Genomic DNA, 71,408 nt, shown 5'->3' with positions numbered 1-71,408 from the left:
GCATTCATTCATTGCATCCTCCCCAAACCTTAGAGAGGGAAACTTTGATTATTCCCCACGTTACAGATGAGGCGTGGGCAGGGAAGGAAAAGCAGCTCCTGGCAGCCGGGAGCTGGCCTGGCACTCACAGCTGGTCCTGATGTCCTCTCTCCTGTTGAACGGAATTCCACAGGGCCCCAGCATCCCACAGGGCCACTCCGTGACCAGGGTGGGTCGAGACAATAACAAGACCCCTCCGTCATCCTTCTGAGCCCAGACAAAACAAGGACGTTGTCCAAACCCCCCAAACTGACCTCTCCCAGCTAATCCGAGTGATCGGTAGGCTACTGCTTTACCAGTTGGTTACAGCTGTAAGCTGCCTCTGGTCTGCCCTCCCTTGCATCTAACCCAGAGTGAAACACTCCCTCAACTCGCTCCCTCCGGGTATTCTGAGCTACCTCCTCTGCACTGCAGTGAGCAATGACGCCCCCTCAGTCCGCTGCAGCTGTGTCCTGGGGCATTGCCCACAGCTTAGGAACCTGCCGGGGGCGGGGAGGTCACACACCTAGTACATCTCAGAGCTGCTAAACTGGTCTGTGGCCCAGGCAGCAGCCTCCACCACTCAGATAGGGTCAGCAAGGCCTTTCCCAGCGTGAGATGATGGGGTCTGCTGCAGCTGTCTGGATTTCCTGAGAACGCTGCATTTGCTTTACACAGTGTGATCACTTGTTTTTGTTTCCCCGCGCCCAGACAGAAATGCAAAGTCGTGACAGTCACTTGCAAATCTGTGGCCCTAAGCATTCCTGGGAGCAGGACACAGGAACATGGAAGTGGAGAAAGCAAACCTTAAAACACCTCCGCCGCAACACCTGTCCCTCCTTCCCTCTCACCAGTGCTCTCTCCTGCCAACCCCTCCCTCCCTCCAACCCTGGGCCCTCCCGGGCCCTGCTGGGCGGGCTCTGCCACTGAGTTCTGGGGGGTCGTGTCGCAGGGGACTCCTCTTCTTCTGAGCCTGGTGTCTGGGGCTGCAGCAAGGCGTCTATTCTCACAGGGCCCTGGGGGTGGCCAGTGGGTCAGAAAGACAGCGGACGTGGGGGGACTCGAAGCTGCATTCGCAGAGCAATGAGAGTTTTTAATCAGATCAGTAAAAGCTGCCGTTTTCTATTGATGGCTTCCTTCACTGGTGGCTTTTTTTTTTTTTTTTTAATGTACTAATGTCATCTATTTGGGGTGGCCTGGGAAAGAGGCCCATAGAGATGACCTGGAGGGTCCAACACCTCCAGCCCCCTGCCACCCCATGGCGGGGCCACTGGAGGCTCTGTCTTGCTTGGCTTTGTCTCTGGCTGGGCCTGGACGAGGGGTCTGCGTGTCTTTTGTCCCTCGGTCCCCACGCTCGGGTGGTGTGCCCCCTCCGTGAGGGAAGGCCGCTCACACGGTGGAAAATCACTCGGGCTTGGGGAAAAGCGAGGTTTGCAAATTACACACACACACACACACACACACACACACACAAACTTGCAAACGCACAAATGGAGGTGTCCCCTGTCCCCTGAACACCCCCCGACAAGCTGGAAATGATCTATGGGGCCGCTATCAGCTCTCCCCACAAGGAGAGCAGGCTTACCCCATCTCATCAAACACGCATCACGTAGCACCTCTCCTCACACCGCCGGAGGGGGGGGGGATCAGGGAGGTAAATATGCCTTCCTAACCCCTAAGGAGCTTGGAATCTAATTATCTTCTAGAGATCCTTTGGGGATCTGCTTAATAAATCAATACCAATGATTTGTAATTAGAATATCAATTATTTGTATGCAAATGTGGCCTTCTGGGTGCTTGGGGATGAGGCCTAAGGATGGAAAAGACTCTCCCCACCCCACCTTCAAATTCTTAATTACGTTATTTCGTTCATTCATCAGACATGTATTGAGCGCAGAGATGGGGACCACAAATCCATCCCCCCGCAGGTCGCTCCCAGTCAGGAATGACGAACCAAGGGAGCTCAGGGCAGCAGGGAGAGCTTGCTCCTGGGCGGGGAAGGGAGAAAGCATCCGTCTCCTTCCCCTGAGCAGGGAGCCCTTCCCGAGCCCTCCTGCCTGAGCCTGGAGGGTCCCCCTCTTTGGACAAGGGTTAGGCCACCTTGGGCCACACGAGTGCACCCCTGTTTGCAAAGAAGTGGGGTGGCTCTGAGTCCATGACCCTCCACCTCCATCTGGGCCGGTTTGGAGCTGCTGGGTCCATGTGGGTTTTAACACAGCGTATGTGTGAGTTGGTCCTGAAATTTCAATACCTGGTGACCCTGGGTCTTCTTCCCTCCCTCCCTCCCTCCTCTACTGATTGCTGTGCTTGGAGGCTTCGCTAGGAGCTCACATCCAGCGGGATCCTTATGAAGCTTGTGTCCTAGTGGGGAGAGGGGCCGCATATAAATAGATCAGTAATTCCACGTTGACAAGTGCTGGGAAGGAACAGCCTGGCTTAGAAGCTGGCGTCAGGGAAGCCTCACAGAGCAGGCTTCTCAGGCGGGTGTCCCGTCCAGCTCACACCCACCTGCCTTTGGGCCTCCAGCGCCCACCACTCCCCTCCCGAGGTTCGTTTTCGCCTGTGTGCACATGTCTCCACATGTGATCGGGACCTAGCCCAGTGCTCCGTGCGCAGCAGGCCGTCAGGAAGTGGTCGAATGACGGTGACAGTGTCAGGTGGCCCTGGGAAGGCCCCCGCAGGAGAGGGAACAGCCAGTGGGAAGGGCCTCGGGCAGGGCCACGGGATTCTGTGGTCGTCCCCCAGTCCCTCACTGTGGCCTCCACTTCTGAGAAACACACCCCACCCTCACCCCTGTGGTCCCTTTCATCCACGTCCGTGTCCTCCAGGTCCAGTTTCTCACTCCTCTTGGGAGAGTGTTTAAACCTCCCTGTGCCTTGGTTCCCTCAGCTTCAAACTGGAGAAAGTGATGTTATCACTCATCGTTTTGAGAATGTAGGAGAAACCCGTGCCTCTCAGGATGGTGCCAGTCATGTGGCACTTGGTCCTCGGAGGCTACAGTTGATGGTGACATCACTCCATCCCCCAGCCAGCTTCCAGAGCATCTCTGTGAAAAATAAACTGGCTAAATGCAGTGTGGTATCCTGGACTGGATCCGGTAAAACGACATTTGTGGAAACACTGGTGACGTCCAAAAACAGTCTGGAGTTTACAATGATAAATGTTCCAATGTTCCCACCACAGTTGTGTAAAATGATGTAAAATGATAACATTGGGAAAACTGGGTAAGGAGCAGACAAATCTCTTTGTACCACTTTTGCAACTTCTCAGTAAGTCTAAAATTGTTGCAAAATTAAAAGTGTACTTAAAAACAATACATTTTACTTTTTGTTTTTGCTTTGAGCATTTTATTTATTTTTAAGGCTTTCTAACTATTGGAATGGTTTTATTTATGTATTTATTTTATTAAAGTATAGTTGTGCTATACAGTAGGTCCTTGTTGTTTATCTATTTTACGTATAGTAGTGTGTATATGTTAATCCCAAACTCCTAAGTTATCCCTCCCCCCTTCTCCTTTGGTAACCATAAGTTTGTTTTCTATGTCTGTGGGTCTCTTTCTGAAAAACAAGGCGTTTTATATGTATAACTGAATCACTTTGCTGTACACCTGAAACGTAAATCAACTATATTTCAATTAAAAATAAATAAGTAAAACAATACATTTAAAAAACAAAAATGAAAAAAAATTTAACAAAATGAAACAAACCAACAAAACAAAGAACCAATGCATTTGGTCATGTTACTCATCTGGATAGGACATCCTCTAGGATAGCCAAGGGTGACACCTAGACTCTATAGCACAACAGAAGGCCCATCACCCTGGCCCTTGCTGGTATGCTTCTCAGTGCTTTGGTCTCCTCGTCTGTAAAGTGGGGCTAGATCACCCTCTTGACATGGTGATGATTAAACAAGTTAACATAAACAAAGCACTTGGTGCAGTATCTGGCCCACACGTACACACTCAATACATGGGAAGTAGAGGTCCATGGGAGAAGAAGGTCGAAGATGCTATGTTGCTGGCTTTGAAGATGGAGGAAGGGGCAAGAAGCCAAGGTCTGTGGCCAACCTCCAGGAGCTGGAAAAGGCAAGGAGCCTGCAGATGGAGCGCAGATGGATTTTAGCCTCGTAAGACCCATTTCAAACTGCTGACCTCCAGAACTGTAAGATAATAAATGTGTGCTTTTTAAAAAATTATTATTTTTTAAATTAATTTATCTATCTATCTATTTTGGCTGTGCCAGGTCTTCACTGTAGCATGTTTAGTTGCGGCATGTGGGATCTTTAGTTGTGGCATGCGGACTTCTTAGTTGCGGCACTCAGACTCTTAGTTGCGGCATGCATGTGATATCTAGTTCCCCAGCCAGGGATCGAACCCAGGCCCCCTTCATTGGAAGCGCAGAGTCTTACCCACTGGGCAACCAGGGAAGTCCCGTGTGCTGTTTTAAGCCACACTTTTGTGGTCATTTGTTACAGCACTATAGGAAACAAATACATATGCTAACCTACTGCCTGACACAGAGCAGGAACTAAATAAATTTGAGAAAGTTGTATTACTCCTTGCCTTTCCCCAGATAGGCCCTGGCAGGCCGTGTACCCCAGGGCCTTTGCATTTGCTATTCCTCTACTTGGAGAACTCTTCCTTCTCTTTTCTGTCTGGCAAGATCTTTCCTACTGTTTCCCCAAGATTATTCTCTAATACCCTATGAGCTTTTAAGTTTTCTCCCAGTCCCCAGAGTAAAGTTCATTGTCTCTTGGTATCTTTCTTCTCGACTCCCCTCACTAGACAGTAAGGTCCTTTGTAGCCAAGGTTAAATCTATCCACTGCAGGATGCTGATGCAGTGGATCCTGGGAAATGCTGCTTGGATGAGTGAATGAATGAAAGAGAGAACGAGTGAGTGACTGACTGAGGCCAGGAAGGATGGGTGGGATTTGGACAGCCAGGGGTGGCGGCATTTCCGAAGCAGGAAAGGGGGTGAGACACCAGTTCGACAAAGCCACCCATTTCTTCAATGTGCTTCAACCTTATGCTTTCTGGTTATCAAAGAATTTGAGGGCCAGAGAGCAACAGTAACTGATTGCACTATAGAGAATGCCAATTTAGGTGTTTGAAAATCCAATAATAATATTTTAAATAAACTTTTAAATTTAGAATAGATTTGGAGTTACAAAAAATTTGCAAAGCCCGGGGGGAGGGATAAAATAGGGATTTGGGATTAACATACACACACTACTGTATATAAAATAGATAACCAACAAGGACCTACTGCAGAGCACAGGGAACTCTATTCAATATCTTAAAATAACCTATAAGGGAAAAGAATCTAAAAAAGAATATGTATACGTATAACTGAATCACTTTGCCATATACCTGAAACTAACACAACATTGTAAATCAACTATATTTCAATAAAAATTCTTTTTAAAAGAAAAGTTGCAAAGATAGTAAAGAGAGTGTGTATGTGCCCAGCACCCAGCCTCCTCTATCTCTAACGTCTTCCATGTGATACGTTTGTCACAACTAATGAACCACTATTCATGTGATGACCATGTTACTGTTAACTGAAGTCCATATTTTATACAGATTTCCTTGGTTTTCCCTGATGGCCCTTTTCTGTTCCAAGACCCCACCTAGGACACCACGTGACATTTAATCATCACATCTCCTGAGGCTTCTCTGGGCTGTGACAGTTTCTAAGACTTTCCTTGTTTTTGATGACCTTGACAGTTTCAGGAGTGCTGCTCAGGTATTTTGTAGGACGTCCCTCAGTTTGGGTTTTTCCAATGTTTTCCTTGTGATTAGACTGGAACTGTGGGCTTCTGGGGGGGGGGGGAATACCACAGAGGTGAATTGCCCTTCTCATCACATCGTATCAAGGGTCCTTGCTCCCACCATGACTCATCATTGATCACCCAGCTGGGGTACCATTTGCCAGGTCTCTCTTCATAGAGTTACTATTTCCCTACTTTCCATCTTGTACTCTTTGGAAAGAAGTCACTAAACATAGCCATCACTCAGGGGGTGGGGGGTTATGTCCCACCTCTTTGAGGGAGGAAAAGCTAACATAAATTATTTGGAATTCTTCTGTCTTTTCTACTCTATTTACTCAATAAATGATTCATATCAGTATGGACTCATGGGTATTTATTTTACTCTTCAGGTTATAATCCAATACTATGCTATTGATCGCTGTTGCTTAAACTGTTCCATTGGGAACTCTTTCACTGGCTCCTGTGTCCCTTTGACATACCACCTAGTTTTGTCTTTTGAGCACTTCCTTATTTCCAGGCACTCTAAGATGCTCCAGGCCCATTTCATATGTTCCATGCTCCCTTCTTAGAATCAGCCATTTTTCTGTGGCATCCTGGTTCCATTTATTGGGAATGATATTAGAAACTGAGATCTGAGAGCTGGATGCAATGAAAATATTTTAACATGATAAAATAGATAAACGACAAGGACCTACTGTATGGCACAGGTAAATATATATATGTGTGTGTATATATATATATTATATATGTATATTTATATATATATTATATACATAAAACTGAATCACTTTGCCATACACCAGAAACTAACACAACATTGTAAATCAACTATACTTCAACAAAAAGTTGTTTGTTTTGGAAAAACAAGATGAGAAAGTATTTTAACATGAAAACTCTCTTCATGAGACTCCTGTTTCTGTCAGTGTGGAGGAGGATTGGATATTCTGCGTGACCCTCCCAATCAAAACAACTCGTGTTCAAAGAGCATCGAGCAGCTGGAACCAGGGGTGCTGTGATGCCAAAAAAGAAAAGGAGAATGAAACCTTCGTTGAGAAGCCGAGTCCTGGAGCTGGGTTCTGTCCTGGAAAACTGAAGTTGGGAGCATGATTTTCTCAGTCTTTTGGGTTTCATAGGATGAAAGACAAAGTTCAGGGCCCACCCCAGGTGGGAAGTCTAGCAGCAGCCTTCAATGTACAGTCAGCTGAAAATACTGCCCCCAGCTCCAAAGGGAAGGGAAAAGGCCATTTCCTCTGAGACTCATGAAAATAGGGCAACCTTCCAAAGGTTTGAGGTTACCCTGGCTGGTGCCCATCCCTGCCGCCTACCTGGCAGAAGACTGGATATTCCACAAACGGAGCAATGATGTTTCCTGCCCCATGTGCTCTACTAGGACCTTGCCACACCCCCATCTGGAAGTAGAGTCTCTGTCCCCTCCCTTTGAACCTGGACAGGCCACTTGACTGCCTGGAAGGATAGAATGCAGTGCATAAGTGGCCCTGGGTGACTTCTGACACCAGTTTACAAAAGGTGACACAGCCTCTACCTGGCTCACCTGTTCTCTGTTTCTCTCTCCCTCTCTCAGTGTAACTGAGCAGGACCCTATGGGGCCTTCCCAGACCAGGATCTGACCCTCTGCTCCCTGCCATGCCCTCCACCTGCCTTTTGTCTGTAGAAAAACTTTAGAAAAAGAATAAATTTAATCAGAGAAGTGAGGAAATGCAGAAAGAAAGGAGAACAGTCAAGCAAGACAAAATAATAATGTTTAGCTGTTAAACAAAGTCAAGGACCTTTGGTTCCTCCTCAAGGGCTAGAGATAATATTCTGAGCCACGTCCTGTGAGCTGTTTTGTAGATTCTGAAAAACCCCCACCAGGTGGAAGAAGTTAACTGCATGCTGCCCACAAGCATGGAGACCCCAGACCAGTTAGAACCAGAAGGTTGAGGATGTTGACTCCCGATTACCTCACCACCAACCAATCAGAAGAAAGTCCATGAGCTGATCACACACCCCACAACCCCTCTCCCTCACCCTGTCTTTAAAACCTTTCCCTGAAAGCCCTTGGGGAGTTTGGGTCTTCTAAGCACCGTCTGCCTGGACTCCTTGTTGGCGCCCTGTATTAAATGTTGCACTTTCCTTCACCACGACCCAGTGTCAGTAGATGGGCTTTACCGCGTGCGGGCGAGTGGACCCAAATTGGGCTCAGTAACATCAAGACACTGGCTTTCAAGCCCTGAGCTGCCATGTAGAAAGTCCTGCCCCCTGCAGCCTCCATGTGGAGGGACTATGTGGGCAAATGTGAAGTCAGAGGGCAGTGGCCACGGAGCCCCAGGTGTTCCATCTGCTGAGACCTCCTGGCCAGGTGCCAGACCTGTGAGCATGTGAGCCTTCCTGTGATTCCAGCCTGTAGAATGGGGAATTTGGACTTGCCCAAATCAAGGTCTGGCCTTTGTCCAGCCTTCTGGGGGGTGATCTCTGGACCCTTGGGATTTTGTGACTGATAGGAGTATCTGTTTGCCTGAGGATCTCGGGTCATACTGGATAGTCTTCACAATGTGATATAGGGCACCAGAGTGGGGAGGTGCATATGCAGATAGCCTGAGAAAGGGGACTGACCATGCCAGAAAGAGCAACAGTGTGACTTAGGGTCACATGATATCAGTTGAACCTGGAGACTGAAACAGCCCTATGGGCAGTTGGTGGACCAATTGTGCCTATGTAATGGAGCCCCAATAAAAACTCTGGAACTCTGGACACAGAAGCTCAGGTGAGCTTCCCCGGCTGGTGATGCTCTGTGCACATTGTCACACATTGACCCTGAAGAGTAACACTTCCCAACCCTACAGGGGGAGGGCAACGGGAGCTCCACGTTGAGAATCCTCTGCCACATGTGCTTCCTCACTTGGCTGACGCGAATCTGTGTCCTTTTCCTGTAATAAACCATAACCATGAGTCCTTTACCTGTAATAAACCATAACCATGAGTCCTTTACCTGTAATAAACCATAACCATGAGTCCTTTTCCTGTAATAAACCATAATCATGAGTACACCAGGTTTCATGAGCTCTGTGAGTCCCGCTATTGAATTGTCGCACCTGAGGGTGATTTTAGGAGCACCGCCTCCCCTGACACTGGCCATTGGTGTCTGAAATGAGGGCCGTCTCAGGGGCCATGCCCTCTAACTTTGCAGCTGGTTCTAAACTCCCTGCACAGCCTCAGCCCTTCTCTTCCTGTCGCCCCATGAGAGGCCAGGCACCCCCCCCCCATGCATGCGAGGGAGACTGACAGTGTGTGGCGTCTGAAGCCACTGGGCTTTGGAGTGATTAGCTACGTGGTGATGGGTGATGGCAACACCAGACCTCAAAAGATTCCCATGAATAAGGTGAAAGATCATAAAACACACAAGGAAAGAGGACGCCCTGAGCCAGCAGGAACAACAGCATTGAAACTGCACACACTTCAGCTACTGAGAAAGTTGTAAACAGTCTTCAGTGTTTAAAGAAATCAAAGAGGGTGTGGGGATTAGGAAGCCATTTCCCCTCGGCTCTAAACCAACCCTCTGCTCTCTGCTCTGAGGTGCTGGAGCTGGAGCCCTGTCCACTCATTTCTCCTCGGGCAGCTGCTTACCTGTCAGGTTCCCTCAGTACAGGCGCTTGAGGAAGACCCAAAGGCAGGAGGGCTGAGAAGGGGGTCTTGCTCCTCCCGTCTGCTGCGTGCTCCTGTCACTGTCACCTCAGCAGCCACACTCCACCTGGCAGCAGCCTGCTCCTTTCTGGGGGGTGATCCCAGAAGCATCCTCGCTGCATCCCCTCAGAGGCCCCGGCACTGGCCAGTCTGCTCCCACTTGCACAAGCCTCTCCTCTGAGCTCCTGGGGTCTAATGACCCGACACCTTGCCTATGTTCCCCTGCCCCTGCCCCACTACCCTCGCGATACCTCGGCGTCTTCCTCTTCTGGCTTTTACAGTTCCCCCTTACCTGATTAACCATTTCCTCACACTAACTTATCTTTGTCAAAATAACTGCTGTAGTTTCTGCTTTCCTGGCTGGACCTTGACTGATAGAGTACTTTGTACCAAGAGTGGTCCCAGGAAACAGACCCTCGAAGAGGGGATTCTGGGGCTGACTTAGCCACATCCTCATGCTTGACTGTGGTGCCCATGGGGTGTGGAACAGAGGCAAGGGTGTGCTAGGCTCGGACCAGCTCGCAGAAGCCAATGGTGCATCTCTTTTAACTCTGTGTTCCGCGATGTTCCATAGGTGGCTTAAAATCGGTCATGGTGGGAGTGTTTGCATCACAGAGATCTGCCCAAACTACAGATCAGTTATTGTTAACCCAGAGAGTCAGTTTAGCATCCAGCGTGGGTTACAAGTAATAATATGCAGTGGCGTCACTACTACTTACCTTCACATCTGCATCTGACTGTGACGTAGTGCCCACAGCAGCAAGGGCCCGGGAGAGCCGAGTGGCTGCTACCCCTGACGTGGCAGTGATGATCACGGGACTGTGTGGTGTGTGGGGGGGTGGGGTGGCTGCATCTGAGTTCCTGGAGCTTTTTCTTTTTTTTTTTGGCCACATGGCTTGTGGGATCTTAGTTCTCCGGCCAGGGATTGAACCTGGGCCCTTGGCAGTGAGAGGGAAGAGTCCTAACCACCGTGGCCAGGGAATTTCCTCCTGGAACTGTTATGGAAGGTAAATGACAAGCTCTTTAACCTCTCAGCTTAAGTCACGGTTGGAAAGCCAGAGAGATTCTACAGAGCCCTAAAATAATCCTTTATTTCTTGCAGCTATAGGTTTTCGACCTTGCTGAAAATCATAGCCCAGATTTAATTGGTCAGGTTGCAGAATTACAACATAAATGGAATCCATAGATTTTCCAGAATCTCAGGCAGTACATTTAGATGTTTACTTTGTCTGGCTGAGAGATGACCAGAAGCACAGATGTACACTGACCCCTGGGGAGTGGGTGGCCAGGAACAGATACAGCAGAACCGGATTTCGTGAGAAGGAGGTGTGGGGAGGGGTGATGTGGATGCCTCCCAGGATGAGCTCAGTGTGAAGGTATTTCCAGTGTCCCATGTGATGCCCACCCAAGGGCATCAGTGACTCAGTAATAATCCACTGGACAGGGTGACAAATTCTGGGCCAGCCCCGCCATTGCTTGTCCACTGAGTTTACTTAAAAGTGTTCATGGTAGCAGGTGTGGAAGCTCTGCATGGGCCCAAGAACATGGACTTCCCCTCATCAAGCTGACCTTCCCACTGCCACTGCCTAAAGTGACAACAGTGGAGACCAACAGTAAAACCCCAATACGGCACCATTCCCTGCGTGGAGGGGGTCCTGGGACCAATATTAGAGACCTGCCAATGTGATCCTTAGTTGTATAAAGGCACAAAATAGAACTTAGAGGCTTAAAAAAAAATAACTGAAATGAAAAACTCCTGGAAGAGGTTTATCGGCAGTCTAAGGGAAAATTACTGACTGCAAGAGAGATCTGAAGAAATATCCACAATACGGGACACAGAGATGAGAGATGAAGCTATGACAGAGGGGCAAAGACATACGGAGAACGGTGATTTTATGTCGCCTTTGGGAAACAACCTGCAGTTTGAAGAATACTGGTTGAATAAAGTACTAGTCAGACTTCTGGGAGAAAAGAGTGAGAGGATGGACTAAAGTAACATTTAAAAGAGACATTGTCACACATGCTCCAACATGGGTGAATCTTGAAGACATTATGCTGAGTGAAATAAGCCAGACACAAAAGGACAAATACTGTACAATTCCACTTACTTAGAGTAGTCACATTCATAGAGACTGAAAGTAGAATGGTGATTACCAGGGGCTGTGGGGAGGGGGAATAGGGACTTATTGTTTTTGGGGTATGGAGTTCTAGTTGCAAGATGAAAAGAGTTCTGGAGATGGATGGTGGTCATGGTTGCACAATAATGCGAATGTATTCAATATCATTGAACTGTACAGTTAAAATGACTAAGATAGTAAACTATATGCTATGTGTATTTACAACAATTTAAAACATTAAAAAAATGTTGTTTGAGAATTTTCCAGAACCTTGAAAGATACAAGTCAACAAATTCAGAAACCCTCGGGAATTCCAGCAGGATAAATGCTATAGACTGAACATTTGTATCCTCCCCAAAATTCATATGCTGAAACCCAATTCCTGAATGATGGTATTAAGGACCTGTGGTCTTTGGGGTGATAAGGTCATGAGCGGGGAGACCTCATGAATAGGATTAGTGCCCTTATAAAAGAGACCTCAGAGAGCAAGAAAATAGCTGACTATGAACCGAAAGTGGGCTCTTGCCTGGCACAGAATTTGCTGGTGCTTTGATCTTGAATTTCCCAGTCTCCAGAACTGTGAGAAATAAATGTCGTTATTTAAGCCATCCAGTCTATATGGTATTTTGTTAAAGCAGCCTGAATGGGCTAAGACAATAAATTAAAAGATACATCGTGATAAAACTGCAGAACCCCAGAACAACAGGAAAAAACTTTTTTTTATATTTAAAAAATTTTATTTATTTAATTAATTTATTTATTGGCTGCGTTGGGTCTTCGTTGCTGCATGCGCGCTTTCTCTAGTTGTGGTGAGTGAGGGCTACTCTTAGTTGCGGTACACGGGCTTCTCATTGTCATGGCTTCTCTTGTTGCGGAGCATGGGCTCTCTAGGTGCTCAGGCTTCAGTAGTTGTGGCTCATGGGCTCTAGAGTGCAGGCTCAGTAGTTGTGGCGCATGGGCTTAGTTGCTCCGCGGCACGTGGAACCTTCCCAGACCGGGGCTTGAACCCGTGTCCCCTGCATTGGCAGGTGGATTCTTAACCACTGAGCCACCAGGGAAGCCCAAAACGGATTATTTTTGAAGGAATAATGAGGAGATTGTCATCTGAAACCTCAGCAGTAACAACGAAAGCTGGAAGTCAGTGGCGGCATCCTCACAGCCCTGAGAGAGAACAATTATCCCTCTAGTAAACCAGCCAAAATATCTTGCAAGAACAAGGGAAAAATAATTTTCAGATGAACAAAAACCGATAGCATTTGCTCCAACCAACTCACTGAAATAGAGTTTAGAGGCTCTACTTCAGGCACGAGGAAAGTGATCCTGGTTGTAAGTTCTGAGATGCACGAAGAAAAGATGAGTAAAGAAACTGGTAACTGTGTGGTTGAGTCTAAACCAACATTGACTATATAAACAATTTAGTAATGACTCACTGGTGAAAAAGGAAAAGATTAAAATATACTGTAATTAAGGCATATAATTTAGGGGATGGGTGATTGAAGTATGCCTAAGTGCTTTTATTTTCAGGGAGCAAAGTAAAGAGTAATCACTAAAACAACATAAATAGAGTATATAAGAGGAAATCCATATATACCATAAATATAATAAGTATAAATCGACCAAACCTGTAGTTAAAAGACAAAGATTTTCTTTAAAAAAACCTTTTTATTATGAAGAACTCCAAGCATACTGAAAAGTGGGAAAAATAGTACAAAGAATCCCCATATGCCTGCCGTGTAGGGTCCGTGTTAGCTATTTGCTGTGTTTCATCTATATGTGAAAAGGAGAAGATCAATACATATTTTATGTAGTAAACATTACATAACGAAGTAAAATTTAAATGTCAATAATGAGGTGAAGTGTTCACTTTTGAGGCCAAGCAGACGTGGTGTCTCAGTAACTTTTTTTAAAATTAATTATTTATTATTTTTGGCTCTGTCAGGTCTTTGTTGCTTGCGGCGAGCAGGGGCTACTCTTCATTGCAGTGCGTGGGCTTCTCATTGCAGTGGCTTCTCTTGTTGCAGAGCATGGGCTCTAGGCACGCAGGGTCAGTAGTTGTGGCTCGTGGGCTTCAGTGGTTGTGGCTCGTGGGCTCTAGAGCACTGGCTCGGTAGCTGTGGCTCACCGGCTTAGTTGCTCTGTGGCATGTGGGATCTTCCCGGCCCAGGGCTCCAACCCGTGTCCCCTGCTTTGGTAGGCGAATTCTTTTTTTTTTTTTTTTTTCCTCCCTTTTTTGGAGGTGGGGCGGGGGGATGAGGTCAGAGAAACTGGCAGAAACCATGTCTCACAGAGCCTCAAGGCCATGGGAGGCTTTGGAATTTATTCTAAGTGAGATGAGTGACATTGGGGGTTTAAGCAGGGGCATGACACCATTGGACTTAGAGTTGTTTTTTTTTTAAAGGGAATTCCTTTATTTTATTTATTTATTTATTTATGTATGGCTGTGTTGGGTCTTCGTTTCTGTACGAGGGTTTTCTCTAGTTGTGGCAAGCGGGGGCCACTCTTCATCGCGGTGCGCGGGCCTCTCACTATCGCAGCCTCTCTTGTTGCGGAGCACAGGCTCCAGACACGCAGGCGCAGTAGTTGCTCACGGGTCTAGTTGCTCTGCGGCATGTGGGATCTTCCTAGACCAGGGCTCGAACCCGTGTCCCCTGCATTGGCAGGCAGATTCTCAACCACTGCGCCACCAGGGAAGCCCGGTAGGCGAATTCTTAACCACTGTACCACCAGGGAAGTCCAGGGGTCTCAGTAATTTTTAATCACGTACTTTTTTTGTGCAGTTATTTATTCAAAGGCTGCCTCTCCTATGGGCTCTACTGAGAGGGTAGGAACCAGGTCAATATTTCTGATCATTGTATTTCTAAATATTTGTTGCATTTAGTAGTACAGGATTCAGCACAGTGCTTGTTTACACAAACATTTAATGTAGAGTAGCTTTTATTTATTATAATTGATGCTGTTGTTATCCAAAGCGTTCAGCAGAGTGGCACAAAATAAGCAAGCAATAATTGGTAGCTTACTAAATTTATATTTATTGTTTACCGTACGTCATCGTGCCTAGCACACATCATTCACCCATAAACATCATGTTTATAATAAGAATAAATAGTACTTTATTATTCAAAATCTCTAAGTGCCTGGCACCACATTAGCAGGGGAAAGTGGCAGTTCATTCTTATTAATTATTATTATTGAGTAAAGCACTTAACACAAAGCCTGGACCCCACGGGCCCTGAAAAAATAATCTTCAGGGGGACGGTCCTCAATTCTCGGCGTCCCCCACCCGCCCCTCCCCCGGACCTGCGCAACGCCCCACCCACTGCCGTCCGGCAGCCCCGCCCCCGCGGCAAGCGCCGCGCCTGCGCACTGCCCGATAGGGGGGCTCGGCGCGCTCAGCTCTCCACCGCCCGAGCGCGCGCCGGGCCGTGGCGGCCGGCCTGCTGCGTGCGTGCGTGCGTCTCTGCGTGCGTGCGTGCGTGCGTGCCGTGCGCTCGCTGGGCACCGCGGCTTTGCCCTCGCCCTCCGCCCCTGCGCCTGCACCGCGTAGGCCGCCCCCCGGCGCGCACCCCTTAGGCGACCCCCGCCCGCGCCCCGGCTGGCCCCCCCATTCCAAATTTAAAGGGGGCGCAGCATTCACGCCTCCCGGCCCAGGTGACCTCTCAGGGGTCTCCCCGCCGAAGGTGTTCCGCCGCCGAGGAACATGGCGAAGGTGGAGCAGGTCCTGAGCCTCGAGCCGCAACACGAGCTCAAATTCCGAGGTAAGCCCGGAGGCCCGCCGCCCCCAGCCCCCGCTCCGGCCCGCGCTCCGGAGGGCCCGGCGGCGCGGTGGTGACGTCGGCTCCCCGGCCGCGGCGCCCGCCCGCGCTTCCCGGGCCGCGAGGGCCAGGCGTCCGGCGCGGGAGTCCAGGGCCTGCTCCTCCGCAGCCTCCCGCGCCTCGTCCTCAAGACAGTCGCCTCGTTGCCGCTGTGGCCGTTCCTGTCCCGAATGCGGCCTCCTCACTGAGTGTGGGCCCCGGCGGCCGCCTGTGCCGAGAAGGCTCAAGTCCTGGGTCAGAGGTCGCCTCTCGCTGGCCGGCCACCCCGCCGTGGACACCTGCGGCCGTCCCCTGTCGCGAACTGCTCGTGGCAGCTCGGCACTTACCACTCCCTGAAAGGACCACTTTACGCACTTGTGTACCATGTCTGTATGTTAGGAGGGAAGCTCCATGAGGACAGGACTTTGTCACGTCTCTGCTTTATGCCCCGCATGCCTTAGGAGCCTAATAAGTACCTGTTGAGCAAATGAACGAAAGGGACGTCCGCAGAAGTTCCCACGGGGTGCGTGGCCCAGCTTTCCTTCTCCTGCCTTTTTTCGTGCCCGTTGCTCATGTCTCTGCAGCCGTGCGGGGCTGTCAGGGTGGCGAGATCTTTTTTGTCCCCGGAGGCGCCTGGGACTGGAGCCCGAGGAAGCCCAGGGGGCCACATGTGTTTGTGGCGAACCAGAGCCCCTTGAAATGTGTACCTTTATTTTTAATCTTTTCCCCCTACCTTCTCCAGCAAAATATTAGAGCCGGGGGATTTCTTCTGACTTGGTCATTCCTTCTTTCCAAAGGGACTGAGTAACTGTGTAGCAGACGTCGCTTGGCCCTTGAGAGATAAGAATGGACCAGACAGACAGGACCCCTGCTCTCATGAAGCTTACGTTGTAGGGAGGGGCGACAGGCCAGCACATGAGAGTGTTTCAGGTAGTGGTTAAGTGCTGTGAAGGAAATAAGACAGGCTGGCATGATGAGACTGTGCTTGCGTTGGACGGCCAGGTCACCGCTGTGTCGCCAGCACTTGTCTAGGGTAGCTGCTCGATAGATGTTTGTGGCATTGGAATGCCTGCTGGCCACAAGGCACCCCACTTTAAATGTACCGGCAGGAGGTAGTGTCCGGTAACTGACCCAAAGTTACTCAGTTGGCAAATGGCACATTTGAACCCAGATTTCAGAGTTCGCACTTTAACGGTTATGCTATCCGACCCCTGGGAAATACTCCAGTGCTGTGGCTGTCACTTAGCCTCCCAGGTTAACAATCTCCAGATTGTCACATTTGGAAGTGACTCCAAATGTATAAACAACTGAAGGTTTTCCAGTTAAAACAAACACCCCAAAAACCTAACGTGGATTATAATTCCACAACCGTGCTATAGCTTATGTGATGTTTTCATCGCCCGCCTGAGAAAGCAATCCAGGTAACTCAATTGAACATGGAGGGTGATGGTTTCCACTTGAGTTGTCTGAAGTTCTCTACCCTGGAAGCCTGGCTTAGCTACTTCTGGGAATTGGCACGTTCATTCATTTAGTCCACAGACATTTCAGTGCCTGCTCCATGTGTCAGGTACCAGGAGAAGATGAGTCACATCACATGTAGGCCCCTGCTGTCCCTCAACCCCCCACCCCAGAACTTCGGTGTAGGGAAGAGAGCAGATGACAGAATCAGCCAGAGCGGTGCAGTGATACAATGTAGTCCAGAGTACTCTGAGAGCACTGAGGAGGTCAGCTCCGGAAGGAGGTGTCATTTGAGCGGAGTTTAAAGGTCGAATGGAAGCAGGTGAAAAGAAGAAATGGTTGGGGAGCCTGTCAGGTGGAGGAAATTGCATGTACAGAGGCACGAAGACTGAGATGATTGGGCTCCTTTGGGATGCCAGTAGTATTTCGGAATGACAGTGACAGAGCATTTGTTGGGGTCACGAGGCAAAGGAGGAGATGAGGCTGTCTAGTAGACAGGAGCCAGTTCGTCTAAGGCCTCCGTGCACAGGCACAGCCCGTGTCCAAGTTCATATTGTGTTGTGTCTCCTCGGCTAGTTCTTCCTTGATTGATCCCCTGCAACCTTAACCCCACCCCTAGTACATACACTCTCCTCTAAGGTGGTGTCATAGAAAGAGGCACTAATTGGAGAAAATTAAAGTTTTTGTCCCAGTTCTTTTACTTAGTGATGTTTGACCTTGGGCTGGCCACTTTGCTCCCCAAAGCCTGGGATTACTCTTTACTCCATGGGAATGGCGCTCATATCTCCCTTGCCTCCTGTAGAAAGCTTTGTTGGTATTATGGCTGTTCAGCTGCTTTGTAAATGTGCAATATTATGCAGAGATTGGTTGTATTTACACCACCGGTTTCATCATTTCAACTTCTTTACCTGAGAGGTATGGCAAAGAAGAGTGATCTGTCTCTGGCCCAGGGTTGACCAAAGGAATGATGGCCAAAGTCACTGGATATTTTTGCTAGGGAAGTGATCCAGAAAAGTTATGGTGTCAGATTGTTGAAGGCTGTTGGCTTGTGGCTTCAGAAGAGGTATCTGCAGGCATATGTAAACCCCCTTATGATTTGTTTGTTGGTTAGTTTTAAACTGAGGACTGAGATTGTGAAATCAGAATAGAGGCTCAGTACCCTGTTTTGCTGTATAGACAGCATTCGTTTCAGGATGCGAACTGGCACATTTCACTGGTGTCTTCCAGATGGCTTGGGGTGATGCTGCTGACTTCATACGGTTCACTCAGATGAATCAAACTCGTAGCTAACTTTGCTTAAGAAGATAATAATTAAAATGCTTGTCATCCAGAGGAAAAAAATTAGTCATCTTTTAAGTGCAGCCTAAAATGATATGGGGTTGTATATGTTGGATATATTTTCGTCTTGGGCATTTTGTGTGATTCTTTTGAAGTTAAGCATGTTGCAGAAGAAAAGAGGACACAGACTTAGAGGACCTCGTTCAGTCTTACTTTTTTTTTTTTTTTTGGTACGCGGGCCTCTCACTGCTGTGGCCCCTCCCGCTGCGGAGCACAGGCTCCGGACGCGCAGGCTCAGCGGCCATGGCTCACGGGCCCAGCCGCTCCGCGGCATGTGGGATCCTCCCGGACCGGGGCACGAACCCGCGTCTCCTGCATCGGCAGGCGGGCTCTCAACCCCTGCGCCACCAGGGAAGCCCTCGTTCAGTCTTACAGAAAGTGCCACGCTGCACTGTGTTAAGTGTCAAAAGGAGAAGGATTCCTGGCCTCCTGAAGGAAGCATGACGCTGTGACATTTGCCTTGGTGACACAGTAGGATCTGTTGGGATTGGGGACACCTTTCTGAACGAGTTAAGCACTTCTAAAACCTGTGAGATGTGTGCTTTGCGTCATTGCTCTTTCTGTTGCTCTTACCTCTTCCGAGGCCAGATCATTTTCTTTTTCACTCTGAGGTCCCACTTGTTGCCCAGCTCAATGAGAGCTTTTTCAATGAGTCACTTTCAGGGCATTTTGTATCTCTTGTTTTTCTCCTCCCCTCCCCCTTCCATTGATTCCATCCATGGTGAGTAGTATGTCTTGTATTTTCTTGGTCATTGCCCAGGACTCTTAATCCTTCTTCACATTCCAGCATTCTCCCCCATCTCGTGATACTGTCACCTGAGAATGGTCAGTTAACCGTCCTCATGGGCTGATTAGTTAAGATTTAAACCTGCAGTGGACCCATTACTTTTGCTTTATTGTGTGACTAAACCAGTGGCCTTCTAGAAGTCTCAGGTAGTCCTGCTGTTGGTCAGTGTGGGTCACAGGTGGGGTAGCACCCCTGGATTGGTGTGGTTGATTACCACTTTGGGGTGGAAATAGGAACTTGGGTAGATAGGTTAGGGACAGTCTCTTTTGTATAAGGAAAGCGTGCTTAAAATCATTAGTTCACCCTCTTAAGTTAACGTGTAGTTTAGTATTTAGGAAGCTAAAAAATATAACACCTTGTAGCTATAGTCTGTTCAATGCAGTAATTATCTTTCAGATGCTGATTCCAGCATTAATTCTCTCGTGTTAGCACAGCACTGATTTCCTTAACGTTTCATGATCACACAGAGCAGACTGTGTTTTACAGCACAGCAAAGTGTCAGCAGTGTGCTTAAGGTTCTTTATGGTAGTGGTTTAAATCCATCCTGAATAGATCGTCTTCATTTATTTAATTATTAACCAGCTTGCTTATAAGAAGCAAGTGGCATTAAACTTACCAACCTTTAGTCAAACTTAAATCTTCATAGATTGTGTTATTTGTGAAGTAGAAGTTAACTTACTTTTACCCACTTATTTACTTCTCTTCTTCACAGTTAACTCCTTAAGGAAGAAATGGATAGTTCTCGGCTATGTGCTTACATGGTGATAGTTCCTTGTGTGTGGTTGTAACATGAACACAGTTTTCTTCATAATAAACCTGGTAGCTTTGCATCCAAGTGTGGATTTATTAAAATAATTAGTCTGAATTGATGCTTATTAAAGAGGTGAACTCTTAAACATTATTAACACTGTCTTTTATTTATTAAAATTATATAGCATCTTTCCTTCCAGTGCTGAAGGCAAAATACTGAGAACTTTGACCCTGTAGTATTACCACTAAGTTGCTGAAAATGAGGGGAGGAATCAAGGGAGTAAACTACATTGGTTATACTCAAATACTACCCTTAGGCTTGATTTTTAGAACCTGAAACTTGAAGTTTTACATAAGGAATTATCTCCAAGATTGCTTCATGTATCTCCCACTTGTATTTGAAAAATTTGCCGTCTGAAGGATGACCATGGTTTGGAACAAATGAGCATAGCTTTCAGCAAGATGACAAGAAAGACCAACACAAAGAGTGCTGAGTTCCATTAGTCAAGACAAGGTTGCCATTGAGTGTCTTTAATAAAATAAAATAAAAGCCTTCTGAGCAGTTATTTTGCACTGGGGATTGTGTTCAAAACAAAGTTGCATTATGGCTTCCAGGCTTGCTTCCTCCTTTTCTATCATTCTAGGCCCCCCTCTCTAGGCTGTCATCAGCGTAGCATATCCAGGATTGCTTTGGCCCTTGTTCGGTGGATGTGCACATTCTTCGAAGTTTTTACCTGACAGACCTAGGCTGCTAGCTTTACAAAAACAACAGTTGTTTAAAGAGCTTCATTATGGGAACAAAATTACTGAACTTGACAGTCATTTTAAGACTATTTTTAAAAATACCAGTGTGGCAAAATAGTACCTCTAGAATATCTGTTTTTCAAAATGTTAAATATGTTGTTTTAACAAAAGCTGTTGATGTCTAGAAACAATGCCTTAATGTGCTTTTGGATTTTTCCCCCCTTGCATGGAAAAAAAAAATCGTTGAGAAAATGCCATAGTCCCAAGGGAAAAATCTTGAAGTGCTTTCATTTACTAATTTAGCATTAATGGCACAAAACTGTAAAGGTATAGAAATACCTTCCTAGAGTTTCCCTTCATCCTTTCAGAGGGGTTATTATCAGTTTTTGACTAGCAGGTTACTATTTCTTTTCATCTGTGTCAAGTAGTGTCTTCAATCAGGCTTTTGGCTGTGTTTGTGTGTGCATGCCCGTGTGGGCACCTAAAGTGTTGCTGGTGTGCACACATTCTCACAGGTACCCATGATGTGTTTGAGTTAGTATCCAGTTGGCATTTCAGTAGGGTCTTACAACCTTCACCTATTTGGGAAGGGTGTTAGGGAAATAAATATTTTGGGGGAGAAAGAGATTGAGACTGTTTTGTCTTTTGGCTTGTACTTGAAGACAGTGTTATGGCCCCCTGGACCGTTTACCTAGATTTGAATTGCTTGTGATGTGGCTTTGTAACCTTTATGACTCTAAGTTCCTTGGGCTGTCTTTAAAGGCTGGAGGGTGCTCAAAGATTGGAGAGGAACAGAACCCCGCACCAAGGGAGCTGGGAGCAGAGGGCATATTTGTAAGGGGCTAAGCGGTGGAGGTCCACCACTTAGTAGACCCCGCAGTAGGGTGGGTCTGGAGTTAAAAGCAGTGGCCATAGTGGAGCTGACATTCATTTTGCAATATGAGAGGAAAGAAAAGGTGAGGGAAGAATGAACGTTTCTAGAAGATAAATGCTTAATTTCCAGAAGGTAGACCACAAAGTCGAGGGACTGTGGTAGATGCTTTATGTTCTTCATCTTACTATTTAATCTGTAGCACAGTCCTGTGATGGAGTTACTCAGTGGTTAGGGAGCCTGCTCCTGGGGGAGGCCACTGTGGCACACAGTGGTGCAAGGAGGCAACGCAGGTGTGTCTGGCGTCAAAAGCCCATTTCTTTCACATCGACTCTAGAATGAACTCACAAAGGGTTTCATTTTGGAGGGAGGGAGGCAGAGAATTTTTAACCATTAAGGAAGTGTTAGGAGCTGTCAGGATAATTTCTTAAGAACATTAATTAATTAAGAATTATTATTTGTGGAATTTTTAGGAGGGATTTCTCGGCATACTTTTTAAAAAGTTCATGCTGGTGACTCCAAAGCATTCTTTGATTTACCTTGTGAATATTCAGTTTTTATAACAGGTATCATTGGTGTTTCATGATTCTGTATATTTAGAACACGTTTAACTTTCAAGTAATTTGCACATCTGCTCTGGAGTCTTTGGAAGGTAGGGTGAAACTTATAGGTAGAGATTTCACAGGTTTGCACATTTGTAAAGTGGGAATTTAGAGTTCAAAAGGGTGCTTATTAAGATATGAAGGTCTGAAATAAGTGACCTTCATAGGTGCTACCTTAAACCTTACAGGTGGGGCTACAAAGGCAGAGAAACAAATAAGTGTGAATTAACATATAACTAGAGATTTCTCAAATGTTGAAAGAGAAAAACTCAGGGTGAATATCAGAAAGTGCTGTTTTATTCTGTAGGAGGTACACTTTGGGGAGTCACCATTCCCCCAGATGATGACATCCATGCATATGAGTCAGATTGGAGAGGCTTTGGAGACGTGCATGGGTATGATGCTTGTGTGCGTGATAGATGATTGTCCGATTGAGATTATTTGGGGTTTCTTCCTTTTCCACAGCTCATCCTTTGAGGTTTACTTCATGAACAGATGACCCCCCTCTTGTCTGACGGAGTATAGCATAACTGTGACTCAGGGCTGGTTTGGTCACCGCATCCTGAAAGCTTCCTGTGGGGCCAGGCACCGGAGTGGGGACTGGAGAGGAGTCCCGGCCCTTAGAGTTTCCAGCCTCCAGGTGGTGGGAGGATGGAGGAGAATGTGGAAATGGGACACTTACGGGCTGTCCCTCACTGGGAGCTTAGAAAAAACTGTGAATTCTGCTTTGGGGTTTGAACCTTACAGGAAAGGTGGGATTTGAGATCTGTGACTTGTGCTAGGCATTTTTCTGTAAGTGCTCATTTATTCTTAAAACAGGTCTAGGAAGTAGATGGTTTTCATCCTCAGGTTCATGACCTGAATTAGAGGTAGAACTGGGATTTGAACCGAGATCTGTCTGACCGCAAAGCCCATGTTGTTTATCATTACATTGGCTATATTGCTCCCCTTAAAAAGTTAGTGGGAGTGTGGCTCACTAGGAAGGCCCGGGATTTTCTTATTTATTGTGTTGTTAGGAAGATGAAAGGAGGACTGGAAATAGGACAGTGGGAATTGAGAAGAAGGAGTGAAAGAGAAACGAGATATAAAAAGGAAGGAAAGGTGCTTAATTGTCACTGTGATCTAGTAATGGCTTCTTTGTCACTGCTTCCACGCAGGGCAGAGCTGTCCTGGAACGCTAAAGTGACTGATTAAAAAAATCTTTGTACTAATTCTGTTTTCCCCTAAGAACTTTTGTTCTAACTTGATCACTTCTGATTGTGTCATTCATGTAGGAATGTTGAAAATTATGTGCTAATGTTATCACCACATCTTTCCTTCTACCACCCACTCCCCACTCCAAGGCCTTTATTACCTCAGTGTCTGTCATCACAAACAGCGCAGGTCGATTGGGTCCTATTTTGCCTTTTAATTACATCACTCAGCAACATTTACAGTATAGTAGAAAAAAGGGAAGGAAAGGAATGGTACCTAGGTCAGTTTTCTCTTTCCATTCTTGGAGCACCCTCCAGCCTTTAGAGAACCCAAGGAACTAAGTGTTCCAAGCCACATCACAAGCAGTTCAAATCTAGGTAAACAGCCAGTAGTATCATCATCTCTATTTTAAAAATCAGAGAAACTGGGCCCAGCACTTGGTGGAATGCATAATTTGCACCTCGGGCTTTCAAGCTTCTACAGCTCGTGTGCTTTGTATTACAAAGGGAGGCTTCTGTTCTTACTCTTGCTGTCACTTAGAGAGACACTCAGCTCACCTCCCCACCCAGCTTTGATTTCCTCTTCTGTCGGATGAGGAAACTTGAACTCAGTGCTACTTTGTGTTCCTTCCAGCTCTAGTCTTGAAAACATGTGATTAAAATTTATTTTCGTTGAAGAAGAAAGATGGAAAGCCCATGAGGGCAGAAAGTGGAGTTTGTTGTTTCTCTTAGTTTGTGTTTCCTACCATTGCTTTGCACTAGTGGGCTCTCAGATTTTTAATTAATGAGCCCTCTTGTTCCTGTTGCAAAGCTCACTATATCCTAGTAACCTTTCTTGAGTATTCTTGGATATTCTTATCCAGTTCCAGTGTTTTCTGCATCACCTCAAACTGTACAAATTGTGTACCACTGCGTGTTTTGTTTTATCTTTTTTTTTTTTTTTTTTTGCGGTACGCGGGCCTCTCACTGCTGTGGCCTCTCCCGTTGCGGAGCACAGGCTCTGGACGCGCAGGCTCAGCGGCCATGGCTCACGGGCCCAGCCGCTCCGCGGCATGTGGGATCCTCCCAGACCGGGGGACAAACCCGTGTCCCCTGCATCGGCAGGCGGACTCTCAAGCACTGCGCCACCAGGGAAGCCCTGCATGTTTTGTTTATGTTATCCTCTCCCTGTGCTTTATTTACTGATTGCTTTGTCTTCCATGCTATAGAATGCAAGCTCCTATAGGTTTTGTTTCTTTTGTTTTCCCCAGTGGTAACTGATAGAATATATTTTTCTTAATTGTTTTCTTCTGCTAGTAACCCCAAAGAAGTTGGACTTGGTCATCTTTTCAGTGTGTGGTTTGACCATTTGAAATAGAAGCATATACACAAGAATAAAAAGAGGGATTTGCTGAAAAACCAAAGGTTTGTCCTTGTGGAGGCTTATTTGGATTCTCATTCTGTTGGTTGAATTGATTTGTTGGCATATAAGTGTGTCCTGATGGACTGCTCTGAAAATCTAAATCCGTGCTTTTTGACCTTTTCGAAGTCAGACACTGCTTTACTAATTGGATGAAGAAAAGCCATGAATCACTCCTTGGAGGATCTGCAGATACACTCCTCATTCAAAACGTCTCATGTGATTTGGGGACAGGAGGAGCACAGTTTACTGTGGGTGCCTAGTTGACCTCTAGTTCGGAGAGTGGCGGAGGGGGAAGAAACATGAGAGGTCATCTGGTGAAGTCCAGAGAAAACTTGGTCAGTTTATTTGGGTCTCTTTATTTTATTCTTTCAAAAAATTTTTAAATGAATGCCTTTGTTGCCTTTGCCCTTCCTAGTAAGGTTGTTTCTTTTTTTTTTTTTTCTCTACATGCCTGACTTTGAGCACAGTGCTTTGGCAGTTAGTCCTCTTCAGTAAATGTCTGAGTGTTGTCCCGTCTACCTTTAAAAAAGAATAACTGCTTTCTCAGTCTCGTTTGCTCTCCCTAGCTACTCCCTTCTGGAAGTAGCTTATCCTAGCAAGCCTCTGCAAATAGTCTTAATCACCATTTTCTCACCACCCATTCACTCCTAAAGTCATTGCCTGGGAACTTTATTGCTTCATTACTGCATCTGTTGTTGTATTTTTATTCTTTATCACCTGTGTACCCTCTGTAGCATTTGACACCTGTTGCCGTTGTGCTACTTGACACTCTTCCCTTCACCTTCTTTTTTTTTTTTTGTGGTTCGCGGGCCTCTCACTGTTGTGGCCTCTGCCGTCGCGGAGCCTGTGCTCCGGACGCGCAGGCTCAGCGGCCATGGCTCACGGGCCCAGCCGCTCCACGGCATGTGGGATCCTCCCGGACCGGGGCACGAACCCGCGTCCCCTGCATCGGCAGGCGGACTCTCAACCACTGCGCCACCAGGGAAGCCCCCTTCACCTTCTTAATCACCCTCTTTTGGCTTTCTCCCACCCATCTGGCCATTTTTACCCACTCCTTATGGAGTCCTGTGGGTGAGGCTGAGGGATCCAGGTTCCCCCCTGCCTTCTTGCTCCTCTTCTCATTGTCTCTCAGTGTCCCCACGCGTCTTCCTTTTTCCCTGTCGGGGAGCTCTTCTGCCAGTGCACTTGGCTTCTAACAGCGTTTGCGAGTGACCCCAGGCCGCCCCTGCCCATGTGGGGCTGCAGGTACTTCAAATGCAGCATGCCCCAAGATGTGTTTTTCCTCACTCCCTTTTCCTGTTTCCTCCAAATCTCCTCTTCCTGCACATACCTCCTTGAATGGTACCCACATCCACACAGTGGAGCGACTCAAACTCAGAAACCCCATGACTCAGCTCTGTCCCTTCTTCCTTGTCCCCTCTGTGGCTGCCTCGTTGTTCTCCCGGATGACTGTAATAGTTTCTTACCTGGTTTTCCTGTCTTGAGTCCTCTTTCTTCTCTCCATACTGATGGCACTTTCAAATGTGCAAATCTCAGCTTATCTCTTGCTTTTTTTTTTTTGAAGTTTTGAATTTTATTTTATTTATTTTTTATACAGCAGGTTCTTATTAGTTCTCTTGCTCTCTTAAAATCTTTAAATGTCTACCCATTGCCAAAAGAAAAACTTTTAAATTCTGTAACAAGACCTGGAAAATCATTTGTGCCCTTGATCTCTCCAGCATCACCTTTCCTCATGCTTGTGCTCTGGCCTTTGGTTCTCCCTGGTTGTAGAGCTTTTGCATATGTTGTTTCCATCACTCAAGATGAGTTCATTCCTCCTCCTGTCCCACTGCTCCCTCCTGCACTTTGAGGTCATTTTCCTGACACTCCACTCACGTTGTGCCTGTCCCCTGTGCCCCTGCACGTATCGTGGTGAGTTGTGTTTGGTTACTTGCCTTCCTGCCCTGTTAACCAGCAAGGCCTTTGCCTGTTTTGGGACCATGTCTTTTATCCCTGATCCCAGTGCTTAGCATAACGCATGGCGCGAGGCACCTTCTCAGGGAGTTCACGTCCAGGTTGAGAAAGGTGAGAAGGGAAAAGGAAAAGAAACCTTAATGTGCAAAGGAATGATGAAGCCCATCAACAAGGCCTGCTGTGTGCAGCTGACCGATGTGGACATAGTGCCTTTCATTCAGAAAATAAAGATATTCTACCAAGCACTGGTCACTTTTCTCTCCTCTGCACACTTCGGTTTCGCCGCCTCCCGTCCTGGTGCAGGGCCTCAGCACCGCCTGCACCACCTCTTCACCTGGTGTGCTTCACCCCGTTCCTCTTCCATCGCTTGTGGTATCTTGCTCCACTAGTCAGCCTCTCTGTTTCTGGTGTCTCAACTTCCTGTTCTACTTGATGCTTTCCCAGTGCCTGCAAACATGCTTAAGCTTCCCCTTCCTAAAAGGAAATCACATTCCTCCAGATCTTCCCCCACTTAAGCAAATGCTCGGTCTTACATCACAGGTAAATTTTTGGAAGCAGTGAATCTCAGTGACTGGTTTACGTCTTCACTCTCCTTTCAATTCTCATTCCTTACCCCTCCACTGAAGCCCTTCTCAGTCACCAGGTTTCTCTTTGTGACTTTTGTCTTTGACTTTTCTGGTGAACTGCCCAGCCGTTTATCATCTCTTTTACTGGATGTTGACATTCCCCAAACTTCTGTCCTCAGTCTTCTCCATTTAAGCATTCTCTGGGTTGTCGCATTAACAGTCCCTTCGGCTCTCACTTCTACACAGAAAACTTGCAAATCTCCAAGCAGATCTTTTGATCTCTAGGCTGTCTGCCTACCAGTCATTCCTGCCTCTCTGGTGGTCATGAAAACACCTCAGGACTTGCCATTCAGGACAGCTGCATTCGCGGTTTACGCTCTCGTTCCCTGTTGAACGTGTCTGCCGTATCTTGGGACTGGCCCTTGCTCCCAGAGGGGTACGCCAGAGATCCTAACCTCGTCTTTCCCCACCCCTTATCCCACACTGCTCACGTCTAGCCAGTCCATTTTCATGAACAGCGTCTCCTGCACCCCTCTGCTTCTGTTTCTGCCCATTGCCATATCATGAGTGTAGACCCTCTCTCTTCAGTATTATTGCCCCATGTCCCAACTCCCTGTTTCTAATGTACTCCTTACTTCCCTCACCCTTCAAGCTATCCTGGATACACTTTTCAGAGTTATTTTCTAAAAATTGAAATTGATCATGTCATTTCTTTATTTTAAAACGACGTTCGTTGGCTCCCTCAGTCCTACAGGTTAGTGTTCAAAATTCTTAGGCCAGCATCACAGCCTTTCAAAACTGGGTCACACTTCTTTATTTTTAAAACAGTCTCGGCTTTTATTCTCTATTTTAAACAACTAAAATATTCAAACACTCACACACACACAGATGTGTGAGTACATCTCCTCTTGTATCTGGTTTCTCCTGAATGCTGGCAGAGGCGGTGAATACTTTTCAGAGCCCATGAGGAGAAGGAAACCCATTTTCCTTCCTCATACCTGCCTTCCTAGTGTCATTTTTAATATTCTTCCTTTCATTTCCTTCCACAGAGCTCATTGCCAGACTTGTGTAGGTTTACGGTTTTACTTAAACTATAAGCTTTTAAAAAGCATAAGCAGACATGATTTCCCGCCACCCCTCCCGGTTCTCAGTTCATTCCCTTCCCTGAAACCCCTTCTTCTGCAGCCATATGGTCTCCCTTACAAAGGCCTCTTGCACTTTGATCACACCACACTGTGCTTATTACCCCAGGGCTTTTCCTCCAACTGAGAATGTATGTTCCTTTATCTTTTCAAACTCTGGGACTTCCCTCAGTGTTCAACTCCCCGCCCTCCTGTGTTTACACAAAACTTTATATATTATCTTTCACATGGTATTCAGTGCAGTGAGAGGTAGTGTACAACCCAGCAGTTAAGAGTGTGAACTCTGGGGCTAAAATGCTTGGATGTGAATCCTGGATCTACCACCTAAAAGTTATATGACCTGGGATAAAGTATTTAACTTCTGTGCCTCAGATTCTTCACTTTGTGGTATGTTAGGAGAGGATTAGTGAATTAGCACATGTAAGGTGCTTAGAATAGACCTGTTCAGTGTTAACTAATGTTACTGTTGTTTGATAATTTTTTTTTCAAGATACATCATTCCGGAGCCTCAACCCTAGAGATTCCTATTCATTAGCTCTGGATGGGTCTTTTCAGGGTTCTGGGCAGGAGCAGCAGTGTCATCTCTCCAGCTTGAGAGCCTAGCGCAGTACCTGGACTGTGCAGTCGTCAGTTACTTACTGGATGCCTGCAGTGTGCTAAATACTGTCCCGGGTACTTGAGACACCGAGATGAAAAAACTGACAAAACCTTCTAGTGGGGAAGATGGGCAGTATATAAAAGGATGGGAAATACGTATAATATGGTATCAGATAATGGTAGGTGCTGAATGGGGGGAGGGGGTGGATGCAGGATAAAGGGGTTTGGTTAGGAGTGGGTTCTGTTTTAAAGAGGGTAACTGGGGAAGGCTGAATTTCCGAGAAGGTGATGTTTGAACTGAGACCTGTGTAAAATGAGCGTGCAAGCTGGGGGAAGAGCATTAGAGAGAGAGGGGACGGCAAGTGCGCGGCCCTCGGATGGTGATGGGCTTGGTGTGTTCAAGGAGCAGCAGTCACTTTGCCTGCAGTTGAACGATGGAGTGGTGCAGTAGGAGATGGGCCCAGGGAGGAAGGAGGAGCTCTTGGTAGACAGGCCATGGGGAGGACTTTGGATTTTGTTGTGATGTGGGAAGGCATGGAGGATTCTGACCAGGAGTCTTTTTAAGAGACCATGGTCGGTGTGGGGGAAGTAGGCTGTGGGAGATGTGTGGATGGTGGTATGTGTGGAAGCCATGAGGCTGCTACAGTTATCCGTAACTTGTCCACCCATCCGTCATCCATACAGTTATCCATCATCCATCTACCCATCCATCATCCACACAGTTGTCCATAATCCACCCATCCATCCGTAATCCATACAGTTATCCATAACCCAGGCCAAGAGACTGTGGCTTGGACCAGGGCGGTGGCAGTGGAGAGAATGGGATGAGAAGTGCTCAGATTCCAAATCTCTTTTGAAGGTAGAGCTGGCTGAAAGGTCAAATGTGGAGCAGGAGAGGAAGAGAGGAAACTAAGGTAACTGCTTTTGGCTCAAGCATTTTGGTGAATGGTGGTTTCTTTTCCTGAGATGGGAAGCAGTGGGTTTGGGGGAGGGGAATGGGACTCGGCTCTTTGGCCGTGATAAACTTGGGGAGAGGGTCAGGCTGTGGATGTAAATTTGGCAAGTCTCAGTTTATCGTTAGAACACAGTATAGGGAGGAATAATTTTTTCCAACGGAGAGATGACGTTAAGCCTTTCCAGGAGAGAGGACATTTGAGCAAAACTTTGAAGAATGAGTATGATTTCCAAAGTCAAGAAAGGGGAAAATGGAAGATATTTTTCACCCAAGTCTCACAGCCTTTTTCCCTGGCCTCTTGTTGAATTTGTTTAAGAAGCTGCTGACCTGGTTGATAATCTCTTTTCACTTGTATAGCCACTTAGGTTCTCTATTGAAAAGGAAACCAGAGCAGATTACATACTAACTGATAAACCACATTCTACTATTTCTCATTGTTCACAAATTGAAAATTCGACTTGGACCATAGAGGTGCAGAATGCTAAGTGTGTTTTTGCTTCACTCCTCTGTGTCTGCTGTGAATTGGGACATGTTGATTTTGGTGTGGAGGTTTTTCATATGTTGTCATCTCCACTGAAGGTTGAACATTTTGGGGAAATTTTTACTTCTGCTGTTACTGACTCTAGGCACTTGACTTTGACCTGTTAATTTATAACTCAGTCAAGTTCCAGCCACAACCATGACCATGAGAAATTGGGACCCCTTGCTCTCTAATCATGCATATAACTCATTTGGGCATAATATCTGTCTTGATTCTTCCTGCTTTGTGTGAAAAAAAATGTCATGTTTTGCCACTCTCCTCTACAGGTAGAATTTTAATTGGAGTAGAATATTGCTTATCTTTTTGTTTAATTTCATGATCACCCTAATCACAAATTTGGTCTCCTAAATAAAGAAAAATTACTAGATGTTTGTTAGTCAATGGGTCAAAGATTATGCATTGAAACAAAACTGAGTCTTAGATACTTTTAGAACTGATATAAAATTCACACTAGATAGGTGTGCCATTACCTTAAAATAATCTGTTTTAGTGCTGGGTATAGGTAGAATGTACGAAACTTCAGCTCTTATATAGTACTTTTAGCCATTTTTCTATTTAGAAAAGAAATGTTGCATTAACGAAAGTAGTCATAGAATTTATTTCTAGGGCTTCCCTGGTGGCACAGTGGTTGAGAATCCGCCAGCCAATGCAGGGGACACAGGTTCGAGCCCTGGTCCAGGAAGATCCCACATGCCACGGAGCAACTAAGCCCGTGCGCCACAACTACTGAGCCTGTGCTCTAGAGCCCGTGAGTCACAACTACTGAGCCTGCATGCCGCAACTACTGAAGCCCACGCACCAAGAGCCCGTGCTCTGCAATGAGAGAAGCCACTGCAATGAGAAGCCCGCGCGCTGCAATGAAGAGTAGCCCCACTCACCGCAACTAGAGAAAGCCCACGCACAGCAACGAAGACCCAACACAGCCAAAAATAAATAAATAAAATAAATAAATTTCGGGGAAAAAAAAAAAGAATTTATCTCTAGATGGGTTAAAGCTTCTAGTCTTCAAAGTTTTTACAATAGATTTTGTCAAAATTTTGGGTTTGGGTCTTTGTCTTGAATTAGTGAGACAACTTCTACTCTAAACGTGTTTTAGATAATAACCTTGATTTTTATAAAAATTACACAAGAATGGCTATTGATGTGTGTATATTGGTTTTCAACAACTCCACAATTCAGGATTCTAGTATTTTTATGTATACAAAGCATTCTGGACAAGAAGAAAATTCTCTCAGAACATTGTCTGGATCTTAAACTATTGCTTTTTTCCTGTGGAAAAAAATGTAAATACACAAAAGTACATATAATTTAATAAACACCCAAATACAGAATAACTGTTAATAATTTGTTAGACTTGTTGTAAAGTTTTTCTTTAATAAATAAACCTTCACCAAGAATTTGAAGACATGTTTGTCCTCCACATCTGCCCATTCATGCTCCAGATCTCCTCTTCACTTTCCAGAGGAATTTAGTGTGAACTATTTCCATTTTTTTTCTGTATCACCTAATGCGGTATTGTGGTGTATTATGTATCACGTGTTTTTTGAGACGTATCTGTGGTTGAAATACAGATGTAGTTCATTCTTTTTAATTGCTGTATAGTATTCCTTCATAAGAATTTAGCACGTTTGTTTTATATATATATATATATATTTTTTGGGGGGGTGGTCTGCGTTGGGTCCTCGTTGCTGTGTGCAGGCTTTCTCTAAGTTGCGACGAGCAGGGGCTACTCTTTGTTGCGGTGCATAGGCTCTAGGCCCACGGGCTTCAGTAGTTGTGGTACACGGGCTCTAGAGCACAGGCTCATTAGTTGTGGCACGTGGGCTTAGTTGCTCCGCGGTATGTGGGATCTTCCCGGACCAGGGATCATACTCGTGTTCCCTGCATTGGCAGGCGGATTCTTAACCACTGCGCCGCCAGGGAAGTCCCAACACATTTGTTCTTAATAAGAGTTCTTTATATATTCTGATAGTAATTGCTTATCTGTTAACATAAGCTCCAAATATCCTTCAGTTTCCTAAGGTGTTCCTTGCTGTCCAGCTTTATGTCTTTTGCAGGTAGCTTTCCTGAGTTTGATCTTACACTTCCATAGTATTTTATCCATTGGATTCTTATACTACAGTAGGGTGCCTTGTGGTCTAGTTTTTCCCACCCATGGAGTTGATGGGAGACTGAGTTTTATTTCTTTTTGCTCCAAAGGAGCTAGGAAACCAGTGAGTTGAATAAGCAGCCTTAAAGGTTGGTATAGTCTATCTCAGTCAGGCTGGCGTCTAGTGTGCCTTTGATGGCATCATTAGTGAGTATTCTTGGTTTTTGATTTCTCTTGCTATAATAATGGGTGTGATGTTTCTCAGCAGCTGGCCTTCTCCGAGGATATCAGGTAGGTTGCTTTATTAATTTAGAACACTTTGCATTCTAAGATTTCTTTGGGAAAGTTATGTGTATGTGTAGGGTTCTTTATGTGTGGTTCTTTCAGAAGAAGAGGTACATAATTAGGCTTTCTGCTGAAATATTGGAATCCACTGTCTGCCATTAAAGGCACATTGGTTGCAAAGCTTTATTTTTGTTTCTGAAGCTTTGAATTAACGTGTGAGCTAATAATTAAATCAAAATAGATTTTAAAAAATTATCTCCCAGCGTCCTTACTCTTGAATTCATGGTTATTTAAGAGCTTACCGTCTTTGAATAGCTGTTACTATGAAATCTGTTTTTCATTTTTTTTGAAGGGGCAACTCTAAGCAAAATTATCATAGAATAATAATGACGAAGGCATCATTGACACAAGTGAACATTTTTAGTACCTTCAACCTGTGTATGAACAAAAATATATCATGATTTCAGATCAAAGTTATGGACTAGGCATTCGTTTATAGGAAACGTGTCAGAATCAGAGTTGAATCGCCTCTGAGGAAGTCTGGTGTTCATTTGTGCTGCACACACTTACTGATGAGCCCTTTAGTGCAACAGTGTGTTGCGCTGTTCTAGACTCAGACCTTCCAGTGCTGAATCATGTGGAGATTCACTCTAGGTGGGAAACAGGCAGGAAAGGAACACATGAACCATCAGTCAGTGGTAAGTCTTAGGTAGAAGATGAAAAGGGGGATAATGCTGCGGAGGGAGCAGTCAGCAGCCAGCTCAGTGTTGGTTCACCCCGAGCCTGGTGGTGCATCCAGGAGGGAGGGTGCAGGAAGACTGGAAGCATTGTTTAAAGTAGATAGAAGTGTGGCATGGCCGTTTTACGCATTTGTTCAGCATATTTATTGCGCATCTGCGCTATGTCTGGAAGTGTTCTGGAAGCTGATGATCAGCGGTGAACACAAGAGGGACAGAAGAGTCTCTGTGTTTCTGGAGTGTACATTCTGAAAGTGGAAGCCTTACATAAACAAGAAAAATAATGTGAGGATCGGTGCATTGCAGATGGCTAGGGAAAGTAGGAAGCAATAGGATACCTTTAATGAAAATACACTGTCAAAGGATAAATTTTAAAGACGTCTGTAAGATATCCAACAGATTTTTACTTGACAGTGTCCGTTTCCCCCGTCTTAATATACTTTTACAGTAGACTCTGTGTATCAGGGTCTATTGTATTGAAACCTCGAGCATAATTTCATTGTCTTAACAAAATCCATCATCAGTCCTAGGCTTCTGGAGACAGATTGTTACCTTTCCAGGAGGTAATCTTTTCAGAGTTGAAATGACATATGGTAACTTGTTTTTTGGAAGTGTTGAAGAGACAAGAGATATTGTACCTAAATTGTGTTTATAAAAGAGTATAAAATAATATAGCTCTTTTTATGCAGAGTGGAAAAAAACTTACGGAACTAATAACTTTAAATTTATATCTGGAAAGCTGAGAGCTGATAAATTATATCTCAAGTTGGCATATAACTTACTTGGTAACACATAGTTTGAGTTTCAAAGTATTGTGGCTACATCAGGACACATATTACAAAGGAAGGATATGTATTTGCAACACCAGAATTTCATGAACTCCAGAAAATGGAAGAAAAGCAAAACAAAGCATCTTTATTTATTTATTCAATTATACATACACAGTATATTAAAATCAGTTATATTTACTATCTGAAACTGTGGGGTGCCACCAAAAGTGGATTAATATGAAGACCAAATACTTTTCTTTCCTTCTTTTTTGGGGGGAAAAGAAAAAGCTTTATTTTTTTTACAGCAGTTTTAGGTTCACAGCAAAATTGAGCAGAAAGTACAGAGAGTTGCCCCGGCCGCACAAATGCACAGTCTCCTCCATTGTCAACGTCCAGCACTAGAGTAGTACGTGCGTTACAATTGATAAAGCTGCATTGACACGTCATTGTCACCCAAAGTCCGTAGTCTGCGTCAGGGTTCAGTCTTGGTGTAGTATACATCCTGTGAGTTTTGATAAATGTATAATAACATGTATCCACCAATATAGTATCATACAGAATAGTTTCACTGTCCTAATAACCCTCTGTACTCAGTCTCTGTATCCCTCCCTTCCATCTTAACCCCTGGCAGCCACTGTCTTCATAGTTTTGCCTTTTCCTTAATGTTATATAGTTGGAATTATACAGGTTATAGACTTTTCAGATTGGCTTCTTTAACTTAGTAACATGCATTTAAGATTCGTCTGTGTCTGAATTTTCATGGTGCGATGGCTCATCTTAGTATGGAATGATATTCCATTGTCTACATATACCACCGTTTATTTACCTACTGGACATTTTGGTTGCTTTCAAGTTCTGGCTGTATGAATAAAGTTGCTGTAAACATCTGTGTGCACATTTTTGTGTGGACGTGAGTTTCCAGCTCCTTTGGGTAAATACCAGGGAGTGTGATTGCTGGATTGTGTGGCAAGAGAGTATGTTGGGTTTTTTAAGAAACAGCCACACTGTCTGCCAAAGTTCCATACCGTTCTGAATTCGCAGCAGCGAGGAATGAGAACTGTTGCTCCACATCCTTGCCAGCCTTTTATGCTGTCAGTGTTTTAAATTTTGGCCATTCTAATAAGTGTGTATTGGTATCTCATTTGTTGTTTTAATTTGCAATTTCCTAATGACATATGTTGAACATCTTTTCACTTGTATATTTTTTCCACCTGTATATCTTCTTTACTGAGGTGTCTGTTCAGCTCTTTTGCCCATTTTTTTTAAGTTCGGTTGTTCATTTTCTTATTGTTGAGTTTTAAGAGTTCTTTATATATTTTGGGTGACAGTCCTTTATTAAATACTTTAAATATTTTGCACATATTTTCTCCCGGTCTGTGGCTTGCTTGTCTTCGCATTCTCCTTAACAGTATCCATTGCAGAACAAACATTTTTAATTTTAATGAAGTCTAGCTTATCAATTATTTCTTTCATGGTTTGTGCCTTTCGTATTGTATCTGAAACGTCATCGCCAAACCAAGGTTATCTAGATTTTCTTATGTTATCATCTAGGAGTTTTATAGTTTCGTGTGTGTGTGTGTATATATCTATCTTTGTTTTCTAGTTGAATTGCTAAGGAAAAATATTACCCCTTAATTTCTGTCCTGCTCTTTACATATGGGGTGATACGATATGCTTAAGGTTACACAGATAAGTAAGGTCAAGATTGAGTTTTGAGTTCACTTGGAGTTTCACTGTCACCTTTTACAGTCATTGGGACCTGAATGCTTAAGTTATTCTTTTGTGAAAATGGTTATTTGCATTTTCTGAAAGGAAGAGTTTTGTTATAGTCTTTTCTTCCATGGATCTTGGAATGAACGATTACAGGAAAGAAGTACTCTTAAACCGTGCATAGATTGCTAAAATGTTTAAAAATTTAATGGAATACTTTTTCCACAGAATGCTCTTGTGTTTCTTGATTGATAAGTTTATCTAGCCATTTTTGATGAAATTGTCAGTACCTGAAACCTGATGTCTTACTGTTGAGAATCTCGTTTGCTGGAATATGACCTTCTTTCCTTGACCTTTAAAACCAGCGCTTTATAATGCTGAGACTCCATTTTTGTAAGTAAGACTGAAAAATTAACTGTTCCTGCTTTTACTTTTAATGCTATGCATATTTCTGCTGAAATTGTATTATTTACTTTCTAAGGCCAATTCTAGATCTTCTTACTGCTTTAAAATACAGACTTTAAAATGACAATAAGCCAAACCTGGGTGGAAGAAATAGTCTATACTGTGCTTAGTTTTATCTTAGTATGTTTTAGGGCATGTCATGGAATTCATATTCACGTTAGTTAATGCTATTCATGAGCATCTGTCAGACTCACAAGAGTTTTCAGAGATGAATATGCATAATGTAGGGCATGAAGAACATTATTCAAATTGTTAAAAAGGAGAAAAATTAAAACTTTAAGGAATATTCCTAATTTCTCCCAGATTCATGTTGCTTCGTTTCTTTGGACCTCCTTTGTCACACGTTAGATGTTAAGTCTTAAATAACTATCTGAAATGAGGAAGATTAGAGAGAAAAATGCTTAAGAGGAGGTGCTGCAGTGCTAGAGATACCAGATCATTTTTTTCATCTTTTAAAAGAAAAAAGCCTAATTTTTGAAGATTTCATTTGTAAATTGACTCTGTTCATTGGTGATAAATATGCATGTTGGTATAGGAAAATCCCATTTTTTACATAATGCTTTAATGGAAATGGCAGTTCTATGAAATGAAAATGACTAGTAAAAATATGAATGATTCTCATAAGCCCGTATTACATCATTTTTATTGAGGTTTTTGTGTATTCTGATTCATTAATAGAGGGGAAAAGGAGAACAGTAACATGATTTGTTTCCTATAATTACCCAAATCGAATAGAATTTGTTTTCAATAAAATTCTTAGAGTAAATTGCCCAGGGAGAGGAGAGAAGGGTTGGCCTGTTTTTACAAAATGTCATGATTTTTACACATGAGACTTTGCTATTTTATCAATGATGCTGTTCACTTGCATATATTTTTAGTGTAGTTTATTCCAGATTTTTAAAAATAAAACCTATGTAAGCCCAAGAAATCTCTAACACTTAATGGCTCAGGGTTGAGTGTTGAGGGAGAAATCTGGGATATTTATTTTATTCTGCTTATTACACAAATATCGTTTGTCTTTCAATAATTTAGACTACTTTTTAGGTGAACCTTATAGGCTGAAATATTATTTAGATTGCTATGTAATGGGTTAACTGGTGGAATTTCCAAAAACAGATTAGTGTTTACAGTTAAATTTGCTTTATTTTTGTGGAATACCTAGAAGAAAAGGTCATTGTAAAGGATAAAGACACTTAAACCCCCCCCCCTCTGATGAGGCAGGGTGAGGAGGAAGAGACGGGAGAAACTGAGCTGGAAACAAGTAAGTGCTCTTAATTTCCTCACAGTGGAATCTTGCCAGCATCCCTATTTTCTGCTTAGTAAACTTCAAACCACCTTAGGAAATCCTCTGTTTTTTTGGATGTGTTTGTGGGGCCTTATGAATTCTTGGCATTCTGATCTGAAGATGTTTCCATGTTCTTGAGGCAGAATTTTGTTGAAACAAATAACTTTAAGCTTATATCTGGAAAGCTTTAAGGCCTGTTAGTTTATGAAGCACCTTCAGGTTGTCAGTGAGAGTACTGTTTTCCCCCGTAGGCCTTATATTTGAAAGCGCACCCCTTTTCAGGTGTCTCACAGTTTTTGTCTGTTTTCTTCTCCTTTCCCCCCCCCCAGCATTGTGGGGTCATTCGAGCTGGAGCTCTGCTTATATGATTGGCATGTAAGTCCTTGTGATTGGCACCTTTTACATGAGGGCCAAGGAATATATGTACATCGTGATTGTGCCCGTGTAGGTCCGTCTGAGCTTGTGTTTGTGTGTTTGTTTAATTGCTTTCTTTGACTCCAGAAAACTTGAGTTGTGTTTAGTTGTTCTTTTTTTCTTTTACCATTGCTGAAGTGATATCCACTTCAAGCAAAGAGACTTAATGGGAGATCAGACTTTCTCCATCTTCATTCTGAGCCAGACTGCATGTGTTGGAGAGTGGAAAGGGGTAGAGTCATGGAGAGCTGCTGCCTCCATAATCCCGAAAAGACTGCCTCAGCACCAAGTGTCTTTTTTCTCCCGAGAGGCCAAAAATTTGATACGAGGATGGAGCGTGGTCAGCATCTGGCTGTCCCTCACTGTGGCTGAAAATCCTGTTGGGCCACAGGGTACCCACCCTCCTGTGTCAGCTTTTAGTTCTCAGTAAGGAGATGACTTAGCATGTCAAGAGAGGGTTATGTGTGATGGAGTCAGTAGGCGGGATGAGATAGCAGAGGCCTTGCCTTTCCCCATGCCTGGCCACAGCTGAACCTACAAAGTGCCTCCCTCTTGTGGCGTCCAGCTTGACTGCCACGGGGCCAAGGGCAGGGCTTATTGGAAAGGTAAGCAAATGGAGAAATTCTGTCTAGGCATTTCATTCTTTTCTTTGCGGGGGGGGGGGGGGGGCGCTCTGCCACGTGGCTTGTGGGGTCTTAGTTCCCCGACCTGGAATTGAACCCTTGCCCTTGGCAGTGAAAGCGTGGAGTCCTAACCGCTGGACCACTGGGGAATTCCCTAGACATTTCGTTCTTGAAGGTGTCATTGCTCAAAGAATGGGAATAGCTTTTAGTATAAGTAACTACAAAACAATAGATAATCTAGTAGTATAATCAATCCTGCTATAACGCGGCATATGCGTTCCTAAAAATCGCCATCCTATACAAAATAGCACAGTAAAAACCATAGGACTTAAGAGGAGGAAACGAGGTTAGGTGCATAGCACTCAAAACCTTTGTTGGTCACACGCACACAAAGATAGGAACCTAATACAAGCAGGAGCACAGTTTTGCGCACATTAGATGGCTCGGAAATACATACATACTATAATAAGTATGGCACTTTACCTTGAAAAAGACCTGAAGTTTGCCTGTGGCGGTGGGCGTTGGAAGAGAATTGCAGTTTGTGAGGTACTGAAGCGGAGGAAGGAGGGTTACCCGAAATCACAGGGAAGGTGACACCAGGTGAGGATGGGTGTGGCCCCTGTCCCACACGGTGAACGGAGGTGCTGGTGGGTGATTGAGGTGTGTGTACTTGTGTATTTTGTGTACTTCTATGCCACTCGGTGCAGCTGGGTGCAGTTTTCTGTGATCACTTAGCGTTTCTTGCAGACAAAATCACACATAAGCAAATGTGAAATTCATTTTATGCTCAGATTGTCCCCATAATATGCACATCAATCACATTGAAACAGATTCACGTTTTCAAAATAAGCTTCTAGCAGAACTGGCTGTGGTTTATTTTATTGGAATTGAGTCCCTTTTCCTTTCTTTCTTTTCACCGTTATTGATTTCTTAATTTATATTTGTTAAGCCCACATCAGATTGATTTTTCATGCCCAGAGCACCTCCAGAGGCGAGAACGCAGCCTGAGATTTTAATTTTGCTAGTGGTAATCCACGAGGTACTTTTGCTCCTTGGTGAGTGACTCTCAGTCTCTGTCTCTGTCTCTCTCTCTCCCTGCCCCCTCTCTCCACACACACCCCTTTACCACATGCCAGGCACAGCGCTGGAGATACAGAAACTGGTATCATTCTTGTCCTCAGGAGCTTAGAGTCTCATAGAAAAATTTTCAAGGCGCAGATTTAAACGTCTTGGTTGTGGATCTTCTTAGGGAGCGGATGAACCAACTTCATGTGTTTCTTAGTTTGTGAACACAGGAGCACAATACCTCCCCACCCCATCTCTTACTTCCTGTGAATGTAAAGATGGGGTAAAGAGCTTGCCTGGAGGAAACACAAAGACATCATTGATTTACATAGTGAAAAGATGTGAATTTGAAAAGGGGTTGAAGAGGTCCTAAGAGACCTTGTAGTTCACCCCCCCCCCCCCCCCCCCCCCCCGATTTCTTGATAAACCCTAGTGGTCAGGTGTTGGAGAAGTCTCAGAGTAATGTAAATGGTATGATCCCATTTTTGTTAATCCCCCCTCCTCACTCATGTATGTGTGTACTGCTTGTGTAAGCATACGTGATGTGGAAACATCTCCCATATTGTGAATAGTAGTTACCTCAGGGGACAAGGGAAAGCTGATTAACTTCCTCTTTATACATCCTTTATTATTTGGCTTGTTTTAAGAAGCATGTTTTACTTTTTTAATTAAAAAATCTAATAAAGTAGAAAATGAATAAATAATAATGATAAAAAATACCCTCAGGGCACTTTGTTTCAATCTTCCCAGTACCCTGGGTAGTTAAAGCTGAACGTGACGTTTCAGGGGTGGGCTGCCCAGCAGGACTCTGAACTTGCCACAGCCGGAGATGATGTTAACTTTTCTGCAGCGACGCTGTGTTGCTGTGGGGGCAGTTTGTGTGTATAGACCATTAACACCTCAGCGTCGTTCTTGCCTCTCTACTGCTATTGGCACACTCTGCCTTTGATAATCATTTTGGACCCAGGTCTAGTCCTTTACATTCTCCCTGTTAGATTTCATCTTGTTATTGTGGAAATCAGTGTTCAGCATAGGTTAAGAACTGGCCTTGGATTCAGGCTGCCTGGTTCCAGACCCTAACTACCGCTAAGTAGCATGAAAACTTTAGACAGGCAGTGCGTCCTCCCGAGCCTCAGTTTTCTCCTCCGGCAGTAATCATGGATCTGTGAGGTGTCACGGAGACACCGCATGCTAGAACACTCACTAGGCCGGGTGCCTGGTGGCGTGGTGAGAACCTGGTGAATGTTAGCTGTTACTGTTATAGTGCGTCAGCCTCAGCTGGTCTCTCCCATCCATCATAATGAGATGGTTTTGGATTAACCATATTTGCACATCCCTCCTGACCCCAGACCATAAATCAGTCTTTCTTCTAAACGATCCTCCTGAGATCCCCAATCAATCTCTGTCTCATTCCACAGGTCCCTTCACCGACGTTGTCACCACCAACCTAAAGCTTGGCAACCCGACAGACCGAAATGTGTGTTTTAAAGTGAAGACCACGGCACCACGTAGGTACTGCGTGAGGCCCAACAGTGGGATCATTGATGCAGGGGCCTCTATTAATGTATCTGGTAAGTTCTGAGAATGAAGGCCAACAGGGTGGGCTAAAAAGGCCCCCTAGAAGTAGTGGGATCTCTTAAAGCTTGTATGTGCAGTATAGCAAAATAATATGGTCGTTTTCTCCCCCACAAGCCCCCGCCCTCTGATTAAAAAGCTCTGTGGGTCCCACTCACCTCTTGTTCTTCCATAATTAGAGTCTCTTTAGTTTAACGCTTACAGCCTTTGTGCCTCAATAGTTAGAGCAAAATTAAAGTGGTAACTTCAGACTTGGCTTCAGAATGAGTTTGTTTTTCGCTCCCTTGAAATTAAATCTGCCCTTTGGCAGTAAATAAAAAAGGGCTAAACAAACTTAATTTTCCTTTGTGGGAGAAAGCTAAATGGAGTTATTTTCTTATTTAAGCTAAATGATTTCTGACATTAAGCTCATGTCATTTCCAGTGATTGGTAACTGCACTTTACTGATTGTGAAAGTGTAAGGGAGATGAAGGCTGAGGAAATTGGAATATATTCAAGGGGGCAAGTTCTGTGCATGTCTGATGGGTTTTTTCCCCCTCCTGTCTGAGAGGGCATATATTTTCCAAAGTCCACATTTTGAAAAGATGCTGGTAGAGTACCCAAATTGAGAATTGGATTTTAGAATTAAGGAGATGTAAGTGATGGGTTTGAGTTTAAATGTATTTTTAGAAATGGAATAAACTTTTAGCTCATTAGAACTTCTGGATCCAACAGTGCTTTTTGTATTTGTGGAGGAGCTGTGGGGGAGTGTGTGTTAATCCTTTAAGTGTCAGGAGACTGTCACAGAAGGTTCTGCATCGTTAGAAACTACTCATTTGAAATGGGCACCTGGCTGGCCTTCTCATGACAGATTTCGATTGTGATACATTGGGCTATTCATTTGACACCTGAAAGAAAATGACTCACCTCTTTGGAAAGATACAAGGTGTTTCATTATCTGATCATTTCTGCAAACTCTTGTTCCCTACATCCATTGGTCTCTCTCATTATGGTGCGCTCACACCAGCTGTCCCCTTGTGTGTTTGTCCCTGAGGCTGCAAGACCTGATTTGGACTCTCGCATCGGGTTATTATCCAGGAGAAATCAGGAGGGTGGCAGCCAGCATTTACTGAGGGTCTCCTCTGTGCTGGGCCTGCACACATGTCATCATGTAATTTCTGTTATCTGCCCTGTGCAGAATGCACTGTTACCCCCATTGTACTAAGAAGGGGGCCAGTGACGGAGCGAAGGTGTGGACCATCCTGTTTGGCTCTGATGCCCAGATGCTCTGAACTGCAGCATGCTGGTAAAGGAAGGGGCCCAGGGTGTTGGCATTTCGGTGTTCCTTGGATCCAGAGGGTTTCAGTTTTTCCATTGAAATCAAGGGCAGCTGGTATCTTTAATTCCCTTTTCTAAATTGACTTCTTTACCTCTTGATTTCCTTGCCCATGTCAAATTTGAGTAAGGTTGTCAGTAGATGAGACTTGGATGTTTTCACAGTAGACATGGGGCAGCAACATCGTTTTCTGAATAGTCTCAACAGGCTGTTGTACAGTGTAGGTGTGCTTTCCAATATGAAGTATAAACGTGTGTGAGTGTATGTGTATCTCTTTCAGAAAGATTCACCCCTCCCCCATCAGAGGAATGTTTTTTAAAGTAATAACGAACCCTGGGCATTTGTTTTGATTTATGTCTGCCTCCTTAAGGAAGACCAAGATTTTGTGGTTGTGGCCTTCCTTTTGCAGATAAGAAGGTAAGGTTCAGAGAGTGGGCGTGAATACCTACAGGCGCATGGGTGATTAGTGGCCGAGCTAGTATTTGAAGCCAGGTGTCTGTCCTGATCTAGTGGCTCTTTGGTGACACTGAACTGCCTCAACAGTGTTAGGGGATGGCCCCACTTACAAATGAATGTAAAACAAAATACCTTGGCTCTCAAAATGTCATGTACTTGGGGAAAAAAGCCACTGAATAACAAAATGTCCGTGTGTCTGCAGACCTTCCTCCTAATGAGACAAGATTATGTTTACACATGAGAAAGGCCTCCTTTGTTTTTATTTGGTGTGTATCGGTCTCAGTGCTTGGGGTGCACCTGGGTAAAGCCAGATTTTGTTGCATTTTCGGGACAGCCTCATCAGCCGGCGGAGACCAGCCTCCACTTGCTGGAGTTTTCCGTGCTGAGGGGCCGCCGTATCATTTATTAGACGTTCATGTCTTGGGGTAAAAGCACTGCGCTTTTCCAAGGGTCCTGTTAAAACGCAGCCACGTGATGGCATCTGGGTGAGGACATGGGGTTCCCGGGTTCCTGCGGGTGAGAGAGACTGTCCTCAGGAGAAGGAGGCGCCCGGTGGCCGGGCAGCGCAGAGGGCTCGGAGGCCGGCCTTCCCTTCCCGCGCGCACGAGCGCGCGGCCGAGCTGGGCTGCACCCGCTCTACTCAGAGGGCGTTAGAGCTGGGCTTCGGAAACCTGAACCGGGAAGCCCAACCCTGCTGTTTAGCCTGTCGGCTGACCTGTGCCAATACTCTAACCACCCTAGGTTCCAGTTTTCTCATTTGTGAGGTGGAGAGAATGGTATCCGCCTCACAGAGTATTTACCAATGCTGAAGGATTTTAACGGGAAGCGTGGTACGAGAGTGGGATTGCATTTTTCTTCCACTAGCTTTGACAAAAACTGGCTAGTTTCTGTTGAAGGTGGGTCGTACATATTTGAATTGCCTTTTTAGAAATAAATCAGTCCTATACATTTTACTAATTTATGAAATTTTTCTAATTTAAGAAGAAATTTTTGTTTTTCTTCTTTCTATAGTATGCATTTGTTTTATAGTGAAAAGTCACTAGTAAATTTTCAAGTACAATCTATGAAAAGGAGGTCATCAAATCAACTGAAAATACTACCAGCATTGCCCTGTCTACCACACAGAATGTCACAGCATACCTGAAAAGGACATGACTAGTACATTATTTTTTTCCCATCTCTGAAAACCCTTGGGATGTGCTAGCTGACAGGAAAGGTTATAAATCATTCTTTGAGAGAGGGGGCCAAGGAGGAAGGGAAAGAGGAGGAGGGGGATGGTATCCACCCATGGAGCTGGCAACACAGACTGAGGTCTGAGGGCACACAGATCAGGGTTTTGATGGGGGATTGAGACTTTCTAGCTGTCAGATGTCTTTCAGACACACCCTGTGAAACTCTTCTCAGCTGTCAGCTTAATCTGATATTCGCAGGACCTTACACAATGCATCAAAAGTCCAGACGCTGACCTGTCATGTCTTTTCTTCAGAAGATGGCACATCACTCATTGGGTCCTTAAAAAAAAAATAAAATAAAAACAACTCTTGTATAAACTCAGGTGGTAAAGTTACAGTTGGAAACAGGTATAACCTAAACTTCTTGTGTCGGTAGGTGAAAACATGTGGACTTTGCAAAGGAGTGTTTGGGGATCCGGTCACTCGGGTCTCTGACTCCTTTTCTTTGTCCTTTAGATAGGTGCTCCTTGCATCTCTTTCTGACAGCCCCTTCTGGGATCTGTGCCTGTTGGATGAGGCAGGCAGTAGGTGGGAGGGTGCTGGGTGCTTTGTGTTTGCATTAATTGGCCCAGAATGCCATGGTTTTGGCCCCTTGCCCCTTGATACGCACCATCTGCTAGAGACGGTTTTGAATTATTCAAATCTGGACCTCAGCAAAATAGGCACACTTAAATGGAGATTGGAGAAGAGGAGATTGGATTTTTTCCTCTAGAGATTTTAAATGCAAGGAAAATAGAACTTTTTGAATTAATGAATTGTTTGAAGCAGTGGGGGGTCTCCATTTGTTCTAGCTTTACAAAATTAAATCTGTTTTCTGAACTGTCTGGTGGGAAAATATTTTTAAGGTAGATAATTTCTGAAAATGTCTGTGGTAAGCTGTTAGTGGTTGTGGATTTTTTTGTTTTAATACTGCAGTTTAATAATGAGGGGGTTTTCCATTAATATTCCAAACCATGTTTGCCAGCGGATACAGCAGGTGAAGTGGTAGAATTATGGGCCCATCAAAAATACTTACGCTTCCTGTAATATGATATTAAGTTTAATATTTTTATAGCCTTCACTGAATTCTAATTTCACTAAAGTAGCAAGCACGCTTCCATTTGCAGTTCAATTATGCATATTGGTTGCCTTTGTACCAAGGAAATTAGAAATGCAAAATATCTGTTTGGTGGGGGGGGGGCATTGGAAAGAGTCATTAAAGATACCAATATTTAGGCACAGATACACTTTACTAAGTGTACCCTGGGAATTGAAGATGAATTAAAGACAAACCAACACACATCTTCTAGTGTCTGAATCGGTGTTTTAAATTAAAATTCAGAGAATTAGGGAGCAGTGTTTTTATTCCTGACACATAGCCCTTTTCAGCACTTATTTCAGTCACCTTTAAAGCGTAAAGTTCTCCCAGTAAAAGCCCGAGGACAGAGAATGAATATCAGCAGCTCTTCTTGGATGGGAACGTTGGTCAAGTAACGTAATCGGGTAGCGCTGCAATTGACAATTAATCCTTTTAAGATTTTGCTGACTCAGTTTAAAGGAGCTGCTTGCTTGCCCTGGACCAGCCAACCTTGGGTTGCAGCTTTTAGGTGATTAGCGTCCGGAGTTATAAGTGCCCTGCCCTTAGAGAAAGAAGTCAGGGATTCATCCGTCAAGTGCTGACAGTGGGAGCTCAATTTGGAGGTTTTGGCATCTGAACAGCCACATTCTTCTTCGATTGATCGTTTGCTTTGGAAGTGTCTGATAAACAGAACCTTTTCATAAGTGGTTTTCACGAACCAGCTTTATGACTCTCAGATAAGAACAACTCACATTTATACTTAAAAGATGTCTTTAATCTTTTTCACCAGATGAGATTCTGGTTTTTAAAAAAAGGGGGAAATTACCAACAGTAATTAAGCTTAATCGTGCTTTTAAAGTTTACTGTAGGGACTTCCCTTGGTGGCGCAGTGGTTGGGAGGCTGCCTGCCAGTGCGGGGGACCCGGTTTCGAGGCCTGGTCCGGGGGGATCCCACATGCCGCGGAGCCGCTGGGCCCGTGCACCACAGCTAATGAAGCCCGTGCGCCGTAACTGCTGAGGCCCGCGCACCTGGAGCCCGTGCTCCGCGGCAGGGGAGGCCACTGCAGTGGGAGGCCCACGCACCACAATGGGGGGTACCCCCCCGCTCGCCACAACTTGAGGGGGCCCGCGTGCAGCAACGAAGACCCAACACAGCCAAAACTAAATAAGTAAATAAATTTATAAAAAAAAAAGTTTACTGTAATATTGAAGTTTCTTAAGGAGAATCCTATGTTTCACTTTTTATGAGTGTAACACAATTTCCTTATTTTTTACATTTTTCAAAGATCGTGATCAAGAGGACTTTATCCAAGTACATTCAGTACAGCTCACTTAGCTGAAGTACATTCAGTACAGCTCACTGCAGCGTGGCCGAGGAGCAAAAACCAGGCGTGGCTTCGGAGCAGCCAAAAGTAATGTTCCTTTCACTGGTTACAGCACCTTTTGCATATTCTACACTTAGGCTCCCTAGTCTTGACTCTCCTGTTTATACTCTTACCTTAGACTCTCTGTTAACCCTGTTCTGATGTCCAGCCCATCACAGGCCAGAGTGAAGGGCAAGGGCTGCGAGCGGTGGCCACAGTGAAGGCCTGGACAGGAACACCGCAGAGAACAAGTACGGGAAGGTAACAGCAGGGATCTGGGATTGCCTGAGCCTCAGGGCACACCGTTCTCCCTGTGCAGTGGGTCAGTCCCGAGAGACCTTGCTTGTGGGTCATATTAAGGTGGCATGTAATGGATGTTGATAATCAGAACACGAGAGTACTCAGGAATGGCTGTGTGGTATTCCAGTATAAAGTGTTAATGGAGATAGGAAAGTGTGTTGGAGCTTTGAAAAAAGATGTGCATTTTAAAAGATATTTATAAAAAAGAGTGAGTCAGCCATGTTCTTTGGCCAGTGACTGTATATTGCACACCTCATTTTCCAGTGATACTGGGGTACGTTTGCCCTGTAAACTCTGCACAGATAAATCAATAAGACTCTGAGGGGTTTGTTATCTAAGATGGGCTGTACTGAACTGGAAACTCCTGTAGAGAGCACAAAGACAATTCAGTGTCAACCAGTTTATAAATAGATAAAATTAATTATTTACCCTCTAGACTCTTAGTTCCATCCATGGGTCCCTGAATAGACAGAGGTCCAGGAAAGTAGTCATGTTTCCAACATTTTGAGCATCCTGAAGGAAATAATGAATTTACTCACGATAAGGACACGCAGTCTCACTAAAATGTCCGCTTTGCTTTAGGCTAGAGCTCTGTCACCTCATTGTGGAAGACTGCTTATCATAAGCCGATGACAGAGTGCTGGTGCGTCTCGGATTAGCTTCAGGAAAGGGGAGCAGTGGCTTCATTATGGCACTGTAAATGCAGTTTAGCAGAGAGCAGTCTTTCGACAGAGGCATGAAAGCAAAGACAGAGGGCGAGAGCACAGTGGTGATGAGAGGATTGGAGACCGCTGTCTTAAACCACGAGATGACGAGTGAGTGGCTCTGGGAAGTGGGGCAGAAGAGGAGACAGCTGGTTGAGGATTAAAGAGGGTTTCCTCTCTCTGTGCTGCCCAGGGAGATTTCTGGGGGGAGCATGATTCCAGAGGGCTTTTAACGTTGGAAGGGAAGAGGGGGCATACTCCTCAGCCAGTGGGAAGCCGCAGGTTAGTTTCCAGAATGTGAGGTAGCAAAGCGTGAAGTCCTGGTCTCAGCTTAATTGGGTAGAAAAGGCGAACATGTGGGGAGAACTCTGTATCAGTAGTGTCCGCTGATAGAATAAGATCCCCAGTAAGATGAGAGTGTGAAATAGCGTTCCAGTAGGAGCTGCGGCGTGAGGAGGTGTCGTGCAGCACGTGTTCTCCAGGTAGGGTGCCTGGACCGGCGGCAGCAGCTGGGAACAGGTTAGAAATACGTGTTCTCAGCCCCACCTGTGGAATCAGAAACTGGAGGTGGGACCCTGCCACCTGTGTTTTGACAAGCACTCCAGGTGGGTCTGATGCACGCTGAAGCTGGAGACCCCCTCATGACAGAGTCAGACTAGTGGCAGGTTCGGAGTCAGATGAAGCCTGGGGAGGTGTGACATACTGAGATGTGAGTAGGGCAGGGGGACCGAGAGGGATGTGCCAGCCTCCTAGGCCCAACATGATAAGAGGAGACTTGGGTAACGACAGGAGAATACCTGCGTGCGGGGGTGTGGCCAGCACCATATGCACACCTGTTGGACCAGCAGGGAAGCCTGTTGTTGGATCATATCAGTAAACTGAGAGAGCCAGGCTGTGGACTTGAATTGATTGTTTTTTACTTGGGAAATAGGCTTTTTTTTTTGTAGCAGGTTTTTGGTCCGAGGAATTTCGTGATGGTGAGTAGGGTGTTTAGGGGGAGATTAAATTTGTAGCGTTTTAGGGCTCTGCAGGGCAGCTTGTCTGAGAGAGAGACCGGGAGGAGGCGGGGAGATCTAGCTGGAGAGGCTTAGGTGTTGGGGGGTGGGGCTGAGCTGAGATTGTGGTCATGTGAACAAGGAGAGGGACATTTTCAAGATAAAATTCTGAGATTAAAAAAATAATAAAGCGTGTGTCGAGGTGCTTGTCAGACTTTTATTCATTTGCTCTGTTGCCATTATTATGATGCAGGTGAAAATGATCTGTGACCTGCTCAGGTTCTCATAAGAAGCTTTTATGCTGCATTTAATCAAGTCATTTCTCTGAGCCGTGTGTGTGTGTGTGTGTGTGTGTGTGTGTGTGTGTGTGGACACGCGGCCTTTTCCACCTACTGCTCTAGGTGGAAGGAGAGTTGCTGCAGAAGTTCACCAGCGGCCACCATTTTCACTCAGCTTAAAGTTTTCACCTTGCCAGTCTCACCAGTGCATCGGGCATCTGCGTTTCAGTTTCATGAGTCCCAGCCTTTGCAGAAGGGGTATTTGACCTGCCGCCTCTGCTGTCTCCAGTGCTCCTGTAAGGTGATTTGTTACCACCAGTACCCACTTCTTTATGTGCTTACATTCTTGTTGAGCCTCGAGGTCTAAATGTCAGTTACATCCTCTTGAGGGTCTTCTAGCTCTGCACTGTGGCGACTTGGCAGGCAGCCTGCTCTAGGCCTGGAGTTGGACTGATGCCACCTTCAAGGTCCGAGGGTGGCAGGGGGGGTCTCAGACAGCGCCCTTCTCCAGAGGTGGAGCAAGAGGTTGCAGGGTGGTTTGGTTAGCAGAGCACAGGGAACCCCAGTCCCCTCCCTGTAAGGGACACGTGCGTGTGCACGTGTGCTTCTGTCTCCTCCCGAGGCCTGGGTACATACGGGACTCAAGACTTGGTTTGTGTGAGGTTGCTTTCTGTTTCAAACTGCACATTCTCCCAAGAAGGGGACTACACAAAGCCACCAGTGCCTTCACTTGAATTATTAACAAGAGCATTTTCCTCCTGGAGGGGCCTGCGAGGCAGCTTGATGTAGAATAACGGTGGTCAGACCTTTTGGTCTCAGGGCCCCTTTACACTCTTAGAAATCAAAGACCAAAAGAGCTTTCTTTGATTTGTGGGTTGTATCAATATTTATCGTATTGCAAATTAAACTGAGAAATTTAAAAAGTATTCTTTAATAACAACTTTAATAAATACAGTTATATGCAAACAGTAACATTTTTAGTGGAGAATAACTTTTCAAAAAAATTATGGCTTTATTCAGTATGTTTTGCAAATCTCCTTGATTTCTGGCTAAATAGAAGACAGGCTGGATTCTCTCAATTGCTTTTGCATTTCAGTCTGTTATCATGTGTTGTTTTGGTGAATATATATGAAGTAAAACCACCTTTACCACAGATATGTACTGGAAAAGGAAAGGGTATTTTTAATAGCCTTTTCAGATAATTATAGACATTATTCTTTGATACTATACCAAAACTTGACAAGTGACACTTTCTTAAAGTTTAATACAGTGTAGAATCTGACACCCTGTCAGTGAACCGTTTGAACTTTGTTTCACTAAAATGCATTGGTTTCTCTTACACTTGATGGCTTTGGTAATATTATGCTAGCTGAGTTATACAGATCTTCCAACTGTTGACATCTCATTATACAGTATCAGAAAAGTACATTCGTTACTATTCCCACTGATCTCGTTGGAAAAGTCCTTAAATCTTCAGGAAACTGTGAAGCTCTTGGTGGCAGAAGGAGGTTTTCCAATATTCTAACTTTTGTTTGAATGCCTGGTTTTTGTCACCGGCAACAACTGTAAGTTGTTTTCCTTAAAGTGACAGGCTCACTTCATTCATTTTTCAGGAAAGTATCTGCTGTATACCCAGGTGTGAATAACCATAGTTTTTCTGTCGGTTGTTCTTTCAAGTAAAAGGTTCCATGAGAAAGCGTCCAGTTGAGCTCACAACCCAAACAGTTGCACAGGTGCTTTTCCCAAGGCAGCAGAAATGCTTGATGTGTACTTGTCATTTCATTGTACAGAGTGCTAAGATGCATTGTCAAGGGTTGGAATTTAGTAAAGTCTGCACTCAGGCACTAGCAGTTTCACCCACCGTTGCTTTTGTGCCGATCATCACTTCGAATGTCAGGGCAGTGGAAAAAGCATGTAACATGTAACGTCTTGGTATTATGAGCAGTTTTGATTTTATGGACCGCCTGAGGGGTGGGTCTCGGGGTCTGGGAGTAACACTTCGAGAACCTGTGGTGTGGAAGTTGGACTGTGGACACAAAGCCAATGTGGAGCTCTGGTTCCATCAGTTAATACGCTGTCCATGGGACCCGAGGGAGGCCACTTAGCCTTTCCAAGCCCTGTCTTCTCATCTAGAACATAAAGACATGGCCATCTTTATGATTGTTGTGAGGACTGATGGGAGAACTAAGGAAAATATTCCTTCTTTGGTGCCTAGTCTGTACTAGGCCCTAGTAAAAGTTATTTTCCTTTTTTGGGACATTGCGAAGGCATTGGGGATGGGAGTGTGGGGCGAGGTAGAGAGAAAAAGGAAGGGTCAGTTTGCTTTAGAACGTGCCTGCAACCCGAGCCCTTCTTTCTGGCTTATACCTCCTGGAGGAAGGGGGAGAAGAGTGGAAAGGGAACAGCAGGCCTTCCTGGGGCTCTTTATGTGGGGTTGTCTTAGGGTCTCTGGACCCATCCATTCTCTGTGTGTGATCCAGTGTCACTGGAGCTAAAGAGCCAACTTCTCTGAAAATTAACCGTGTCTTCTGATTGTTCTCATCTCCTGGGCATTGGGCTCGTTACAGATAAGACGGAGGGGGGTGTTTGTATTTCTCTTCCTCATCATGGGTGGCTCTGTAAGATACGTGATGGTGGGTCTGCGGTGCGTGCAGGATGTGACCCCGTCGCGAATTGGAGTGTCCATTGTGGCTGAAGGGGTGCTGACTGCACGTGGCTCCTGGTCGAAGTTTTGCTGCTTCCCAGCACAGTGACCTTGAGCAGGTCCCTTCACTTTGTCGAGTCCCTTCACTTTGTTGAGTCCCTTCACGATTCCTTTATAAGCTAGGGCTTAGGGTAGGTGCCCTGTATCTGCTGCAGGGGGCGGTTGATTGTGAGGCTTTAAGCACCTGGGAAGTTCTAAGTGGTGTTCAAGGGCAAGAGAACACTGACGAGTGCCCAGCAGCAGAGGTGCTGGTGGAGAAGGACAGGACCTGCACTGTCAGAGGACAGAGAGCCAGCCCCTCGTGGTGGCCACGAGCATTGGCTTTCCAGTCAGACCACCTGCGTTGGGGTGTCCACTCCTCCACGGTGTGACCTTGGGCAGGTTAGCCAACCTTTCTGCACTTCAGTTTTTTCATCTGAAGACAGCCATCAAAATAACTTCCACAACATTACCTGCCTTTGAGGTAAGGATAAAGCTGAAGTGCAGAGCTGAGCTTCTGGCCCAAGGGAGACGCTCAGTCCCGGGGAGCTCTTATCAAGGTCAGGGCTATAGCGGGCTTTTCCTGTGTATGGAAAAGTTAGTTTTCAGGGAACTTAGTGAGATGTGTGGTTTAGTCAAAGGCTTGTAGCAAAACCTGTATTTGAAAGCAGCTGTCATTTAATGGGGTAGGGTGGTAGGTCCTAGGGCAGCCATTCAGAACAGGACGGCACCTCGCTCAGCGCAGTGGGTGTGCTCAGTCAAGGGAGCCCTTATGTGAGACTCCCCTAGGTGCTTAGGGAGAAAAAGGGTGTAAGCTGGTAGTGTCTTCTCCATGCCCCGAGGGTGCTGGTTCTGAAAATTCTCTAACATTCTTGGCAAAATTGCATTTGAAGCATTACTTTGATGACCTTGACGTGGGAAATAGGACAGAGAGAAGCTAAAACAGTTCCTTAGATGTCTTGGATTACTCTGTTTTAGTTCCTGAAGAGATCATTTGCATGTGGCTTCTTGAGCAAAACAGGCACAGGTGTTTCTACCTGGTTGACCTGGATGTAAGGCCCGTAGCAGATGTTTGGTCAGGTGTGCCCTCGCGGCAGATCAGTGGGCTGGGAATCAGAAGGCCTGGGTCCTGAGCCCCAGTCCTGGCTCTGCCACTACCTGCAGGTGGACCTTGGGGAAGCCCCTTCAGTTTCCTGGACCTCAGGTTTGAGACCTGGTCATCCTGACCTGCTCGCTTCACCTGGGGCTTCTGAAGGCTCAGATAGAGAGTTCTGGTAAACTGCTTTACAACCAAACTACAAGTAATTAACGTAACAAATGGCTGCTGGTAACCAAGCTCTGACCCTCCTAATGAAATATTTTCTTTCTCAGTGATGTTACAGCCTTTCGATTATGATCCCAATGAGAAAAGTAAACACAAGTTTATGGTTCAGTCTATGTTTGCTCCAACTGACACTTCTGATATGGAAGCAGTAGTAAGTACTGAATGCTTCTTATTTTTTTCAGTAATTAAAAGAAATGATTAGGTGCAGAATTGTGGGTGCATGCATTTCAAAATGTGTCAAAATTGATTTTAAAGGGGAATGGTGCCTTCAAGGAGGTTTGTGCTTTGACTGCCTTTATGGTTTTTCTAAAACTTTGATTTTAACATTTCATGTAACTTTTTAGAACACTCTTCTTTTCTGACTTTTATATCTGGTTGCCTTCAGCAGCTCCTTCTTCCGCTGGATTGTGTCTTGAATGGTCTGGGGATTCTCTCCCTTCACCCCCCTCCCATTCCCCCCACAGAAAAGGACAGTTTTCACTATAGAGAACCTTCCTACCACATCTTCCCCATCTTCTAGAACCCAGAGGGATGGGAGAGAGTTGAATACTAAATATTCTTCAACCCTTCAGGCATTTTTTTTTTTCATGCTTGGTTCTGGTAAGCATGATTCTGGGTTTTTTGTTGTTGTTTTTTTTTTTCCCTAAGTTTCCTTCATTTTTTTTTTCCCCCCGCTTAAATACATGTTTAACTCTGTCTCTTAATTTTGGTAAAAATAAGATGACTTCATTTTCATAAAATAAATAATTGATATATTACAGTTGGCCCTTCATTTCTGTGGGTTCTGCATCTGTGGATATGGGCCAGCGGTCCTAGCATTTTATGTGAGGGACTTGAGATTTTGGTAGCCGTGGGGGCGGGGCCCTGCAATCAATCCCTCATATTGATTTTTCTAGAAGAAGATTATAATGGTAGTTCTTCCCCAAGGTTTCCCTTGAATAAATCAGCAGGCATCCTGGTGCTGTGAGTGTGTATCACAATATACGGATAAACCTTAAAAAAATCCACAGCACCAGTGAGGACAGACGGTGTAGCCCTCACAGTTTGGGAAAGAAGGGCAGGACTGCCGCAGCGTTTTCACCGCTTTGCAGTTCGCCAACTGAAACTAAGAGACTGAAGGCATCCGAGGAATGGCTGCCGATTTGAGTTAGCTGGGACGCACACTGTACCGCTGCTTCTCTTTCACAGTTGACACTAGGTGCTGTTTCCACGCACAGCCCACCTTCGTGTCCCCGTGCCGCCACACAGCTGCTGCTTTTCATCTCGGAAAAGCATAACCGACCACCTTCACGCATGTTTAACTTCTGGGTAGGAAATGAAGGGTAAGCTAGATATTTGGGGGTTTCAGAGAGATCAGGGAGAGTAGGCTTCCTTTAAGATTCCTTCGAAGAGGAATGACTGTTGAGACATTCACTACTTTTATTTCCTGGAACATGATGTGTCACTTCATGTTACTTTGTGTGATCAAGGAAATGTATGGCAAATGCAGAATGTGGAATATCCAAGAATATATTCTGTTTGGCTTCTGCTGCATGGCTTGATGAGAAGAGCATGGGCTTGGGTGCCTTGGGTGTGAAGCTGAGTTCTGCCTCTTACTAACATTGTGGCCTTGGGCGATGTTCATTAACTCTCTTGAGGGTTTGGTCACGTGTAAAATGGGGATGAAAACCTAGCTCACGTGGCTGTGGTGGGATTAAATGTGCTGTGTATGTAGAACTTGGCATAGTGTCTGGCATCTGGCAGCTGTCTGAGCACTCTTACAGGCCAGGCACTCTATGTACAATAAAGGTGAATTTTGCTTCCATGATAACTTTTATAACAGTTAAAATTTTTTTATATGAAATGTACATTGTTGGAAATTTTGGAAATATACAAATGAGCAAAAATAAAACTAAGGGACCTGTAATTTGTTTATACTAAACCCAGCCACTGTTAATGAGAGCCTTGTGCTTTTTCTTTACTTTAAAATATTTTTCTTTATATTGTGATGTACAGAAAGTTGAAAAAATAGTAGTGCCTACTCATCTAACCTTTACTAAGATGCACCGTTTAACATTTTGCCACGTTTGCTTCGTTGCTGTCATAAACTTCCTTTTTTGCTGAACTACTTGACTGTAAGACACAGACTTCATGACCCTTCACCACCTAACTGCTTCAGACAAGGCCAGTCTCTTACATAGCCACAGTCCCATTGTCACAGCTAAGAAGCTTGACATTAATTCAGTAATGTTTGATAGAGAAACCCATACCCGTAGTCACCATTTTCCAGTTGTTCCAAAAATGGCCTTTAGTTTTTCTTCTCCTAGAGCACCCTCACCCTTTTTACAGTCCAGGCCAGTTGACTTGCAGAATGTCCCACATTCTGGATTTGTCCAATTATTTCCTCATGATTAAATTCAGGTTAAATGTTTTTGTTTTCTTTTTTTTTTATTTTGGCAAGAATATTCCCTAGGTGGTGTCATGTGTGATGCATCATATCAGAAGGCATTTAATGCCGTGTTGTCCCTCTTTTGGTGACACTAAGTTTGATTACTTGGTTAACATGGTGCATGCCAACTCTCCCCAGTGTCAAAGCACATTTTCCCCTTGTGGTTAATAGGTAATCTGTGATACTCAGAGTAATCAGATACTTGGAGACCACATGAACATCCTGCTTGCCGGCGAGCAGTCTTTCACTTGGTGATTTTTGGCGCCCAGAGATGATCCTTGCCCGATGTTCTTTTGACACACGCACGCAGGCACACGTACACTCTGTGTGTGTGTATGTGTGCGTGCGTGCGCGTGTGCAGAGGAACAGACTTAAAATATTGCTTGTAGTTTCTTCACTTAACATCCTGCGAATTTTCCCCATGCGATTAAACACTCCTCAGTATCCCTTGAATGGCATGCTATTCCATTGACTGTACCTGCCATGGTTTATTTGGTGGTTCCCTATTGTTCAACACAAAGATTATTTCCCATTTTTGGCTCTTGGTACTGTGTTGCTCTCGCTGCCTCCTGCATGGTTCTGGGGTGAGGGTGGGGGAGTTCGTTCCTTTTTCTGTATTGCAGCCTTCCTGCTATGCTGGTCTGTAATGATCAGAACACCTGGGATTCCTGTCCTCCACTGCCAAGAGGAGGAGGAGTAAGCCAGAAGTGCATCGTCCCAGGACATGGATTTAGGAAGTCAGGAAGATGTTACTACCAGCACACTGAGGCAGTGGGGGTCAGCCCAGACAGCGGCGATCACAGGGAGTGGCCTGCCAGTTCTTGTGCCCTGTTGGTAGTTGGCAGTGTTCTAAAACCACTCCCAGATAGCGCATGCTTACTCTCTCTTAAGAAGGACGTGCCCTGCGAAGTAAGTTGTGTTTTCTTAAGGAGAGCCCAGATGTCCTTAGGCCATCCAGTTGCAGTTTAGAAGATTCCTCTTGGGTCAGCGGTGGTCTTCTCTGTCCCGTGTGCTTCCCGCAGACTGGCGACAGGAGGAGCGCTGGTGGGCTCTGAGGGGTCCGGCAGCAAGACTGGGGTCTGTGAAGAAGAGTATATATTCAGGAGAGCTAGTGCGTTTAATCTTGTCATGTTAAAAGTATTGAAGTCTCAGCAGACTTAAGTGCTTTATTTGATATACGTCAGGGCTTTCTCATTAAGAGTATTTTTCTGAAATTGTCAGTTATAGGAAGAAAATTATTCTTCCAGCAGCTTTATAATATCCTGATTATTAAATTTAAATTGTTTTAGTGGAAGGAGGCAAAACCGGAAGACCTTATGGATTCAAAACTTAGATGTGTGTTTGAATTGCCAGCAGAAAATGATAAACCAGTAAGTATGTTTCTAGTTAACGGTAATTGATGTTGCAAGCTGATGCTTATTTGCATACCGTCTCCCGCAAAACCAGGATTTAAGTTGGCAAATTATCTTCCTTCTTCTGATGCATGAAGAAAAAAATAAGCTGAAGTTAACAAGTAAGTGGGCCTTCATGACATCTGCCTTTGAGAGACTTGCAGAAAGACAGCTAATTGAAACATTTTTTCCCTTCGAAAAGTGCAGCCTGTTGGCTGTTGAAATGTCATAAATTCCGAAGAGCTTCTGTGACTTGGCACAGTTGTAGGTTGCTATTTCACGGTGGGTAAGACCAAAACGGAATAATTTGCCGTTTATCGTGGTGCTTGGTGGACAGGTGGCGGTGAGCTCTGAGGTTCTGTTGTTTTGCAGAGTGCCGCCTGTAGGCTTCCCCGTCTACACGTTCCCTCAGCACCACCTCTCTACCCCTTGAACCCCACCCACCTCTTCAGTCAAAATATGCTTTTAGATTAGGATTTCTCAACCTCAGCACTATTAACACTTGGGCTGGATAATTCTTTGCCGTGGGGGCAGTCCTGTGCCTTGCAGGATGTGTAGCGGTATCCTTGACCTCTGCCCACTAGGTACCAGTAGCACCCCCGAGTTGTGACAACCAAAAATGTCTCTGGATATCGCCAAATGTGCCTTTGCTGGGGCAGAATGATTTCCTGTTGAGAATCGCCCCCTTTGCTTTCCGAGCGGGTGAGGGCAAGGAGCGACTTCCTCCAGGCTGTCAGCTCTCTTTTCTCTGTGTGAAACCCAAGAGATAAGCCTGTCGTGGCCCTGGCTTGTGACCAGTTGGAGAGAGAAGATTGTATCAGTAATGCTAATGTGGACCTCCCTTCAACCTAGTCAAAAAACTTAAATTGTATTAAAAACACGGTTTAAAACACATGTAGAACATTCAACCACCCTGGCTGTTAACAGCTGGAGGTGGGAAGTAGAAATGCTCACCTTCTCAACGTTATCCATAGCCGTTTCCAGGAATGCTGATGCTTTGTGTCAAAACCACGTAGCATTTTCTTTCTGCTCAATAATTGACCACTGTCGCTATCCTGTTGGTTTGAATGGCACTGGTCTTTTTTTCTTTTTTTCCTTCCCTTCCCATTCCAGTCCTGGGAAGGTCAGTTGTGGACGCTGTGAGATCTGTATTCTGGCCCTAGCTCTGTGCTAGGTGATTAGCTCTGTAAGCTGGGGCCTTGCCTTTCAGGGCCTCACTCTCCTCACTTGGGAGAGACGATGGGTAGAGCTCCTAGTTTTCAGTTTGCCGCATGGAGCCCCCAGGGCAACGATCCCCAGTTATTTTATTTTCCCGACACACCTGAGTGCTTCCATGCCCTCCCCCCACTTACTGATTCATCCCCAGCCGGTCTCCAGAGTGTGTCACAGCACAGTCTTGGCCGAGGAAATGGAGGAATGTGGTGCTTCCCCAGACTGAAATATTGTAGACAGTGAGTTTACTGCACCTTCGTTCCATCTTCATGAAATAAATCGCCCTCTGTGTTATGTCCCCGCTGGCCTTCTTCCGAGACCCCCACTCAGCCAGCCCTGGGGGTGTTCAGACCTTCGTGGTGACAGGAATTTGTGGATGATAATTCCTAAGCTTGCACGGTTACAGTGTGCTAATTTCTGCACGGCAGGCATTTGATAGTGCAGTATGCACGGCCCCTTCTCTCTTCCTTTGAAGTGCTAGTCTCAGCCGAACTGCATTGTTTGCCCTCATCCATAATTTCTGGAGCGCAGTCGCTTCAGATTATTAAGACACTAGATAAAGTGATCCATACTAAAAGTAAATGCGACATTTTACAGTGTGGATGAAACGCCACCACGTGTGGTGTTTGCTGAGAACTACTTTACTTTGCATTAAAAAGTCCATTATTACATAGTTGGTGACACTTGGGCTTTCATTTATTTCTGAACAGCATGATGTAGAAATAAATAAAATTGTATCCACAACTGCATCAAAGACAGAAACACCAACAGTGTCTAAAGCTCTGAGTTCTTCTTTGGATGACACTGAAGTTAAGAAGGTGATGGAAGAATGTAAGCGGCTGCAGAGTGAAGTTCAGAGGCTGCGGGAAGAGAACAAGCAGTTCAAGGTAACAGCGTTTTATTTTCTGATCATGTGCAGGCAGCAGGGGCTTTTTCGCTGTGATCTTGGGTGGGGAAGTTGACGGACCCCTGAGTTTGTAGAGTTGTTTTATATTTGCACAATATAAACTCTTGTCACCTCGTATAAAAGCAACAAACAAACGATCCGTTAGTGTAAATTGAAATTCAGTTCTGAGACTAAAAATAAAACAGCAATGGTTATCTTGAATTCACATGTTCAAACCCCACTCCATCCCCACTGGATGAGAATCTTTTTTAAGTGGGTAAATACTGACCTGTATTCTGTTTTAACACAGGCATAATTCTGTTTCATGAGGATCCTAAACAGGTCTAGGCAGTAGGGTCTCATCCTGCCGTTAACGCGGTGAGGAGACTGGAGATGGGAAGCTGTCGCCGTACATGGGTGGAAATTACAGGGAACCAGAGTCTCCAGCTTGTGGCCACTGACCCGGCGGTTGGCATTGGAGGGAAGCAGGTGCACTTCGCTTGGTCTTGGAGGCCTGCGGTGTTGTGGAAATGACCAGCCAAACTTGGGCTCGCCGTGAATCTCTTTTAGTCACGGCGGCTCCCAGGCCTCTGTTCGCAAAACCCCTTTAAGGCCCCTTCCAGTGTTAAAAGTATGTCTGTTTCATACGCAGTCTTAAAGAGAGCATTTCTGAACGTCTGATCATAGGGTCTTTCGTTGCAGCTTAAATCTCGAGGCCGATCTGTTCTCTGCATCGTGATCATGTCCCCCACCCACATGACAGGCTTTTTCACTCGTTCACTGCGTAGCACCAGGTACACGTCATAAATTCGTGGCAGTTGACTTTTCCTTCTCTTATTCTAGCAAGGCAGGAGATACGGGAGGGCTGACGGAGTTTGGGAAATGGCATCATCTTCTTTCTTGGCAGTAATCTTGATTTGACTTCTTTTAGTAAGGAGTAAATTATGAAGCTGACACGCTACTTTTTGGCTAAAAATCTAAGATACGCCTGGAGGTTCTCCTTGAATGTATTGCTCTTCAGAAACAAACTTCTGCGCCATTTAAAGTGATAAATAGGTAGAAGTAGCTTCTATATAAACCCAATAAAATAAATGCCGTATTGCTGTGCCCATTTTTTTTTTTTAAAGTTAATCGAATAGCACCAGTCATTTATCACGGTGCAGTCGTATTGGCCATGCCCCATGAGCAGAGTGTCTTTTAAAATATTATCAGACGAATCTTGACGTTAGAAGATTCTTTATCTTGCCAAACACTGATTTCTTGTTTTGTGTTGTTTCATCCTGTCATTTGGCCAGCACATTTCCTAAGGTCCTACCTTGTACCCCCCGCTCTGTGGATACAGACACGGGCAGTCCCTGCCCTTAAGATAAGCTCCCTGTTAACCAGGGTAGCCGGGGAGGCCCCGACACGAATACTGATAACGAGTGTGATGAGTGGTGCCGCCGAGATGGCCATGAGTGTCCCGGAAAGTCTGCTCGATGGGTTGGATGCCTCTTGTCTTCAAGACCTGCTAGGCACTTGGTGAACGTGAATGGACTGAAGGGGAAGAAGAGAACGTGCAGCTGCTGTGTGGGCGTCAGGGATGAGTCGAGGGGTAACTAGCCGGGGTAGGAAAACCTTGGTGTGCGCCCCGTTTGGGGACGTGGAGAAAGCAAAAGTTTCTGTTCGTACAGGTCTGTGTGTGCGGGGGAGAATGGCCAAGTTATCTTCACGTGTATGAGAAAGAGAGTCATTTCTTTGGTGGGAATTCCATGCGTTAAGTAGGAAATACTTGAGATGCATGTATCAAGCTCATTTTACTATTACACACATCACAGTTTTGATCCAGCAGTCTGCCTGTAACTCATCAGATATCAACTATATACAGAGCTCTACCTTTGAAAGCTTCCAGGTCCCCCACTTGGTCGTTTCTTGTGATTCTTTTCTCTGAAGAGTTTTTTTTCTGTAAATCATGGGGAACCAGGGAGTCCCCTGCTTAGATGTGTGGTATAAAAAGTACCCAGCAGCATTGTGTAGGATGGATGGGAGAAAAGAGGGGCTCCTGGCAGTATTTTTGTGGTGGCCTCAAGACAGTCTCTTCTTCTGCGTAGGCTTGTTTCTCCATTTGCAAAACGAGGAGGTTGGACCTCATCATGTGATGGAGTCTGGGCATCACCCCCCCCCCCCCCCCCCGCCGCATCCCCCAAGCTGTACAGTTGACTGCTGCTCCGGTGCCTTGGACTGTCTTTGAAACGTGTGTTTGCTCCCGTAGGAAGAAGATGGACTTCGGATGAGGAAGGCAGCGCAGAGCAACAGCCCCGTTCCCGTGTTAGCTGCGGCTGGGAAGGAGGAGGGCCTCAGCACCCGGCTACTCGCGCTGGTGGTTTTGTTCTTTATCGTCGGTGTAATCATAGGGAAGGTCGCCTTGTAGAGGCAGCAGGCAGAGGATGGTAAATTGGATTGATGGCTCCGCCATATCATGGGATTTAAATGTATCATAACCGCGTGTAAAAAGAAGTTAATGTATGATGACATCTCACAGGTCTTGCCTTTAAATTACCCCTCCCTGCGCGTGTGTGCTGCCGCACGCGTGCACACACACACATAGAACATAAAATAACAATCTTTTAGAAAGTTTAACACGTATAGTAAATGATCGGGGGAAAAGAATGATCCTTATTAATGACAAGGGAAACCATGATTAAATGAGACTGGCATGTTGTACATGTCATTTTAAACACTTGTAGCCTTGGTCCATGTTGCTAGTCACCTCTCTTCCAACACGACACTCTTCCTTGCCTGTTGGTGCTGGCGCTCGGGGAGCTGGAGCCCAGCGCGGTGGAGAGCGCATCCCCCCCCAGGGCGTCCTCCCCGCACTGCTCGCTCCCTCCGGGCTGCTCCTCCACGTCTGCCCCTGCCAGGGACTGATGGACAGAGTCTGAGGCCGAGAAGAACGGCGCTGTGGCAACATCAGCTATGCTGGGAGGTGTATGTTGCCCGAGTGACCCAATACTCTGGAAATAGAAGTCAGTGAAGGCTTTGTTCTCTTAAAGGGACCAAGCTAGATAACCATTGGTTCATGTCATGAGATTGAATTGTTATTCAGAGATGTTTAATGCATATTTAACTTATTTAATGTATTTCATCTCATGTTTTCTTGTCACAAGATTATAATTAACTCTGTGGCCTAAAATCACCTGTGCTGCCTAACTCTGCTGGGTGAAGCTGGCAATTGCTGCTGGAGGTTCTGGGCTGTACACACACATTGGAACGTTGGAAAACAGCTGCCGAGAAGTGGTTTTCTGTGCAAATAAATAACGACTCTCATAGGGAGGGAAGTGCTTAGTAGTGGCAGTCAACTCTAGGTTACGCTTTCTGTGGGGAAGGGTAGCCGATCTCTGTACTGTTCTTTCTTTCTCCACTCCTCAGCCACCACTCACGCTTCAGCACACGTGCCCCAGTGTGGCCCTGACCTTCCCCGTGTGGCCCTAGCTGGGGATCAGGGCATGTGAGTCAGGCAGCAGAGGGGTGAGCAGAGAGGAAACCGGCTCGGTGGGGTTGGGAGGGGGTGGGAGAGAAACGTCAGATAATCCATCAAGTAGTGATTGAGAGTTTGTGAATTAATTTTATGCCATAAAAGACCAATCCAATTCTGTTTGACTATGTAGCATCTTTAAAAGAAAAAAAAATTAAAATAAAGCCCCCAAATTAAGAGTTCTTTTGTCATTTTGTCACTTGTGCTAAATGGCGGGGGGAGGGAGACATTATTTTTATCATTATTATTTTGTCATTGGAAGGTTGATTTTAAAAATGAACCCTGTCGATGAGAAATAACATGTTTACTGTACATCCTGAGAACTCGCGGTAAATGTTGAACAGACCTCGTTCTCCACCACACACCCATGGCGTGAAGCTATGGAAGGCCGGCTGCCCGGTTATAAATTAGCCTCCAGTCTCTATTCCGTGTGGACCCAGGTACTTAGGAAAAGGAGTGAGAAGACTGAGCTGGGAAGCATGTGCTTCCTGCTGTTTTCTCCAAGTGGAGTAAAACTTATCTGAGTGTAGGAGTTGCAACGAATTACTCTTCACGTGGCTTCTAATACCTCATGACCTTGAAAGGAGAGTGATTGGGGGGGGGTGCCTCAAATAGTGCCTGGGGGTGCAGTACAGTCCCATTCCTCTAGAGCAGGAGTTGGTAAACATTTTCTTAAAGGGTGTTGCCGTGTGTGCCATTAAAACTTTATTCACAAGAACAGCTGCTGGGATTTGGCCCGTGAGACTGGAGTTTGCTGGCGCCTGTAGTCGAGTGACCAAGTTCTCAAAAAGAGTACCTGGGACACTTGTGTTTTAGGTCTTTGGAAGTGACTAAGTGTTTCGTGTGCATCTAGAAGGAATTCAGCTTCTCCAAGGATGGTGGCATTTTGTGTGTAGCTAAAAATCAAAATCTAAAATCCAGAGTTGTCTCTTCAAACTAATCATCCTGTGAAACCTCTTTCTGTTTTAGGGGCCAGGACTTGGTGAGCACCTGTTGAGCTTTTTGACTGAGTGGAAAAAGGGAACATCTCCCCCCCGCCCCAGGGAGAGGAGGAGGGTGGTGACGGGCAGAGTGGACACCATGCCAGTGACCCTGGTCGGTGAAGTGTGTGTCAGGGAGGAGAACGTGTGTGGAGCAGGCACCGTTCTGGTTCAGGGACCATTTTAAGAGCCACAGACACTCAAGATCTCGAACCTGGAGAAGCACGCACTTTTTTTTTTTAAATTTTTGAACGTTTTGGGTTTTCGTTGCTGCGCGCGGGCTCTTTGTAGTTGCGGCGAGCAGGGGCTACTCTTCGTTGTGGTGTATGTGCTGCTTCTCATTGCTGTGGCTTCTCTAGTTGCAGAGCATGGGCTCTAGGCACGCGGGCTTCAGTAGTTAATGGCTCGTGGGCTCAGTAGTTGTGGCGCAGGGGTTTAGTTGCTCCGTGGCATGTGGGATCTTCCCGGACCAGGGCTCGAACCCGTGTCCCCTGCATTGGCAGGCGGATTCTTAATCACTGCGCCACCAGGGAAGTCCCAAGCATGCACATTTTGGGTGTCTTTTCTGGAAAATGAGAGTAAAGCAGGTAGATGGATGTGCGGTCCTGCCCCGTGGTCTGTTCTGTCCTGAGAGGGTGAGAGTCAAGTCACTGGAATAAACTGGCTTAGAGGGAGCCAGGCTGAAGCTGGTTAGGGTGCTGGCCGGGAAGGGAGCCTGGGCGGGCGCAGTCAGGCTGCTCCGGTGCCTGCTGCCCTGGTTACTGGCTCACGGCACCTCTGAGAGTGGTGCCCTTGTTTTAGAAATACCCGCCACCGGGCTCGCAGATACGGGAGAGATGCAAGCAGTAACAGAGTCCTGTAAATTTTTATTGATTGAATTTAAAAATTGGTAATTCAAGCTCCCTCGGCACCTTACAAAATACCTGAAAGACCAGCAGGCTATGTTATTTGTAGGTATGAGGACCCGGCTTTCATTTTTTTTCTCCTCCTAGTTTGCATGTTTTCCTTCTCTAGTCTTCTAAACTGCTGGCACCAGTGCTAATAAATACTGATAAAATCAAAATTGATTTTTACCAGTGGACAGTTGATGCCTAGAGAGACGGCTTATACCTACATAACACAGAAGGGGGAAAAATGAAGAACCTCCAGTGATCCGTGAAAACCTAAAAGCTTTCAAAGAAATCCCAGGAACAGAATTGCTATCGGAAGATACCAGTACTGGACTTGCAGGCTGTGTCGAGTCATATATAACTGAATGAGGTGATAGCTCAGAGCTAAATAGCCGTTCAAATTAATTTGAAAACAAGCTGTGTGTGTGTGTATATATATATATAGCATATGTACCATATGTAAGTAGCTTAACATTTTTCAAATGGTGCCTATATTTTTTGCACACAAAAATCTTTATATTTGCAAACTCAGAATCCACACCAAAATAGAATGCCTTTTGTCATCTTCAGCTCCTTCTCCAAAGAACTGGCCCAATTACAAGCTTCTGGTTGTGGGTTGTTTGTGAAATTCTTGATTAAAAGAAAATAAAAAAAACGAGCAAGGTGGGACTTGGGCTTGGAAGTCACCTTGAACACTTGAGTAACGTTTAACCTCCGAGACCTTGGCAGGTGGAGAGGGCGCTGCTCCCCCTGCTGGTGATGGCCGTTCACTGACTCGCGTCTCGCTGGGGCCCTGGGGCGGGAGCGGCCTCTTCCTGTTGAGACAGTCGGGCTAGAGGAGGAGGAGCTTTAAATAATACATGGAATTAACAGAGTTCCCACTCTGAGGAGGCCTGGCTCAGTGAAGCTTGGGCCGAGGTTGCTGCTGCCGAGAGATGAGCGGGAATGGGGTCGTATTTAGAAAGGCCCCTGCACGGTAGACGGAAGACTCCAGCTCAGGGCACGCAGATCCGATAAGACCCGAAAGGGCGGCTTGGGACCACGTGTGCCCCACGAGAAGCGGGGTCCCTCAGGGTTCCTGGCCCGATTGGGTGTGGAGAAAACTTATTAGTCTTTTTAAAAGCCTTCCTCAGCCAGAGCTGCTTTGACAATAACCTCTTAGAGAAAGTCGCTGTTGTTAGGACGCCCTCCCACCCCGTGCAGAGCATCCGATAGGTTCACTCACTGGCTTAGTGCTCACGACGACTGTGATGGGGATGGGGGCGTGAGGGCTCTAGTTTTGCACGTGAGGAAATGAAGCCTCCGGGAGGTTAAACGGGGCGGCCTTTTAGAACCTCTCGTTTGGAATGAAGTCAGTCTCTGGGAAGCCTGCTGCGAGGGCCTAAATCACCAAGACGCTGTTTCAACCACAAAAACCAGTCAGAGGAGCGGCGAGAAAGGCCTCGGTGAATTCACAGGGGCTGATCTCAGCAGCGCTGACCTTCGTCCACCTTCCAGGTGTTTGCCTTCGTCCCTTCTGCGGTGATTTTAAAGATAAAGTAGACAGAATCAGGACTCTCCTTCAGATGCTTTGTATTTTGCTTTTTGAAACTAAGCACACTTCAGGCAGTGAAGAAATGTGCGTTTTCCATTTTCTCACTGCCTGAGGATCTCTGCATGATGCTCCTGGGGAATGAATTTGGGGGCTTGAGAAAGAAAATTACTAGCTTGTCTCAGCGAGGTGATGATGAGAAGGCTTTCCAGGGAGGCTTTACGAAACTTGTGAATTAAATGGGAAGCGAAGGCAGTTCATTAAAATTGGTGTCACAGAAGTGGCCTGCTGAGGTTCACAGCAGCCGAGCCGCTGGTCTCAGACCTCTCCCTGAGTTAGTGCTGTGCTCCTCCGGGAAATCACCGGAGGGAGCCAGTAATAGCAGACCCCGATGAGGCACATCGGCGGACAGGCAGACTGGGCAGGCTGTGAACGTGGATCTCCAGCGAGATTCACAGACCCTTTTCCTCCTGCGTCTGAATCTCCCCAGCCGCGTACTTAGCACGCAAGGCTTGGCCTCCAGGACCAGGAGTTGGGGTACACAAGGCCCTACACCCCCGTGCCGACGACACAGACCCCACTCTTGTTAGCTACGGCCCCGCCACTGAAAAGCGAGGTGTCCTTCTTATTGTCATCACAGAGGTATTCTGAAAAATTTAGAAGACGTGAGCACACACAAACAGCTGTGTGTAAGAGTTAAAAGTGAAACCAGTAGAGGTGGATGAGAAGTTGTCTCAGTATAATTACTTCAGGTTTTCTTCTTAGTGGAAATAAGCATCAGAAAATGCCCGCATCCAATCAGTAGGAAAGGAAAAAAGAACAAGCAACAAAGATACAGCTGTTATCTGACATGCCGTGTATATTTGCAATTATGATACCTTGGAATGTTGCCACAATATGGATTGCTTTGATTAAAAGATGTCAGTTGAATAAAACAGTGCTGTGGGATAATAGTTTTCTGCTGCTAAGTAAATGCTCATGTTTGGTTTTAAACCAGGAAACATTGATCCTGTGACAATACCGTATTACAGTTACTTTCTCATACCGCAGGGTTGATGTGTATTTAATCATCTGGCTCGGGGTGGGTGGGTGCAAGGCTGATGCTCGCTCCCCTGTCCTGCTCACCTCTGCATCCTGAAAGGCAGGAGCTCCGCCCGGCTCCCGCAGGTGCAGCTGTGGCCCCGGAGGGTTTCGTCTCACTGATAGCCAGCGCCGAGTCTGGCCGAAACAGAACAGGTTACTTTTTGTTTGTTTGTTTCCTTCAGCAGCTGCCAACTAGGGGAGACAAATCAGATATCTTAACCCGATTTCATTAAGGCTTAGTGCTAACAAGAATGCATAGCCTTTTGTGATTTAGGATGATAAATTAGCATGCATGTTTCTCACATCAACTCGACGGTTTTCCATGTAATACGAAGAGGTCTGGTTCTTTTTATGAACTGGCTGCCTGCATTCCCATCTGTCTTTTGTATTTTATTTATTTTTTAATTTTTATTATTTTTTTTGCGGTACGCGGGCCTCTCACTGTTGTGGCCTCTCCCGTTGCGGAGCACAGGCTCAGCGGCCATGGCTCACGGGCCCAGCCGCTCCGCGGCATGTGGGATCCTCCCGGACCTGGGCACGAACCCGTGTCCCCTGCATCGGCAGGCGGACTCTCAACCACTGCGCCACCAGGGAAGCCCTGTCTTTTGTATTTTAGAAGTAACTTAAATTCGGCTGTTAACCTCTAGTGCAGCATTCATTTAAAAATACTTTTTTCCCCTTGATAATTTTCTTTGGATTCAAAGGTCAGAGTTTACTGTCTGTCCTACTGAGACCATGTGTACCAGAACTGCTTCTTGCTTTTCACCACTGCGTCATTCAGCAAACGTTGATCAATTTACCTTCTCTGTGTCTGATCCTGAATGAGATGCTGGGAAATTACTCAGTGGGAAAGAGTGTGTTTTTGTGTTTTTCATTCGTAAGCAGCCTCAGTAAGGTGACTCACGTTCCTACATAGAAAAACGCAGAATACATTTGGTTCTCCTTTCTTTTGCTAGTGTTTCGTTTTTTTTTAAAGACAGTTTAAAACTGCTGCCATTTGGAACTTCTTTAGGAAACTCAAAACGATCTATTTTTATTTAAATGCTCCCTTCACCTCCTCTCAACATTTTTGAGTCAAGAAGTAGTTTCAGTCACACGTGCTGTTCTTTCCACGCTTTGTATCTCGCTCTTGTCACTCCCTGTCCTGAAAAGAGATCTCTGTGGTTTGTGATCAGGACTTTTATTCTGCCTTCAGTATATGTTAACATTTTGGGAATTGAGTATTTTAAGAGGTGTCTTAGAATGCTTTCGTTTTCATAATTTTTCTTTTATATATTTTAAGTTGTATGCCCTGTTTTGACATGGAATTCATTTAAAAAGCTGGTGTAGGAAAGGACTCTTCACCATCGTACGTGTTGGTTATCTGATATGTAATAAATTCACGGTTTTATGGCTAATTTTCTGTTCTCCGGAGGGAAGGAGGTGTATTTCTGCAGTGGCCCGCTCGAGAGAGCCGTTCACAGCATGTTCTCACATGTTCCGTGTCAGCCTGATGAAGCTTGCCCTGCTGAGGCGTGAACTTCTGTACTAGCCATCTCCATATTATGTTCAATAAATTCTGTGCTCTGAATGTGTTTAAAGGATGCTTCAGTGTGCGATTATTTTGAACGGATGGCCTGTGGGCAGTTTAGCTGTGCTTTGGAGAAGACGGCGCAGCCCTCTCTCGCCACTTCTTAGGGACAAGAAATCGGTCTAAGTGAGCAATCAGATATTTTGTGCCCCCAAAACAGACTTATGGGATGACTTAGGTCAACCTTCTCATTTTACTGATGGGGAAACTTTTGCCCAGAGAGCTTCAGCATGGGGGCCAGACCTGCATCCCCGTGTTTTCCTACTGGGGGAGGCGTTTGTCATTGATTTACTGATTGCCCACTGGTGTCCAGTTGCCTCCAAGCCTGCGAGGTGGGGTGGTGATGGTCTTTAAGCGGTGGCCGATAGGCTCCATCTTCTGATGTTATCTTTTTAAAACATTCCTGAAAACATTTTAACCTCTTTGGGGAAAGTTACACATGCAAACAGTAAGACTTCATACAAGACCAAAGGATAGACAGCTCCAAGTCAGTGCCCCCCACCCCCCAGGCCCGGGCCCGGGCCCGGGCCCGCTCCCCTCTCCAGGGGCTCCTGTGACCCTTTCTTGTTGGACTCTCTCCAGAGAGCCTCTCGCTGTGCGCCTGTGTACGCAGAGCCCTCGTGTGTCCTTGCGCACAAGCGGCAGCCCACACGCCCTGCCCCATCCTGAGTGCTGCGTGTGGACTTGTGACGCATCTTGGAGATCGTTTCATGGCCACAACACATCTGAATGGCTCTGTAGTTCTCCTCTGGGTGATGTGCCCATCATTTCCTTAACCAGCCCTCTATGAGGTGCACTTAAGTCATTTCTGGTCTCGCTGCTGCAAACACAGCCACAGCAGACTCCCCCTGTAAATGAGACAGTTCCTGGAAGAGAAACAGGAAAGGGCGCCTGCATGTAAAATTGGTCATGTGACTCCACATCGTCTTCCAGAGGACGCGGCAGCACGTGGTCCCAGCGCTGCCTCCTTCCCTGTTTCTTCACCAGCATGTTGCATCGTCCACCTTTTTGATCTTAGCTCATCTGAAAAGCGCACTTGGTTTCCCGGCTTTAATTTGGGGTTCCTTTACATGAGGTTGAGCAGCTTTTCATACGGTAAAGGATCTGCAGGGACATTAAAAGGCCACACAAAGGGCTGATAACGGAGAGCAAAGATGAAGATTCTGAGGACACACATTTATGAATGTGCAAATAGGAATCTAGACATGATTTTACTAATAGGAAAATCACGTGCAGCAAAGGGTACAGAAGTGGATTGGGCAGGGGGAGGAAATCGCCCTTTGTGGCCAACGAATTGAGCTTGGACTGTTGACCTACACTAGCAGCCTCACTACTGCACCAGTCCGAACATCTTGTGTCACATTCCTGGGGTCCTTTGACTATGGACTCCACAGAGGATGCGAATGGGGTGGGATGTTTCAGCCTCCCAGTCCACAGGGAGCTTCTGTAAGAGGGACTGAAAATGGTGGTAATCCTTAAAGGGTTAAAATCCAAGCTGTGAAACAGAGGCCTTTTCAAACGACAAAAGGTGCTGTTCTGAGGAAATAACCACACCAATTTGCCATTAGCTTTCGTTAGTGCATTAGAAGACAAATCTCCCTGAGAATCTGCCAGGGTCCTGTAACGGGAGTGACATGCCCCGTCAGAAACTGAGAATACCCTCGGAAATTGTACTCGGAGTCTAGACTTCCTTTTTTTTTTCAAGTAGAACTTCTGTTTCTTAGCGATGTTTGACTGCTAAGGCCACGTCAAAGAAGCAGAGAAACAGCAAAACTTTGGAGAAATACAAAATTAGTGTTACGGACTTCTGCAAAAATGTACTTTTATGCTATTTCAAAAATGTTAGGAAAATGTGTATGCAAGGCAGGACTCTATTTTTAAAGTCAAACCAAGACCGACCGTTATATTTTAAGCCCCTCCTTGCAGTCACATTGCCAGTCCTAAACGTGATTCCAAAACATAGAAGTATCTTCCATTAGTAAAGATGAAGCCATCAAAGAATAGCTATCCAGGCCCCGTGGCCCTGTCACACTTTGGGTATTTCCCTTCAGTCTCAGACATGGAGGATAAGCCCACTCTGCAGACTGAAGATGTTATCTTCTCTCACCACCTGGCACTGCCTGCTCTACGGCACCGTCCCTACCCCACCACCCCTGTCCCCCCAACTCTCTGGCCCTTTACTGGATTAAGAGCAATTTGAAGGGACGTTCTAGGTTTTGTCATTGGATTTGGTCGTGTGGTATTTTTAATTTTGTTTTTTAACCGAAGCATTTTGTGTACATGGTATAAAAAGCCAAATCGTTCTAATAGGCTCATAATGAAACCCAGCAGACCCCCATCACTCCCAGCTTCCATTGCCTAGAGGCAGCCGTTTTAGCACGAATTTCTGCTGGGTATCAACCTCTATATTTCTGAATAATGTGCCTGTATTACTTTTTCTTGGTTTTTCATGTCTAGATACTGTTTACTGATTTCCTTCTAAGGAGGATAAGGATTTAGCTCCAATAACCTTTCTCTCCATCCCTGCCCCTCTCAGAGTGTTATGTCATCATTTCTGGCTGTGTCGGCATCCTTTTGCATGATTAAGACTACTTGAAATATTGTTCACAGCTCTGCCTTGTATGTTCTATGATTATATTTCCCTTTTATCCACAGTCCTTTTCCCCTCGGAGTAACTAAATCTCAGTGCTCTGTTTGCTTAGTTTCTATGATAAATTCAGCCCCAGACTCTGACGGAAGTATGAGTCTCTTGAGTACATTTGCACATCGGGTAGTCTGTGATTTTCTTCTTAGAAAGGTCCCCCGTTGGAGCTCTGCGGTCTCTTGCTACTCTCTGGACTGACGGCTTCCTAGGCTTGCTGCACGGCTCTCAGCCCAGGAGGGCTCCTCCCTCGCTTTCATCTTGGGAACTCCCTTTGTTC

General features: G+C 45.5%; 1 protein-coding gene across 2 annotated transcripts; it reads left to right on the top strand.

Moving 5' to 3' along the window:
• Nucleotides 1–15,039: 15,039 nt before the first annotated feature.
• Nucleotides 15,040–67,355, top strand: VAPB (VAMP associated protein B and C). 2 transcript variants are annotated; one of them, XM_029219971.1, is made up of 6 exons: nt 15,040–15,341; nt 41,138–41,227; nt 53,050–53,153; nt 56,720–56,800; nt 58,744–58,920; nt 61,171–67,355. In XM_029219971.1, exons 1-6 carry the CDS (start codon nt 15,284–15,286, stop codon nt 61,327–61,329), a joined length of 669 nt encoding a protein of 222 aa, XP_029075804.1. In that variant the 5' UTR covers nt 15,040–15,283; the 3' UTR covers nt 61,330–67,355. The 2 variants fall into 2 exon arrangements, with proteins under 2 accessions (XP_029075804.1, XP_029075803.1); XM_029219970.1 differs by having other exon boundaries at nt 15,044–15,341; nt 41,138–41,290.
• The last annotated feature ends 4,053 nt before the right edge of the window (nt 67,356–71,408 follow it).

This window comes from Monodon monoceros, unplaced genomic scaffold (assembly GCF_005190385.1).
Source record: "Monodon monoceros isolate NGI ecotype Baffin Bay Population unplaced genomic scaffold, NGI_Narwhal_1 Super_Scaffold_13, whole genome shotgun sequence".
NCBI lineage: Eukaryota > Metazoa > Chordata > Mammalia > Artiodactyla > Monodontidae > Monodon > Monodon monoceros.
Note: the sequence above shows the minus strand (reverse complement) of the source record. Positions and strands in the feature narration are given on the sequence as shown.

Bases quoted from the DNA above. Each gene is read 5' to 3' on its own strand.
- VAPB (XM_029219970.1), top strand. From the start codon at position 15,284: ATGGCGAAGGTGGAGCAGGTCCTGAGCCTCGAGCCGCAACACGAGCTC. The intron at 15,342-41,137 runs GTAAGCCCGGAG...CTCATTCCACAG, and splicing joins ACACGAGCTCAAATTCCGAG to GTCCCTTCACCGACGTTGTC. The intron at 53,154-56,719 runs GTAAGTACTGAA...AAATTGTTTTAG, and splicing joins CTTCTGATATGGAAGCAGTA to TGGAAGGAGGCAAAACCGGA.